The sequence below is a fragment of the Oryzias latipes genome, chromosome 4, assembly GCF_002234675.1.
Source record: "Oryzias latipes chromosome 4, ASM223467v1".
Taxonomy (NCBI): domain Eukaryota; kingdom Metazoa; phylum Chordata; class Actinopteri; order Beloniformes; family Adrianichthyidae; genus Oryzias; species Oryzias latipes.
In genome coordinates, this window is record NC_019862.2 from 20,430,135 (window position 1) to 20,502,223 (window position 72,089).

General features: G+C 39.3%; 3 protein-coding genes across 3 annotated transcripts in view; 2 read left to right on the forward strand and 1 right to left on the reverse strand.

Annotated features, from left to right (window-relative positions):
• Positions 1-11,297: 11,297 nt before the first annotated feature.
• Positions 11,298-24,991, forward strand: LOC101158097 (regulator of G-protein signaling 5). Its single transcript, XM_023954380.1, has 5 exons — positions 11,298-11,444; positions 11,856-11,969; positions 13,147-13,208; positions 16,731-16,897; positions 22,688-24,991. Exons 1-5 carry the CDS (start codon positions 11,401-11,403, stop codon positions 22,850-22,852), a joined length of 552 nt encoding a protein of 183 aa, XP_023810148.1. The 5' UTR covers positions 11,298-11,400; the 3' UTR covers positions 22,853-24,991.
• Positions 24,992-39,850: 14,859 nt separating this feature from the next.
• On the forward strand, positions 39,851-42,815 carry LOC111947378. The gene is made up of 5 exons (XM_023954381.1): positions 39,851-39,892; positions 41,233-41,410; positions 41,501-41,648; positions 41,809-41,918; positions 42,238-42,815. The coding sequence occupies exons 2-5, from the start codon at positions 41,252-41,254 to the stop codon at positions 42,466-42,468; spliced, it is 648 nt and encodes a 215-aa protein (XP_023810149.1). The 5' UTR covers positions 39,851-39,892; positions 41,233-41,251; the 3' UTR covers positions 42,469-42,815.
• A 28,813-nt stretch (positions 42,816-71,628) lies between these two features.
• Positions 71,629-72,089, reverse strand: part of LOC101158346 (regulator of G-protein signaling 4) — a 5,913-nt gene continuing 5,452 nt past the window's right edge. Inside the window, exon 5 of the mRNA XM_004068109.4 lies at positions 71,629-72,089. This exon is cut by the window's right edge and continues 1,621 nt beyond it. The gene's annotated coding sequence lies outside the window, so the exon portion shown is untranslated.

A 72,089-nucleotide genomic window follows, 5' to 3' on the forward strand; every position in this document is an offset into this window, starting at 1 on the left:
TGTGCCACCCATTTCGTGACGCCAACTGAGTCGACTTCTGCAGCGTGTCAACATCCAAACAACATCCAAACTTTTGCAAAGATAGATGTGCATATTGTGGAGCCTTACAAAAAACGTTCTGCTGATCACTGCTATAGGCTTACGGAGAAAGCGGCTGTTTGTCTTAGCCTCGGGGGCTGTGGCGGCGGCACAGACACTTCCTGGAAAGGGATATTTTCACTTACTTGTGTCACAATGTGAGAACCCGCTTGTTTTCGTGGATTGGGAGGGGTTGGTGCTCAAAGTGCAGATTTATAGAGGAAAACTCAGAAAATGCATAAATGGATCAAAATACCACTTTGGGGTTTGTTTTCATGAAGAATTATAATAAACTTCAAAGCTCAAAAAAGTAGATTTTGGATGACACAGGCCCTTTGAGGCTTTAAAGTGTGCCTTGTAGTACAGAAAATACGGTATGTTAACATCTTTTGTAAACATTATGAACGTTATGTTTTTCTTTTTTAAACCCGAGAGCACAGCATAACCAGAAATGACTAAAAAGGACATGTGCTACAGTCAATTTAACCATCCTCAGTGTTACATAAAAAGCAGGTCAACAATTGGTTCGTCTCCAGCGTGCAGTGATGACCCTCAAACGGAAAATCCATTTTGCCTTTTGACAAAGAATGCAATTTATTTCTCCAAGGCTGGAATGCTAACGAACACCCCCGTCATGTCCAGGCCATCAGACCATCAGAGGCAGATACTTCATAAGCCAAGAAAAAACAGTTTTTCTAGCTTTTCTCTGCCCCCTTGTTAGTGCAAGGTTACTCGGAAATAGCTTTTAAAAACAAACAACTTAAAAAAAAACAATTAATGGAGCTGTGGGAAACGCCATTTAATTTCCTCTCGTGGACTCTGCAGCAGAGCATCTGGAAAGAAGACACCTCTTCATCCAGCAAGTGTGATGGCTGATGTTTAGCTAAAGTAACAGTTGCAACATGAAATATATCATAACAATACTTTTTTTTTTATCATAAAAATTTAAATTCAAAGACAAAAAGTAAAATCTGTATAAAAAAGGCGCTATATATGTCAAAATAAATGCCTTTATCACAATTTATATTGCAGATAAAATCACACAGAATCATTAAACACTGTTTGTTTTCCTGCATTACGTAACTTTTCTGTACCTTTTTAGTTTGATTTCCCCTCCCTTTTCTGTCATGGCTTGCATTGCGTGTCCTCTGATGTAACGCTGTTTCCTGCTTCCAATAAAAAAGAGGAAAAGGGATCAATTAGAGGAAACGCGTCATAATTTGCTGCTCAGCTGGAGGTAAAACCAGGAAATACACTATTTAAGGTGTATATTTGATTTTAAAACAATTGTGCAAATTAAATGGTGCAGAAAAAAACAAAATGATTCATCTTAAAGCAACTTTTTCTGTTCCTGGAAATAATCTAATTCTAGTTTTCCAATTAGAGCTTTTAAGGAAGTATTTTTTTCTCAACCTAAACTTTCTCTTCAGAGCATGAGACATTCGAGCTGAGAACCTCTGGACCATTCTAGAATCAGTCAAAGGAAGTGGTCATCATAAATCTCTCTAACTCAAACTCCTTGCTGCACATTTTTGTCTTCATCTGATGCTGACATTCACACATTCCCCTGCTGTGCATTTTTGCTTTGCAGTGTTTATCTCTTAGTAACCATTGTTGACCTTTAGCTACAAAATGTCAGAAAAATGGTGTGCTATCTGCACGATCTAAGCCGCAGAGTCATAACAGAGTTCCGAGGTTTGTGCAGGGACTGGAGCGCAGTGGTTTTTCGGCACAGATTACGTTCCCCCTTCCGTCTAAGAGGGAAAGACAAGGGCGCCTGGCGCAGCAGCCCAGTTTTCATCCGCAGAAGACAGCAATCATGGGGAACAGAGAACACAGTTCTTGAGATGCAAATACTGAGTTCCTGTTTTTTTTTGCAAAGGAACGATAAGCATCCGATTATCTGAGTTCAAAGTGCTCATTGTTCTCAGACTTTTAGTGAACTGAGACCAGTTGCTGCTTTGAGCAGGAACAACAAATACACGTGTTTAGTGAGGTCTGCAACTTAGCATATGTCATTGCTTTGGTACTTTTGCACATGTTTCAGTCTCAGGAACCCATATATTATAATTTCTGATCCCAGACCTCAAAACAGTCTACCATTGATAGAAAGTGAATGTTTTGGGTCTTTATTTAACTCTTTGGGCCTCATTTCTCTTAGAAAGCAGTATTTTATGGTGTCTTCTGCACCTATTAGGCCTGTAAATTAAGCGTAGGAGCTTCTGTCAGCATGATAATCAAAGCACCTGGATGCCAACTGCTGCCAGTTTATTTGAACAGCAGTGCAGCCACGGCCCAGAGGCTGAGTACACAAGGGCTGTCCCTTCCTGAACTCTGGCTTCTTGTAAATGTGGTAATCAAAGCAACCCCTGTGAGGACGTGTGTGCTTGTCTTGACTGTGAAGGCGATGCTTCGTCTGTCACGAATAAACACCAAGAATTCAATTTTGTTTAAAGATTTGGAGTGCTCAGGGCAAACAGGGTTGTTTTCAGCCTGAAAACTGAAGTCATTCAAGAATCTGAAGAGACTGAAATCCATAAAATAAAAGGTAAAGACTGCAGTCTTTTAAAGTTTGTGAGTGTTCAATTAAGGCAATACTCGTGCCTTTTTTTTTGTTGTTTTTTTATTTATTTTTTTGGATGAGGTCACAATAATGTTGCCAAGTCCTTCAGCGATGACAAAAAGGTCTCCATCAAAACATCCATAGATTTTAAGAACCTGCTGAATCTCTTTTGGGGGTTGCTGGAGCCTATCCTACCGACTGGTGGGCAAAGGTGGGGTACACCCTGAACAGGCTTTCAGTCTGTCGCAGGGCAAGTGTTATAGTTGTAATCAAGGATCATGTCATTGAATTAACACATTTTAAAAGGTGAAAAACTGAAGGTGTGAGGATTGTACACACTGTGGAGTCCATGTTTTGTTCTGAGTTGTCCCCCTGTCACATGAGCTGCAGGTTGATCATCATCCACAGCTGTCTTCATTTCAGTTAATTACCATCAGAATATTTAAGTGTCTGGTTTTTCAGTTCTTCTTCTGTTTGCTCGCTCTTTTTTTTTCTCGTAATTTAAAACCTAGGAGGAAACAGTGCAGCCATGTAGCTGTAATTTTACAAATGCTTGTTCTAGATGCTGACTGACTGATCACAAAAAAGTATCTGATCATCTCTGAGGTGTTTTTAATTTCATATTTACATCTTTTTATTGTTTTTATCATGAATGCATTTTATTTTTCTCTCTCGGAAAAGTTCTGTTAAAATAAATTTGGTTCTAATTAGTCACCTGATTTAAATCAATTTTACATGTGACTTTGTTAGCAGCACATACGGGTGAAACATAAGAGTTTTGAAATATAAAAAAGGAAATATGGTGTTAAACTTGGCATTACAACGGACCCCTGGTTGCTTAATGTACAAACTTCTATAACAATATCGGTTATGAATTGATATGTTTTTAAAACTAAATTGGTAATGTCAATAAAACAGAGCAATTTGTTTAGGGCATATAGCCTAAAAATTGTGCTTTTGTGTCTACCCTTGTGTACTTCTTTTAATTGTTTTCTATTTGTTTTATGTCCCACTATTCCCTAACTAAAAGCTAGTCTTGGGTGTACTACAAGTATACTTTATCTATATCTTGAACTATCTATATATTAAAATGTTCCAATTTAATCTGAAGTCTTCAGTTAGGATACTTTCCTATACTACACATACATGGGCTATAGTATACTTGCTAAACATATACTCTATATACTCAATAGAATAAACTTAAAATGAACTACTTTTTGCTAAGCTTTGTAAAAGATATCTGCTGAACTCAATGTTTTTTTACTTGGTTGTCCTTGTTCTAAAAACAAGTCCAAATCATCACTCTGCTTCCACCATTCGAGGTTTGTTTTGTTTTTCAAAATAATGCTCAGTTAGTAACTCTTTTAGCATTTTGACTTATAAAATTTTACATTAGGTCCATTTAGTCTGAGATGTTTGTGTACATCAAAATTTCTTTCTATAATATTTATTTTGAAACACATGCTTTTGATTACATTTTTATAATACATTTATGATAAACAAACCATTTTGTAAACAAAATTTAGTCAAATATCTTTATTTACTTTAAAAAGCCATTTAGATTATGTCTTTTTTATCAGTTTATGGTTCAATGAATAAAACTGACATGGGTTTAGTTTGATACTTCAGTCACTTATGACGACACATTCTGCAGCTAAGCAATTGGCAAGTCTGTGTTAAATGCCTGCACAATCAGCAACAGAACCTGTACTTTGGGAAACTGTGAAGCCTACAAGCTGATCATTTTTATTGGTTAAATCCTTGAAATCACAAGCAAAAGTACATACCAGGCTTATTTGGCAAGCTTTTTTTCGATCAGTTGAATGTTCTTTGGAACCCGTCAGAGTTTATTTGTTCATCAGCAACACTAAACTCTGTGAAATTAGAATTTTCCAGGGATTTTTTTGGCTCATGCAACTGGATTTTCTTATCTCGTGGGCTTCATCCTCATTGCAGAATTGACTGTTTACTTTCAATGTTCTGTACAGACTTTAAATCAACTAAAACTCACGTTTCTCATGAATTAGAACTAAACATTGAATGGGATCCTGATCTTTGCAAGAAAAAGGTTTCTTTTGTGCAACATTCATTAATGCATTTAAGAGAATTACACTTTTATCTTCCAAACACATCTGATGGAATGTTTTCCTATGTTCATATGTCACTCTGATTAGAGTTCAAACAAGGGCAAAGATGTTGTCCAAAACCCACTGGATCCAACATCACCTCCAGGTCGGGAGAAGAAAGGTGATCTGCTGACCAAAATGTTTCACAAGTCACTACAACAACAATATAACCTCTTCTTTGCCTGGTTCAAGCTAGCATGGCCCTCTACAGACCCACTGCCCCCACAAGCTGTATTTACACACCTCCATACACTAAGTGAATCAGGTGACCTGTGAGCACAGCTCAGTGAACCCAGTTACAGTTACATGGCCAAACGGAGTAACTATCAAAGCCCTCAAAGCCTGTACCTCGCAGCTCTCCATAGTCTCCACTCAGATCGGAAACCTCTCCCTGCTGCATGTCAACACCCCCTGCCTCAAATCAGCCCTCTGTCCCAAGAAACTAAAACAGCTTCAAGGGCTTTTAGACGTATTTCCTCAATCTCAGTGGTCGTGAAATGCTTTTTAACCCTATATGTCTGCATTCAAATGCAGAAGGTACACCACTGTAGATCACTCTGACCTTGGCTAGAATTGTATAGCAAAAGCACATCACTAAGAGAAACTGGGGCTTCTGTGAAAATGCTTTTTATTGACCTTTTCACCGTCATGCCTGATCTACTGGTGGGACAAGTGGCCACCCTGGTCCCCCACCTGTGCCTGGATTAAGGAATTTCCTACCAACTGTTTACAGACAGGAGCATAGACAACGATATGTCATCCACCATAATGCTCAGTGTTGTATCCCTACAAGGTGGTGAGTCTGCTCCAGTTCCCCATGTAAACTAATGACTGCACCTCCACCTATCTATGATTATATTTGCAGACGACTCCACCCTAGTATGACTCATAACTCATAACACCGATGAGTCTGTTTACACAGATGAGGTGCAGCAGCTGGTAGAAGGTAGGAACAAAAACAACTTGCTCCGCATCATCAATGTGACCAAGAAGGTAGTCATAAACAGGAGGCACAACACCACTGCTCCACTGCACATTCACACCTGTGTATAGAGAATTTCCATCCATCTACCCATCAATCCATTTTCTGAATCTGCTGAATCCCTTTGGAGATCACAGGGTTACTGGATCCTGTCCGAGCTACTGTTGAGCTCTGTCGGGGGACACTCTTGACAGGTCTGTCGCTAGACTAAAAAGAATTTCCATTCATAAATGGAAATTTACATCTTTAAGGACTTCCAATGGACAGCTTAACAGTGTGGTTTAGAAGCCCTAGCAGCAATGCCACCTCCTAAGAGTCCTTGGGAGAAAAAGACTGGATGACAAGCTGCTGGTAACTATAGTGTGCTGGCTTTATCTGTAAGAGGATGGACACCATTGCCAGTTCTTGCTGCCTCATCGGTGCCAAAACAATTGCAACCAACCACCACCACCCTACTGACCTCCATTTAATCTTGAAAGGTAAATCATAATGATGGAATAGATAATAACAATACACTGAAAATCTGCATGCTTCAGTAACGTAACACATTGATGCTTCATGAATCATATAAATCATGGAATCTAGTACATTAGCGCAACAAATACATTTTTTTAGGATTATATTCATTCATTCATTCATTCATTTTCTGTACCGCTTTGTCCCTTTCGGGGTCACGGGGCTGCCGGAGCCTATCCCGGCTACTTGGGCGTAGGCAGGGGATGCCCTGGACAGGTCGCCAGTCTGTCGCAGGGTAGAACATCCACAATCACACACCCATGCACTCTCACACTCACACCTATGGACAATTTAGAGTTGCCAATTAACCTATGAAGCATGTTTTTGGACAGTGGGAGGAAGCCGGAGATCCCAGAGAAAACCCACGCATACACGGGGAGAACATGCAAACTCCACACAGAAAGGTCCCCCATTGATGTATTTTTCATGTCCCCCAGCCGGGACTTGAACCAGGGGCCTTCTTGCTGTGAGGCAAGAGCGCTAACCACTGCGCCACCGTGCAGCCCTTTTTTTTTTTTTTTTTTTTTTTTTTTTTTTTTTAGGATTATAATAGCATAAAAAACATGCCAAAAAGTCAGCTAAACTCTTTATATCACTTCAAATTACTAAATACATTGAATTCTTCATCATATATGTTGCTTTGAAACAACAATTTCAAACTCTGCATGAGACTGAGTGACGCTTCGTCTTCTGTGTTGCTATTAGTAGCAAATACCGATACATACACCTGCAGTGCCCACTAGTGGTTGTTGTTTATTATTATTTTTTTTATTGCATCTAATTTGCACCTGAATAAAAGTCGCACCCCCTTTCAAACTACGCAAAAAAATCATATCCCTATTAATACGGTAACAGAAGATTGGTTTCCTTACCGTGGGACATTGGGATATTGATAACTCTTCTTGAACCCAAATAACCTCCTCCCTTCAAACAGACAATCATCATCCCTGAACCACAATCTTCTCCAAATAAAAACTCTTTAAGTTTTGTTTCTTTGAATCTTATGATTACAAAGCTAGAATGTTTTATTAATTTATTGCTAAAAATAATTTTGCAACACATAGAGATGTCATGACATCAATAAAATAGATCCTTTATGACACTGTTTGTCTGAAGAGTTCTTGTTTTTCATGAACGTACAACCGCATAGCGGCAGCCCTATATATAAAAAGAAAAGTAAACTTGTTGCTAAAAACGCATTTTCTTATTAAATCATTGGGAAATGTAGACCTCGGAGAGTTTATAAATTAAACACCTATTCTCTAAAAAAGCCTTTTTTGTGAGAATACATTTGCTGGGCAACATGAACTATATGTTCACTGAAGGCCAGAATGAACTGATGGTAAACATTAAGTATTGACATTACCTGTGGGAATGATGCCTCATTTGAGCCGCAAATTTTCCACTTGATGCAAAACACACATTGTTGTGAGAGTTAATGAAATGGCTAAAAATCCTCTCCTGTCAAATCCAAACACAACATGACCAGGGGGGTATTCCAGAAAGCAGGTTATGCTAGCTCCCACGGTAAGTTTGAGGCTAAGGAAGCGGATAACCTCAGCTTTCGGTTCCAGAAATGGAGGTTTGTTTCAGGGTATGTCAAGTTGCCATAGCAGCTCATGCTCTGAACATAACCTGGTCTGGAGCAGGTGTAGGTGAAGGTTAGTTGTTTTCAGACAGGTGAAGCAGCATGGCGGGTCCATTTGAAGATGATTTAGTGGATGAAGAAGCTCAGATAATACACTTTCCACAGTCAGAGGGTGAATAAGACCACGTATCCATGTTGTAAAGATAAACTTTTTTACATTGATCTAACTTAATTATTTGCTTCAGTTAAAATAAATAATTTTTTGGAGTTCAGCCAACTTAAAAATAACACATAGTTATCAGAGAGTTATTTTACTTTCAGTCAAATTAATTAAATTAAGTAGGTGTAACTTTGGTGCTGCTGTTAGATTGGCAGCGCATGGAATTGTGGGATACCATTCTATTCCCTTTGCCTGTCTGGTCGGATTTTTGTTTAAGTGTGGGTTTTTGACCAAATGTGTTTAGTTGTTTAGCTGTTTTACTGTGTTTTGTCAAGTTATTTTGTCCTATGTTTCATTCTCTCTGCACCATGATTGAGAGGAAGGGAGGGGATGATCAGGTTATTTACCACCCTTAGTGCATCATTATAATACAAGCACTGAAGTTAAAGTCAATGGCATATTAAAAACTCTGTGTTTCATGTTGCTAATTCACATTGAATTATTCATTTTAATGATATAAAAATGAGAATATCTGCGACCTCAAACGTAACCATATGTTCAAGAAGTAGAATAAATTAAGATGGAAAAACATTTAATTAAATTAAAGTAAAATGACATTTAGATAAATAAATATGTAAATTTGAGTTGTATAAACACTTTTAAGTTGGATAAACAGAAGAAATTAGGTTGATTAAAATTTAACTCAGTTACTTGTTACCAATTGAATAAATTCATTTAAGTTGGAGAAGTTGTATATCTACATGCGTCACAATGAAAATGGAAATGAGATAGAAACTCATGCGTTTACTTTGTCTGTTATTTTTCTCCAAGCAGAAACTCTGTCTTTTGCTGATGCAGCCGTATTACTTTGTTGATGGGCGTATAATCTTCATACGCCGTCATAAAAATCTCCAACTCCATCTTACTGAAGTATAGCGCTCTCTTTATTTCTCCACGCATTTGCATGGTGACTCCGGAAATCGGCGATCCATTGAGAATGCCTTAATGTACTTGGCGTGCACGCGCATTTACCCAGGGTACCAAGTCGAGTGTAATTACACCAACTCATATGCGGTCTTTTGGAACCGACATAGTAAGCAAGTTCAGGCGGATCTCAGCCAGAGTTCAGGGTTCTGGTATACCCCCCTGTGTTGTTAAGGCACATTAAAACGACATGTATGTTTTATGTTTAGCTATTTTACTAGCTTAGTTTCTTTTTTTTAGTTCTTCTTACAGTAAATTTTGCAAGTGTATCTTTTTATCAACACTTACATAAAGAGGATCTATTATTTTCTAACGGCAGCCACTTCTGGACCCATAAAAAATCACTAAACTAGATTGTACTACACATGTTTTTGTTTATTTCAGTTTGATCAGCAGAGAGCCAATGCCTTGGAAGACCTGAACTAATTCAACTGGATTTGCATAATTATGTATGTTTTCTCTGCACTAAAGATTTTATAACTGAAAGACAGGTTGAACTAAATTATAAATAATTGTATTAAGACATGTTCTACACAGACAAATGTTGACCTGATCCTAAAATCAGCTTTTTATAGACTATTGTTTTAATTAAAGTGATGGACGCAAATGTGTAGATACAGTGGGGCAAAAAAGTATTTAGTCAGCCACCAATTGTACAGGTTCTCCCACTTAAAAAATGAGAGAGGCCTGCAATTTTCATCATGGGTATACCTCAACTATGAGAGACAAAATGAGAAAAAAACTGATCCGTATAAAGGAAAGAATGAATGGGGCCATATATCATCAGATTTTGAGGGAAAACCTTCTTCCATCAGCAAGGGCATTGAAGATGAAATGTGGGTCTTTCAGCATAACAATGATCCCAAACACACTGCCTGGGTAATGACGGAGTGATTTCGTAAGAAGCATTTCAAGGTCCTGGAGTGGCCTAGCCAGAATCCAGATCTCAACCCCATAGAAAATCTTTGGAGGGAGTTGAAAGAGCACGTTGCCCAGTGACAGCACCAAAACATCACTGCTCTAGAGGAGATCTGCATGGAGGAATTGGCCAAAATACCAGATACAGTTTGTGAAAACCTTGTGAAGACTTACACAAAACATTTGACTGCTCTCATTGCCATCAAAGGGTATATAACTAAGTATGGAGTTGAACTTATGTTACTGACCAAATACTCATTTCCAGCCTAATTTACAAATAACTTCTCTAAACATCAGACAACGAAATTTTCCAGTTTTTTTTTTGTTTTTTTTTTTTTTGTTTTTTTTTGCTCATGAAGTCTCTCATAGTTAAGGTGAACCTATGATGAAAATTACAGCCCTCTCTCATCTTTTTAAGTTGTAGAACTTGCTCATTTGGTGCCTAACTAAATATTTTTCCCCACTGTGTTCATAATTCAATTCATTCATTTTCTAATTCTGTATTTTTTTTTTTTGAGATCTTATTAGGGCATTTTGTATCTTCTTGAGTTTTTATTTTTACTGTCATTACGAAAACAATATGCTCCTTGCAGTCCTTGACTGCTGTTGGCCATGATAAAAAGATCTGCTGTTACATAAACGGGAAAAAATAAAGTTTTAGAGGAAAATAGCAGTTTGAAGTGTCAGCTTGCTCTGTTTTTGATCATCCATCACAGATGAAATCTGGACATGCCCTAAAATTTGTCCAGGCCACGTTAAACACAAATGTAAACACTTGACTAGCTTTTAAATCTGTTTAGCAGGAGTCTGGCGTTCATCAATGAAAGTAAATCTGACACTGGAGCTGCAAACCTGCAGTTTCTAAAATAAGCTCTGGTCTTCTTAAACTGAAGGTAAAAGTAATCAAATGTAATTGATTTAGATGTATTTCTTGTCTCCTGAAATGCATTTTATGTAGCTATTGTTTTTTAAGATCCAAAACTGTAGAGTTTTCTTTTAAAAGAAAGAGACTATTTACATGCCATTTTATTAAACGCCTGCTAAGACCCGGAGAAGGGTTATTGTTATGGTTAGAGTAATACATGCGACTAACTTTGACTATTTTCTGGATAGATTTTTTTATTGTTGTGGCACTAGAGAAGCCAGTGGTGAAAATCTGGTTCAAATTAGAGCTATAACAGAATAATAACATGTACAACAATTGTAAACCCAATGACTGCTGTAAGATCAGTGTTCTAATTAAAACCCTTTAAAGCCAACAACCAGCATATCCTTCATCAGGCAGGCCTCTCATCTGCTGCTGCTGCACACATTCCAGTCTGATTGGCTTAGCTGCTGGCCCACAGCCCAAAGGGCGTCTGTATAAAACTCCTTCTGAGCTGGAAGCCGAAGTCAGAAAGCAGAAGAAACTCACAGAGACTCACAGCTGGCAAGCAGGAAAACTGAAATCACTCTTGAACATCGCAACTTGAACGCTTTGGAAAAATGTGTAAAGGATTAGCTGCATTACCTCAGACCTGCCTGGAAAGGTGAGAATGATGACACTGTGCTATGTTTTACCTGTCTTGTCTGATCTGAACTTTATATAGAAGTTATAGAACTTTATATAGAAGAGAAAGCGTTCTTTATTTGTAGTTATAGTCAAGTGGAAGTTTATTTTACTATTATGCTTTATCAACAGAGACTTTTTATTTGAATGTTGATTTTTTTTTTCTTTTAAATTTAACAAGCAGTTTACATTCTGTTTGTTCAGTTATGGACAAAATGCATTAAATCAAAAAAGGTCACAAAAGTTTTAATCTGCAGACACTAAAGGAAGATATTTAATTAAGAGATTAAACTCCTGAGGATTTTTTTAAAATGTAGTCATTTTTTCAAAATAAAAGTATTAAACTTGCAGAATTTTGGACTTTAATCATGTGTTCTTGTTTCCCACCTAGGGCTAAAGAGATCAAGACAAAATTGGGAGTTTTTCTGAACAAGCCTGAAAATGCCATCGACCTCATCATCCCTTACCCTGAGAAGACTGAGAAGAAGCCGGAGAAGCTTCAGAAGTGAGTGTTTTCATCCAAAGAGACAAATGATCAGACAGGCAAAGGAAAAGTGGTAGAATCGAGGCGATGTAAAGATCAAAGTAGGCCAGTGGCCTCCACAGACACACAACAGACGTCTCTAAAAGACCGCCTGGAGACCCATTTTTCAAAAGGATATTAAACTGTTACCTTTAGGTAACCCCTAAATCACGATGCATTCTAGTCGGAGAGCAAAGAGAGCTCAAGCTGAGGCTGTGCTATTTGTTTTTCTTACTTTTAAGATCTTTTGTATGTAGTTTGGCTCAGCAACAGGTCACAGGAGCTGCAGCCCTCCCACCCGCAGCTCAGAATCACATCTCTGTTACCTGTAAATGTGGAAACTTGAGGTGTTGACCTTGTGAACTAGGGATAATCTTCACTAATAATCAAACTGAAAGAAAGAAAAAAAGAAAATGTTGCAAAATGTTTTTGTAATTTATAAATGAAAATTGACAACACCACTTTCAGGTCAGTGAAATTCCCTTCTATAAACAATTTTAGATAAAATCTTTGGCGAAGCTGGAACATTTTATACTTGGGGGGGTGGCGAGAAGGGGGCAGAAGACTTTGAAAGGGTGACAAATGAGAACTGCGGATTGGAAGGATTAAAAAATATACATTTATAATAGCTTTATTATTGATGATTTATTGTTATATTTTCCACACACAAAAAAAATTCTCTCTTCCATAGCATGGAAAAAGCGCAGATTTTGGCTAAGGCCAGGGTGCTGACGGCCCCAATAGGCAAGCATACACAGTACAGGGGTGTTGCAAATAATTTGAGGGGCTCAGAATTTTATTTAAAAATACTCCATTTATTATTATTTTTTTGCTATGCTTTAAGAAGCTGGATTGATGGTTTCTTAATCTTTATATAGTCAATAATTTTTTGAGTCAATTTTTGAGTCAATAATTGACTCAAAAATTGGGGGGCAAAGCTTTTTGCCGGGAGGGGGCAGCTGCCACCCCTTGCCCCCTCATAGCTCCACCCCTGGATACAATAAAAGTAAAAGCTTTCCAGGATTAGATCAATAGGAGAAACGAAAAAAATTTTTATACCAATATGCTACCACTTCACTTGATTGTCTTTTGTTGAGCAACAAATATATATGTTGACATTTTTTAAAAAGATTTTCTTGTGATTATTTTGTTTGTGTAGGCCTACCCATGAAGAGGCTGCTCAGTGGCGTGAGAGTCTGGACCGGGTTCTGAATAACAACTGTACGTCTTTTTCTCTTTTTTTATATTCATGCACTTGCTCAGTGTTCTTCTTCCAAAAACCACAAACCATCAGTTCCCAAAAGGAGCTCAAAAATTCAGTCTGAAAAATGAGGAACATTTTCTGATTGAAAGTAATGTGAGACAACGCAAAATGTGTAGTTTGAAAATCTTCAAAAGTACAACTTAAGATGGGCAGACCTGCATGACTAATCCATTTGGGAAGAGTTCTGGTAACCTCTCTGTTGGTCTGTAATCCATGAGTATTCTTGACTTCTTCCTTTGTTGTTCAAATGTACAGTACCCACATGTTGATGAAGTTCCTTTTTTTTTTTTTTTTTTTTGGACGCCTGATCTGATTACATGGAAGATCAGCTGCTGGGAGCACTGCAGCAGCCTTGAAAGCTTTCTGATTGTGAATAATCTTTCTCACTGTACATTGACGGACTCCAAATTGTTTGGACATGGCCCCGCAGCCTTTCTTAGATTAATGGACGTCCACAGTGATGGTCTCTGATGTTTTTTTCTCCTGCCTGGCATAAAAACGCTGCTTTTATGGAGCTGGTATGTAGGCAGCAGGGCATCACTGCTGTGAAATCCATTCATTTTTACTCACTTTTGCCCTAAAGCTAGGTCTAAGCAATGAGAAAAAAAGATATATTTAAAAGTTATTTAACTAAGTTGTGTTTTGTTTTTGCTTCAATCAGGTAAAAACAAATTATTTCTTTTATTCCTCAAAAACCCTGGAAAAGTGCATTTAGTGAAGAAAATTGGGGTTTTTTTATCTGTTTTGACATCCTTTCATATTTAAACTCTTAAGCAGTTATCTAACACAACCATCAAGAACAATTTTGTCAACAAAGCCATGGAATGCAGTTATTCAGTCTCTGTGGCTTATTCTGTGGATTTGTGACTGGGATACAAAAACAACGCATACACCATCATAACTTTATACAGTCTGAGGCTGTGGTGTCCATTATGCTAGCAGTGTTAGTGTCAGATCCAAATGCCGACTGTCTGCTTATTATGCTACAGACGCACCAGGGATGTAACGCACTTTCACGATCGCATGTTTAGCCCACGGTGTTCACACTTGACAAGCAGAGACAGGCTTCTTTTTCTTCTGTTTACCAGCGTATCTCCGCCCCCTACAGCTCAAGGGGCATGATGTGGAGTGACAAACCAGTGTAAATCTTGCGAATCTTGCTCCTGGCTTTCTCGTTCACAGCTCTATTCTGATATATGACATACTTGGTGTCAAATAATTCCAGCTGGGCACAAACCGCAATTATTAATTTCTCCTCCAAATACAAAATGATTGGCACTTCCTTGACTACCGTTTAAAATTTGACACGTCACTACCAAATCCTAGTCCCTGAGTGGTCAAAGTTCAAACTGGTCTAACTTTATTAGCTCCACTCTACTAATAAGTGACTTATGTCCCGGCAGTGCATGGAGACACACACACAGCTGTCAGTGACCGGCTGCTTTATGTGCACAGTGAAGCCTCTTCCCTGCAGAGCTCAGTGGGTGGCAAAAGACCTTCCTAAGTGGCTCCTTCAGCTACAACAGATATGTTTGTCTTGTGTTTGCATGCTTTGATTAATGCTTGTATGCATCTGTGCGTGTACACCGGACCGTAAAGGTTGTGTGTGTTGTGGTAACATCTCTAAGGAGAAGTCCAAATGGTTCCATCTGAGTTGATTCATAGCTCTGCTCCTGCTAAAGACTGATTGTCCAGATTCTGGAACATCTGGTACTTCTCTCTAAATAGATCTGTTTTAAAAATATTTCCAATTGCCTTTTAATAATCATTACACTGTTTTAGATACAATGAAAATAGATGCATCATTTTCCAAGACATATTCTACAGAGTGACAGGTATTCATTCGAAATTCACCTCTAAGTTGTGTGATGGACAGTTGGCGTGGAGTAAGCCCGTCCTCATTTCCCATCATCCATCTGTTTACACTTACTCCCGCTAGCTTAAAGCCCCTCACAACCCACACCTAACATTACCGGTCCAACAAAAATGTTGAGCAATATTGGAGCTATCCAGTTCTGAGCCAGATACCAGGTCAGAAGAAGAAAATTGAGAATGTAGTGGAGCAGGGAGCTCCTACAAGCTTTTTCCAATGGCATTTTTCCGTCTGTTCCTGATTCACAACCATATAAATCAAGAAATATTCAGTAAAAGATGAATTTTCTTTATACATGTCCTCTGTTATGAGAAAAATGCCACAATGCCATTTTAAAAACACCAAAAAAATGATTATTGCCAGAGCAGGTATTCAATTTCTGGAAACTGTCCCCACTTGTGTTGCTTTCAATGCAACATATTACATAAAATGACAGGAAACACCATTGTAACCGTTTTTATGACACACATTTGGGTTTTCTTTGTTTGTTTGTTTTTTGTTGAAATTTGAAACCACAGACAAATGTGTCCCCACAAAAAAAAACATTTGAGCATAAAAGGTGTGTGAATGAGTGTCCGCATTTTGTGTGTCCTTGTACTAAAGGTTTGTTTGAAAAAAAAGAACTTGAGCTTGATTACAGCTAAATGCTATTTTGATCCAGGCTAGCCCATTTAGATGGAAGATAAAGCCTGAAGCCAGCCCAGAGCTCTTATCATCTGCAGCACATGCTTTTCAGACAATTGCCGCTCTCACAAGCATTGTGTTCAACTACAATACCCTTGACTGAAGTGTGTGGCCTTTGTTATGTTTAAACATTTTCATAGAAGTTTTTTGTCTATTTCACGAAAATAGATTGTATTTGAAATGCAAAACGCATCCCATTAATTAGTGTTTTTTACAAAGGTCACTATTTGTTTTATTTCATTTTTTTCTATTTCATACATTGTTCGGCGTTCTTTAAAAAGAGAAGGAAAAACATTACATATAAGCGCTCACTCTTTCTACAGCAACAATTTTCTGTAATTTAGACCTCAGTTTAGAAAAAGTTTCCACTACTTTACCTCTGAAAATCACATGCGACCTTTTCAAACCAGATCTGCGCAACAATGCCAACTCCATAAATCAATTGAAGGCCTTCTTGATGTCAGCTTTGTAAATGTTTCACTGCAGCTTAGTTCAAACCTGAGTCAACTGTAATGGAAATATGCTCCTGCTGACATTCAGTTTCTGGTGATCGTGAGGCAGTTGAGCTAACCTGAATGACACATCAAGATGTTTGGGCTGTGACTTGCATGTTGTGGACAGGTTATATATGGATTAGAGCCATTTTTATAAATAGAAATCTTCATTTAATTTATCTATCGGGAAAATTTACTGGGTGAAAGGTGGTAAAGTACATCAGTAATTGTTTCTTATCCATAAATTCATTGTGTTTTTATGAAGTCAAAGCAGATTTGTACTTACAGGATACATTTTCATTCAGTGTCTGTGATTTCCTTTTAAACTTGATTGTATGCATGTTCACTGCAAATAGAAAACAATAAAAATTCCCTGCATCTCTGAAAAGTTCTTCAAACATATTTTCCTCTCACATCCTCTCCTTTAGATGGTCTGACTGCTTTCCGCAGCTTCCTGCAGTCTGAGTTCAGTGATGAGAACATTGAGTTCTGGATGGCCTGTGAGGACTTCAAGAAGACCAAAAACCCAGTGAAAATGGCAGCCAAGGCCAAGAAGATCTATGAGGACTTCATCCAGTCTGAAGGACCCAGAGAGGTCAGATATTTCTCTTTTGTTTCGAATCATTTTCATTAACTGTGTTTTCACACTGACGAGCAGACACTTTCAATGGGAATGCTGAAACAGCTTTCAATGGCTCAATTTGCTTCATGATTGAATGGGCTGAACCCTGTGAAAGCATCGGATGCTTAAAGCATTGGTTCATTTCAAGGGAGAACCCTAGTCCCAAAATGAGTTCCAACCAAAAAAAAGTCACCAAAACTGGTATTCATTAAATATAATTGTACACGTGAAACTTTTATTAGCAGCAGTTGATGAATATTATGTATTAAGATATTGGCGTGTGGGAAAAACTGTCACAATCAATCCACATTTGGAGTAGAGTCCTGGTTTTTGGCCATTGAATGCATCTTTCTTTTATCTTGAAGTCAAAGGCTCTTCTTCTGTTTCCACACCAAAAAAACTTTGCAAATATGAATTTTTTAGCTTTGCTAGATTGGGGGTTTTAATCTAGCAGTCTATGCTGCTGCTTTAAGACAGTACTGGATGTATTTTCGACACGTGACCGAGCATCTTGACATGCATCAAGAATGAGTCAGATATGTTGGGGAGAATCCTGTAGTTTTCCAAAATAAAACTTCTTTCAGAATCCATCCATCCATCGTCCTCCGCTTATCCGGGACCGGGTCGCGGGGGGAGCAGTCTAAGCAATGATATCCAGACTTCCCTCTCCCCGGCCACTTCCTCCTGCTCCTCTGGGGGGACCCCAAGGCGTTCCCAGGCCAGCCGAGAGACGTAGTCTCTCCACCCTGTCCTGGGTCTTCCCCGGGGCCTCCGTCCAGTGGGACATGCCTGGAATGTCCTGCTGACATTCGGTTTCTGGTGTTCGTGAGGCAGTAGAGCTAACCCGTATGACACATCAAGATGTTTGGGCTGGGGGACATGCCATCCCCAGGGAGGCGTCCAGGAGGCATCCGCACTATATGCCCGAGCCACCTCAACTGGCTCCTTTCGATGTGGAGGAGAAGTGTTTCTACTCTGAGCTCTCCGCGGGTGACCGAGCTTCTCACCCTATCTCTAAGGGAGCACCCAGCCAGCCTACGAAGGAAGCTCATTTCCGCCGCTTGTATTTGGGACCTCGTTCTTTCGGTCATGACCCAAAGCACATGACCATAGGTGACCATAGATAAAGGGCAGCCCTGCCGGAGTCCAACATGCACTGGGAACAGTGCTATGCGAACCAAGCTCTTGCTCCGGTCATACAAAGACCGGACAGCCCTTAGTAAGGCGTCCCGGATCCCATACTCCCAGATGATCCAGGACAGAAACCGCACTGTTGTTCCTGGATCTGAGGTTCGACTATCGGATGGACTCTTCTCTCCAGTACCCTGGCATAGACTTTCCTAGGGAGGCTGAGGAGTGTGATTCCCCGGTAGTTGGAACACACCCACGGTCCCCCTTCTTAAAGAGGGGAACCACCACCCCTGTCTGCCAATCCAGTGGTACAGTTCCTGACTACCATGCGATGCTGCAGACACGTGTCAGCCAAGACACTCCCACAGCATCCAGAGACTTGAGGTACTCAGGGCGGACTTCGTCTACTCCCGGAGCCTTTCCACCGTGGAGCTCATTGACTACCTCAGTGACTTCAGCTTGGGTGATAGACAGCCTCATCCCAAAGTGCTCATTCTCTGCTTGTCAGTGGGATTGAGAAGATCCTCGAAGTATTCCTTCCAGAGCCCGACAATATCTCCAGTCGAAGTCAACAGCTCCCCACCTGCATGAGAACGGTGCCTGCAGAGAACTGCTTTCCCCTCCTGAGGCACCGGACGGTTTGCCAGAATCTCTTCGAGGCCAACCAATAGTCCTTTTCCGTTATTTATAAATAAAACAGAAAACGTGTTTTTTTCTCTGTGGCCTGGGACCAACTGTCCCATGAACTGGTACTGGTCGGCGGCTCAGGGGTTGGGGACCACTGCTCTAAAGTACAACACTTCCTGTCTTTATGTCCTAGCTAAAGCATGTTTGCAAAAAATACATCTTTTATCCATTTTTCTGACTGACACTCAGTGCTTATGCTGTTGTCACATCCCTTTTTGGATTTCTTTGCTCAGTGATCCACCAGATAGTTAGTCTGCATTGACATTGTTGCTGAACTTTCCAGGATTCACCTTTAAATAGCTAAAACCCTCATTTTTTTACCAGACCTGAGTTTGCTTATTTTGTCCACACCCAATTCAGATAACAACTAATGTCCACTAAACTACTTCTGTGCCGGTCCCAAGCCCGGTTGCTTTGAGAAGGTTGCGTCAGGAAGGGCATCCGGCGTAAAACATTGCCAAGTTTACCATGCAACTCGTTCGCTGTGGCGACCCCTGATGGGAAAAGCCGAAAGAGAAACAACGTCCACTAAACAAAGCATATCATAAGAAAATGATCTCTGGTGTGGATCAAACATGTATAAAAGTGCCCTGAGGTTTTTAAGAAGAGGCTCAAGACCCACCTTTTTAGTCTGGCTTTTATATGACTTTGATCATTCCTTATGTCTTTTATTATTCATCTATTTATTAATTGAGGTATTTATTTACATATTTATTTATTTATCTATTTATTTATTTTCTTGTAAGGACTATTATTATCTTTGTTTCTAATATGCAATTCTTTTTATTGTTATTTTACCAATGATACTTAGGTTATGTTTTAATCACTGACGTTTTTTTATTTTTTAATTACTAACATTCTTTTATCTTATTTTATTTTTTATCTTTTTCTATTTTTATTGTTGTTATTTTATGATCATTTTTATTTTTTATTCTGATGTTTTTTACTCCAGTGTTTCCTCTGGGGGATCCATCGTTCTTGGGCACCACCAGCTTGACCTGTAGGGCGTGCCGTTGCTGTGGTGCCCGTTCCGGTTGGGCGGGCTGGGGTCCCACTCTGTGGTCTAATAGCCATGGATGGGGCCCTGGGCTGCCCTGTGTTGGGCGGGCGCTGCGGTAATGGCCCCTGTGGTCCGGCTGGGCCTTGGAATGAATGGATCCCCATGATATCGTTTCCTCACAGCAGTACCAACCCAGACCTTCTTCAACTGCAGTTATTTGTTTCTGTTCACTGTTCTACTGGGGTAACTGGGTGGGTGGGGATGGGGGCGGGGGGTGGTGAGGGAGGGGTACCTTCTTTGTGGGATTGTCCTTTGTTTTCTGTTTTGAACAACTTTCATTTTTTATGACTGTTTTATCTGTTTTTATGTTAAGCGCTTTGTGTTTTTAACCAAAATGAAAGGCGCTATATAAATAAATAAAGTTTGAGTTTGAGTTTGAGTCTGATTAAAATTTGTTTTCAAATGGCTTTACAATGGATTGTCATCAGTTTAAGGACACTAATTCCAAAATGCTAACTTGGTCATTAAAGCTAATAAAAATCCAAATTTTGCAGATGATGTGATCCTCTTTGTTAAAGTGAAGATGTTTGGTGAGAATTCTCTGCTTTAATTCTGAAGTGAACTGTCGGAAAAAGATAAGGCTGTCGTCCTTGGGCCCGGAAAGAAGGGCTACCTTAGGTGAAGACTTGAAATGTCTTTGTTTTGTCAGTGTGTATAAAGGAGTGGGGAGGGGGCTATGGAGACATATCTGGTCTATATCAGGGTTGCTAAGATTCATGGCAAAACTTTTGATTTGGTAGCTTTTATGGGGTTTTGGTTTTGAGCTCAGGATGACAGAAACAACAGGGGCAGAAAAGCAGGTTCACTAAATGAGTTGCCCAAGCAAGCCGGCTCAGTTTGCATTCGGAAAAATCTACGAGAGACTGAGTGAAGCCTCTCCCTCTCTGCAGAAAGTGGAGCCAGGTGACCAGGTTAAAACGTGAGGTCGGCAAACCTCCTACACACCTTTTAGCACACAGCCTCAATGGAAACCGGCCTCAGGGCTGGTTCAGGAACAGCTTATCTGTTGCCTTCACAACCACATCAGAGATAAGCTTAAGAAAGTGATTTGGAGTGAGGGAGATGTTGGCATTTTTACTCAGACATGACCTGAAAAAGTCAAAGACTTAGAGGATGCTAATATAAATGTTCACTTTTGAAATATTTATTTCCATGCTGCAACAGTGAAGCCAAAGAAAACCTCAATGGAGGATTACTTCTAATGGAACAGTACATCTAAGGAGTAGTTGCTCCCTTTGACATAAACGTTAATGCTTTATGTGTTTCACCTGCTTTGTATTCTAACCATAGACATGCAAAGTCCATCCTCGGGCATCCATTCCAAACATTTACACCTTTTATCTTCATTATTTGACACTTAGTACAAAAATTGTCTTTTATCAATAAACCACAGTTTTGAGCTTAAACCAAAAAAAAAAAAGTCTGAAATCCCTTTTTTTTTTGAGGTCATATATGATGTGTAAAAATTCTGAACATCAATTTTAGAAGCCATCTTTAAGACTTTAAAACTATACACCAAAGAAAATTGTAAACACAAGTCCTAACACTGCATTGCCAATCAGTTTTACACCATACATTAATGTCTACACTGTCTACCTTTATATTATTATATAACTAACTAAGATTGTTAAAAGACATTGAAAAAATTGTGTATTAGGACTAAAGTACTCATTATTTAATGAAACATTAATTTAAAAAAAAGCAGCAAGTGAAATTATTCCAAAAAATATATGTAGAAGCGCAGTACTCAGATGTTATAAGCATTATAATGCTATAATGATGCTTTAGTGAGTTGACACCCAAAATGTACGGTAAAATATTTGCTGACAAATGTAATTTTCTGACTATTTTTAATTCTGTTATGTTTAAAATGAAAAAGGTTCCTGCAATTTATGTACCAAAAAAGTATGATCTGTGACATATCATATTGAGCAGTCTGAGCACTTTAAAGACCCATTCTGATTAAATTTGTGTTTTGGTGTTTCTGACATGATCTATAGGCATTTTACTCATGTTGTGGAGGATAAAGAAAATTAAGCTTAAAATGGAAAAAAAAATAATAATTAAAATTGTTGTAAATTAAGACCAGACAAAAATGCTGTTTAAAAAAGCTTGTAGTTGTGGCGTAGAAGTTACAATCAGCAGTACTACAATCAGCATCCACTAACAGATTAATAGATCCATGTTCATCGTTGTTTTCCTCATCTGAGCTGGCATCTGGCTCAAACCTGTGCCGCTGGATCATTCCAATGTTGCTCGCCATTTTTGTTACGTTTTTCTAATGTTAGGTTGGGAGTCCCAACATCAACTCAGAGGCAAAGTTCTGATGAACTCCTGCCGCTCTTCAGAAACTAGGTCCTCAAAACGACACAGTTTTTTAAAATTTTGTTTAAAAACAGCATAATCATAAACGACCACTGGAAATGCTTTTATAATAGATCAAAAGATGATTACAGGGGGACTTCAAAAGATTGGAGAAAAGTGTGCCTCCTTCGAGGCAAAGTACAGTTGACAAGATCCAGTTTCTAGGAGTTCATGAATACTCTTGAAATCTCTCATCAGTCTTCCATCGTTATCACTGGGATGGTACTCAGCCTGACTTTTAACAGTTTCACCTGGTTGTAAATGTCAACTTTTATCATTTTGCAATAAACCTTTTCCTAATATTTCAGTATTTAATGAAATATTTGCTCATCTTGAAGATCAGAATTGATATTTTCTTACCATATCCCAGTTATTGTGATTACTACTTTTTCTTTTTTATTTATTTAGCATAAATATTTAATAAATTATTTTAAATTATGTTTTTTGTGACAGACTTACCTATCTTAGGGGCATCTTTTTAAGTGTTTGTTTAATGTAATGTGATTATTTCCTCTCTGCAGGTGAACATCGATCACTTCACCAAGGATGTGACCCTGAGAAATCTGGTGGATCTCTCCCCGTCCACTTTTGAGTTGGCTCAGAAGAGGATTTTCGCCCTGATGGAAAAAGACTCCTTCGCTCGCTTCCTCCGGTCTGAGCAGTACCAGGAGCTCCTGGTCAACTAAGCCAAACAAGAGTTTGAGGAGCTGGGGTGGGGAGGTGGGGTTGTTTCAAACAAGCAGTTTTTAGTTTTCGTCAAAAAGGAATTACAGCTTTAAACCCCTTCAATAAACTTTAAATGGTATTCAACACTTTGAGGACTTTTTTTTTTCTTTTTGGTCAAGACAGCCGGTTTCAATTTCAAACGAAATCAGTTAAAATGTACAACTGCAATTTGAAATGGCCCAGACTCCCCACCTGACCTCCTAAAGTGCCAGCAAAATTAGGTCCACTGAGAAAATCAAATGTCAAATTTTGAATGTCTAAACCACTTTGAAATGTATTCGACCATAAATTGGCCTGAAGAGAAAGAAAGTTGCAAATGTAACAAGTGTGTTTCTATTATCTGCTTTGAATAGAAAACTTGGCCAAAAGAATTATTTTTGCAACTTGTATCAAATGATGCTTTCACTTTTTAAGGAAAATCCAAAATGTCATAGTTCCTGCTTTATTGGTCTGCCAGCAAGCTAAAGAAAGGAAACAAAGCAGGAGGATTTTGTCATCATCTTGTTCTGTAAAAAAGATAAACCGTCACACACCTTATGAGTGTGGCAGTCAGTTTTGCTCACATGCTTGGATTAGCTCCAATTCAAGGCTGCCTCCGCACCATAAATCCTCCCCTAAGCACACTAAAGCCATTCAATTTGATCACATTTATATAAATCACAGAGTTAATGCATGTCTGAACACGGACATCCAGAATTTGAGATAGGTGGGGGTTTCTCACAATAAAACATTTAAGACTTTTGGGATAAATCTGATCTGTTGGTTCATCTTAAATGTGTAGAATCTTCCTTAAACAAAGCACAGTCAATGGTTGAGTTGTTTTCCCCATTGAAGACTTGCTGGGGGTTTTTATACAAGAAAACACACATGTTTCATAGTGCCTGCACCACACGAGCTTGTTTACTTTGACTGCACAGATTGATGTCAGGAGTTCTGAAGTTCTTAGGAACCACATATTTTCAGCACATTTTCTCTACTGCACAAAAATAGACTCATGGTGCAACACTGCATGTCTAACGATCATCACGTAACCGTTCGTACCGATCCCTCACAATCGCACAAAAGCAACATTTGGACTTGGATCAAAGCCCACCTTTTGGGTTGTGAACCTTCCTGTGGGAGCCATCCCTTAAGGAGACTGCTGACTAGTTGGCTCAGCAGTGCAGCTCCTTGGCTGTCACTGCACTGCAAGTTGTTAAGATGGGAAAACCAAGTTGGAGGGAATCTCAGAAGAAGTTGTAAACAGAGCTGCAGCTTTATACGAAAGACCTTTTTATTTTTCCCATGTGACAATAACAAAGATGTATATGTGTTCAGATGAAAATATGGGAAGAAAGAACTTGAATGGCTCAGGCACTTGGCATCCCCCATCAGAGTAGCACCGGTAATATAATTACTAATCATCCATCAGATCATTTTATTACATAACATCATAGTAAAAAAAAAACTGTTTTCTGTGTTAAAATTCACTTTAAACAACACTTGATTCTTTCATAGATTTTGGTTAATGTCTTCAACCAGATAAGGCTATTTAACCCTTTATAATGTCACCAATAACTATTAACCAGCATCATGCTTTTCAGAAGACTACTTTAAGTTGGTATGCAATGTTAAAATGTCACAATAGTTGTACTTAGAATGTACCAATCATTATTAAATGTGATTTTATTTACTCTTTTACTCATATTTTAACCAACATTATTGACATATTCAGCAGTTTAAGTCCTTATTGTTCTCCAATTCATTTGACATACTCTCAGGAGAAAACAAGGTAAAGATCTTCTTGTGACACAGATTGACCACTCTGGTGTCACAACCTAGACTTTAAAAACTGAAAAATAAATCATCCTATTTGAAAGATAACATTGTCAATAAAGGCTTTAACAGCACTGGATATGCATTATGAATGTAGCCTTGCATGTACGTCTTGAAGTGGATGACATAAAAATATATATATGCATACAATTCCTGAAGATGTATTTATTTATACATATGTGTAAATACCTTATAAGTTATTATAAATACCACAATGGAAGCCATGACGTTAGCGTGGCACCGACTCAGGTTTTTTCGCTGTTCATAAAGGACCACACACCAGACCCCTTATTGTCACTTTGTTTTTTTTCTGTAGACTCAACAAGTTTAAGTGCATACGTGTGTTATAACCCTGTTCCTACTGCTGTAGAGATCATCAAGCATGTTGCATTAAGATGACAAAATAATGTTCGAAAACAATGTGGAATCTCATTAAGGATGAGGACATTTGACTGCTAAATCAGTGCCAAATGGTGGCATGATCCGTGATAATATTTTTCTATGTTTCTGAGGTCTCACTGCATGATAAAGCAAAGTTCCCATAGCCTGCTCACACAGCCTGTTTTTAGCTCTTCAGTGCACCATCACAGAAATTGTTTTCACCACCAAAACACATGACTTCCTGTTTGAAGCTGGGTTCAAACTAAATGTTTGCTGGAGTCAGGCGAGTTCCCCTTAAAGCAGTAGGTGGCTTGACGCGTGGAATAAGCTAAAATATGTAAGTTGACGATATTTTTTAAGCCAGTATTAACTTTTTTAAATCAGAAAAAAACAGATTTTAGAATGCCTAGTGAAGAACAAAATCTTTTTTCAGCAAAGCTCACCACTGAGAGAATGTACTTAATAGTAGAGTTGTCCCTCGTTCATTGTGAGAGTTGCATTCTAAATATACCTTGCAATCTGCAATAGATGAAGTCTATGCAGTGGTCAGTTCTATTTTTTACAATAACTAGATGTTTTGGCTAGCTGAACTCAATCTGTACAGGAGAAACACTATTGAGTCACAAGAGTCTACAGCCAATCAGGATTCAGAACACAATAGAACAAGCCTGTATTCTCTGAAACTAAAAGGCTACAGTGTTATAATATACCAGTCCTCACACACACTCACACTCCACCCCTTCACTTTACAACATTGACTCACACAATACTACAACAATACACACAAACACTTCAAGTTCAAAGTTCAATCTAGTTTCACTTTCAACGCGCGTTCAATGGCTGCAGGTCTTGTATGTTGAGCCTGAAAAGGATCGTAAAAACTTATGTAACTATGAAAGAATGCAAGAGTGTTGAAAGCAAAAAGCCAAAACGCACATTTACAAACGTTTACATAAACTTTTCATTGGAAGTGGTCACGAATGTGCGTTGTGTTAACATAGTTTGTCAGTCCATTGAGAACATTCTAAAGCTGTCAAAAATTTGTTTCTAGTATGTGAGTAAGTCTAAAACCTGTCTCAGAAAGTCTGACAATTGTTTATTTGTGAATAATTTGGTGATTGATGAAACTGAACGGCTAGTATTGGCAACAAAAATGATAATCTTCAAATGCTGTCACATGACTTTAAAAGTACAATATGTAGGGCTGAATCACACACCGTTTGTAACAACTTGAAAACTGAACATTACCAAAAAGGTTTCCAAAAAAATCGTGGAAAGTTAAAAGCGATGGATGGTTGCAATGGTTTTACAATTTTGTGGGCTTTTGTTTTTTATTGTCAAGAATTGCCTTACAGGGGGAGCATGTGGCTAAAAATCTGTTAGATAAAATTTTATAATTTGTACAATCATCACACAAACTCCACCTGGGGCTGACGTAAAAAACACAGAAGCACTGATAAGGTTCCTGGACTATAGCTTTTTTTTATTTATTTTTTTCCCAAATAAAGGTATGTGTGTGGGTGAGTGAGTGCTTGTGTATGTGTGTTTGTTTACAAATGAACAAACTGTACCAAATAAAAACAATAAAAATTAAATAAATAAAGAAAGAAAAAACAAGTGAACCAATTACATAAACTCAAAAAGAAAATTCCAAATGGAAAAAGCTCCTAAAGAGCATTTCCTCTGAGTTATTCTATATTTAAATAAACGTCTCCCAAAGTAACAGGTCTGCATAGTGCGCAACAGAGAGACGTCAATGATGACTGAAGAGGCGAGCGGAAGCAGATGCAGACGATGAACTGACTGCCAAGACAAACACTGTCACTAGTCTGTACAAATGCATCTGTTACTAGCAGACTTCTTAGAAATAATGGAAAAGGTCACATGCCTTTGGTCCCTCAAGGGGGTTTGTGACATTTCTGACAAACTTTGCTCAAACCCCTATTTGAAAGTTAAACTGTCACAATTTATTGGAGTTCTTTCAGTTAAAGGAAATTTTAGTGGAAACCACACTAATAATCTCCAATTTATGCCTAAAACGAATTTTTAAAAATAGAGTGTAACCATTGCACATAATTGATTCATTATCTGCCCAGCATTAGACTGGAAAACCATCCAGGGTGTACACTGCCTGGATAGGCTCCAGCAACCCCCATGACCCTCCACTGGACTAAGTTGGTCTGCTCTTGAGAGTGTATTTGTGATGTAGAAAATACGCTGGGTGGGCCACAAGCTCACTGCTCTGCCACACTTACCCCCCCTGACCCGCTCATGTTCAAGTGTGGAGAAGAGAAATGATGGAAAATCAACACCTATGTCAACCCTGCGGGTGAAATGGGTATGTGCGGGAGAGCATGTAAATAGAGAACTCTCAGCCACAGATTGTTAAAGGGGGGCAGGGCTGCTCAGCGTTAACGGTTCCGCACACAACCCAGAGATAAGTATCTAGTATGTCCTAGAAAACAGCACTGGATTTTTGTATTTTGATGGAAAAAAAAGCATAATCATAATTAAAAGACCACTTTTATGTGAGATTTGTGTGTTATGTTGAGTTCTACTTTCAGTCTTAATGTCTGAACAGCATTTTTATTTTGAAATACTGCTGGTTAGACCTGATATTGAGCCAAGCAGCGATCATGTAAGCCAAACAACAAAATCACCGACTCAAAAATTGACATTAAGTTACAGTTTCAACTTTATTCCCTGTAATTTCCACTTTATAGTCAAGATTCTGAGAACTGGAATACTGTATTTTTAGCTTGAATGGTTAAAAAAAAAAAAAAAGCCTAAATTGACACAGAGTCTGCAAGGTTTTCTTTTGCCCAATAAATTTCCAAATGGTCATATAGCTTTGACACTATTTGTGCTGCTTCCAGACATGATTTTTTATAACAAGGTATTTAACAAATAACTTTTCAGCAGACGTGTGTTGCCTGGCCCAGTCAAAGGAAATCTATCTGGATGTCTTTTTAATCAGATCCACAGGCCCCTTGAGCAAAGAAAAACGGTTGATAAAACTGTTACTTCAACCAATCAGAGTACGAGTTGATGACCAAGGCCTTATTGCAGGCTTATGTATTTATACCTTCTAATGGATTGTCACAAAGTGCGCTAGCCAGAAGGAGAAAACTGCATCTGTATCGAACTGCACATACATGAATATATTTCTATTTTATTTATTAGCTGTTTTATCCACCCCCAAGGTCTGAAGGAACACGATAAATAGATTTAATTACAGATTTATTGTCAAATCAACTTTCAATATGGATTTTTCAGGGAAGGCTATAAAAAGTCAAACAAGTTGGAAGACGACTCAGGTCCTCAGCTGGAGCTGGACCAATTGGGACGGCAGCCGTACGAGAGGGAGAGGATCTAACTGAAGAAGCACTGGAAATAAAAATGATCATTAAAAAAAAGTATTGGTTTAAGCTCATAAACATTGACATGTAAAAATATGAAAATCTTGAAATGAACAATACCTAATACCATTTGTTTACAAAAACATAAAAAGTAATAAAATATAACAATTGTTAAAGGCAAAGTAAAAAAAAGGGGTCTTGAGCCTCTTCTCAAAAATATCCACCATTTCTATAGGTTTTGGTCTTTGCAATGGGAACGGTCAACAAACCAGTGCCAGAGCTTCTCAGGGTCCTCAGAAGATTTTAAACCTCGTTTCTAGACATATCTTACCAGGTTTAAAGTTGTTTTAATTTATCTTTGTTCTATACATCTTCCCAAGATTTTCTAAAAATCTGCAAAATCAAACTGTTTTTTTTATCTTAACAAGAGCTAGATTCTTAAAAATAAGGACATTTTTATCAATCCCCTTATTTTTTTAATTGGAAACAAAAATTTAGATTTATGTTTTAATCAGAAGTGTTAGTTTGAGAGGTTTGAGGATTTATTGCGATGGGTCAACTGGCACTAAGATTATAATCTCATTTTGTCCACATTTTGTTCTAAAATGGTCATTTCTACTATTGCACGAGCTTTTTCGCTACTGCAATCCAAATAAACTAATCAGGTTATTTTTAATGCTTGTGTGGAACTCTTTGTTTCTAGATTTTAATATTTTCAGATTTCTCATGTAAAAATGTCTTGCTGCATGGACAGATCCTTCTACTACTTTCTAGTGTTTTTTTCTTAAGATTAGTCTTCTTTTCTTATTTTTAGGCTACCTCTTCTGCAGAGGAATCTGTTGTCAAATCTAAACAGCTTCCAAAAGAGGCCCTCCTATCAACATTCAAAATAAATACAAAGTGAAGATTGGTTTATTTTTTTGTTTTATTTTCTTGGTTCATGTAAAGCTCTCTTCTCAAGGTTGTCGTTTTTTTTTCCTGTCACAGTCTCACCTGGTTTCATTTGCTAATTATCCACAGCTGTCTTCAATTCAGTTCATCTTCCTCAGTGTATTTGGGTGTCTGTTTTTCACTTGTTTCATGAATTTCAATGTTTTTATTCTTTTATTGAACTGATAAGTTGCCATTACAAGCCTGGTCCCCTGGAGTTTTGTTCATTTAAAAGAATCTAAATTGTTTTCATGTTTTTTGTAATTGTGTAACAATTTGGCTCGTAAATGTATTTTTTTTTCTAAAAAAAAACCTAAACTGAATTGAGTTGAATTGCATTGAATTTAAAAAAAGTTTTAGTTGAGTTTTGGTGGATGGTTGGACTGTTTTACACAGGAGTTGATAAAAAACCTATTCTTGTGATCATATCAACTGTCACAAAACTATGCTTTTAGATATATTTTAAAGCCCCACTCTGATGAAAACGGTGATTTTTCTTTTTCTTATAATTGTGGATGTATAGAAAGAAAATTGAGCTCAAAATTACATTTAGTTTTTTAAACTCTCTAATTTGCTCCATTCTGATGCATCCACTTGCAGACTGATTTTTTATTTTGGCTAAAAAGGCATAATAATAATTAAAATACAACTGGGATGCTTTTACAATAGATTAAAAGATGAACTGAGTGGGTCTTTAAAATTATAAAATGGATATGGTGGCTTGGTTTGTCACATTGTTAATGCTTCAGTGGGTAAGACTTCTAACTCTTCATGTCTGCTTCCTTCTTTAGCCTTTAATAAGAAAAACTTCTATTTTCACATAAACGTGACGAACATGTCTTTAGTTTTTTGTCTCCTTTTATTGCCTGATCATCAAATTTTAATTCATGTCCCATCAGGCTATGACAATTATTTTCCACTTTACTGTACTTATGATGGTAGAAAAAAGCAGGTCTGTCCAGTTTTAAAAACAATATTTGTTGATGGATAAAGACCATAAAACTATACAATGCTGTTTGTTTACTTAGGAATCATTTAAGTGGAGAAAAAAAAAGATGGCGTGGGTGAAGCTGTAGTGATAAACATAAAAGGATGACTTAGGATCACTTAGCTCCCCTATAAATAAAAAATAAAAGCTGCACTGACCAGAACCTTGTGGAAAACTGTTCTCATGGCCTCGGGCCTTATTAATACACTTAAGAGAGAAAGAATGATATTTCTTTGTGTGAACGATAATAATATCAAACATTCTTTTAACTCCCCGGTGATGTTTCCAGTTGGTAGAGGAATTCACAGACCAAGACTGCACCCGCTGGGTTTCTGTCTACAGTCCACTTCACAGCTGGAAAACCACATTCACATTTGCTTATTTAGGATCCCAGTTTTCTATGGAAAGCTGCCATATTCACATGAAGCCCTTAAGCAATATTTCCTGGCTTGGAAGGTGAACGTGCTTGGTACCGAGGCTTAAAGAGAGAGCACGGTTGCCAAGGGAACGCCTAAATAAATTAGACTTTTTGTAACAGTGACTGTTTCCGTAAGTGTTGACCGCATATAGATTTGTATTTTAAATTTTAACCAAAGACTAATGTTAGTTTTATAGTTGGGTAGAGGTTTACCATGTAGTTAAGAAAATGTAGCCATGAAACAATGTGAAAACCATAAAATCGTTTCCTCTGAATTACTGACATAAGAGCAACAAAAATCTAATACTGTTGAAAAAATATTTTGAATTATTCTTTTTTTTTATTGAAATTTAGCACATTACAATGTAAACAATCAATAATAACAATTTTAGTTGAATTATACTTACCATTTCCTTTAACCTGATCACTCAAGACCTGATGAATCAAATCACTTCAAAGATACTTTATAGGATTTTCTTTAAAATTATTGTTTAAAAAGTTACAATTTATGAGTAACTTTTGCTTATTTATAAAACAGATTTAGGAGCTTAAAATAAGCATCCCATGATTGCCACAAAAGTAATAAAATGTAAAAACAAAATCCCGGTAGGATCAAATCAGTAGGATCTTTCAGGCATAAAGCCGCATTCACACCACCCTCAGCAACTTTCAAGTGCCATTTTTAATGAAAAGTTGATTTTTAAACACGGGAAAATGTTTTGGGGTTCACGTTCAAAACCCATGGTCACTGAGCGCAGGTTGTAAGTTAGATCAAGTCAAACTTTGAACATTCAAGGTCTGGCATAATGGAGAAGAAATTAATAACTGCAGTTTGTGCCCGGTCGAAATTCTATGACACAAAGTATTTCATTTATCGGGATTGAGCTGGGAGAGAAAAAGCCTCGGGGAAGAGTCACGAGATTTGCTTTGCTTCAACATTTTGCACCAAGTCTCTTCCAACTAGGTGGCAGACATGTGATGGTAAACAGGAGAAATGGAAGAAGCAGCTCTGTGCTTGTCCAGTGTGAACACTATTGGCTGAATCCGCATTACTGAATGCACATCAAATGCCTGGTGTTTATGTAGCTTAAGAGTTTGATTAAAAATACAATAAAACTTTCGCTGAAAGATGCCGATCTTCCCCCAAAGCACTAAAAAAATTTAAATGCCAATTCCACTTTTAGCAGTTCAAAGGGCTGGCAGTCACACTGTACAGTGAGAGCTACTCACAGCTAAATGCAGCACGACCCTCTGCCCAGTCTCTTCTCTGACTCTCCATTACAAACCATGAAGTGCTGCTGTCGCAGCCGCAGAGCACGGGTCCAATCCAGTGATAAGAAGCATGAAAACATGAAGGATTAACATCCGCGGACATCTTTCATATCTCAAAACTGCGAAATAGCAAGGAAGGAGGAGAATCCACGTGAGACAGCGGTCATGGCAGTCCATGTAAATAAAACCACTCAAACCGAGTTTGTTTTGCCTTACACTGCCATCTGGTTTAACTTCTGAGTGCAAAAAGGTGAAGTGAGAGTCACGAGTGACGGGAAGGTGTCAATGGAAAAGGATTCATACAGGGTTGCAGACAGGTAATTAGAGGATTAGAGGCTCCCATCCTCCTACTAGGACAAAAAAGTGAAACTTATCAATCAACTTCAAGGTAAACAGCATCACTTTGGTGAGAGATTATCCCAACATGAAAGCTCTGCCTCAAAGAAAAATTCGTTTTATTCAGCTCTATGTCACTCTAGCTTTTCTTGATACTATTCTTTCTTTGTATGCATTTTAGATCACACCTTCACACACAGAGGGACCCCGGGGAGGGGTGCTCTGCAGTGGGGCCGACACCGCACTGGAGACCCCGCAATTTATCTGCAGCACACACATTTCACACCCCAATACATAGGTGGGATCAGGGAGGGGCAGCCGGTCCTCACCGCCTGGGTCCTGTCAGGACGACCTGGCTTGTGGGGATTCTGTTAGCCGGGGAAGTGGCTGGGCGTGTGATGCTGGGGGTTGGTCAGCCAGTGGTGGTTACTGTATGGAGCTGGGGGGTTAGTCAGCCAGCGGTGTTTACTGTATGGAGCTGGGGGGTTGGTCAGCCAGCGGTGTTTACTGTATGGAGCTGGGGGGTTGGTCAGCCAGCGGTGTTTACTGTATGGAGCTGGGGGGTTGGTCAGCCAGCGGTGTTTACTGTATGGAGCTGGGGGGTTGGTCAGCCAGCGGTGTTTACTGTATGGAGCTGGGGGTTGGTCAGCCAGCGGTGGTTACTGTATGGAGCTGGGGGGTTGGTCAGCCAGCGGTGTTTACTGTATGGAGCTGGGGGTTGGTCACCCATCGGTGTTTACTGTATGGAGCTGGGGGTTGGTCAGCCAGTGGTGGTTACTGTGTGGCGACGGGGGGCAACCAGAAGAATGTGTGTGTATGTGAGAGTGCATGGGTGGGGGCAGGCCTGGGGAGCTACCTAGCCCGGGGCCCGCTGGGACTATCTTTCCCTTTTACAGAGTGGGGATGGGATCGGGGAATACGCGAGGAGGGGTTAAGGAAGGTGTTGGGAGAGGGGGCTGTAGAGGGTAGTGTAGTGTTAGGGGGTAGGGGTGGAACGGTGGTTGCGTAGTGATCTTTGGGCTGCTTGGGTCGGGCGCCGGGGCTGGCCTGTTGTGACAAGGCTCCAGCTAGGTTGTGGGCAGTTCCTGGGTCCTCTGGGCCCTGGCTTCATCCTTGGCCTGCATTTTGGTGTCTGCCGCCCGGCTTCCCAAATGGCTCCTGCCCGGTACGGCAGAGCGCGCCTATCCTGTGGCCTGGGGGCCCTGACGCAGAGGTTGCCCAGAGGCTCCCCTTTGGAGGATGGGCCCCCGGAAGTGGGGCCTCTTCTGCACCTGGCTGGGTTAGTGGGCAGTCCCCCCCCACCCAGGCTGTGTGGCTGGATTAGTGGGTCCCGTCGCCAGGGGTGTTTCTGGTCCAGGGGTTTCCTGCCCCCTCTCTCCTGGGCTGGCCGGTCAGGCTGGGGAGGATCTGGTTCCCCTAATGACCACATAGTACACTTTGACAGCGTGCATGTATCTCCACCTCCACGTGCACGTGCACACTGTCACACTGCTGCCTGTCTGCTTTATCCCCCCTCCTAACCCACAGTGGAATGATGGACAGATACCTTCTGCTTATCTTAGTGGCAGAATCTCACTCTTGGATGTAATATTTGTCTCTTTCCAGCAGATCTAGCATAAATGCTATAAAGCTTAAAATCATAACCTACTCAAATGAGCAACTTGACACTTGTATCCCCCTACTTTCTCGCCCACTCTCTTTTTTATCTCTTCTACCCCCCCCCCCTTCAAAATGTTCCCCTTCTTTCTTCCCCCTGTAAAAAAAGAAAATGTGTTTAAAAAATAAAATGTGATTAATAAATAATAATAAAAAACAAAAAAGGGCTTACACAAATATACACCCTGGCCATTCGAAGATACATAACCCCTCATTGTAAGAGAAAACACAAAAGGCCTTCAGTTCTCATCTGTTTGCTCAGCTGTTGAACAGGACAAGTTTTTAAAAAAAGAAAGCATTTTTAACTCTTTTATTTAATGCGCTAAATGATAGTTGATAAACATGAAGGACCATCTAATGTGATTATGGTTAAAGTAGGACACAGATGCACCATGCGTGACTTGGTGGTTAAAACTATAAAAACCTGATGAAAAGCAGACACGAGGGAAGCCATGGCAAAGCTAAACACTTGAACATTCCATGACACAAGGGGTGAAGGCAAATCTGGCAGTAATCAAAACCATAATACTAAATGTACTGAATACAAAGTAACAAAAACAAAAATGGCTGCACAACTGGAAAAGAAACCTGCTGTGCTGGAAACGGAAAGCAGTACAGAACAAAGTACACAAAGCGTGACTGAAAACAATAAAACCAAACTAAAAAGGCAACATCCCTCACATCTACAAAATCTGGGTCAACAGAAGAATACATTTATGAATTTACCTTATTTTCAGCACTGTATGGCAAACCGGATTTTGGTGTATTTTCACACTTATGCCATATATAGAATGAACTGAACTATAAGGAGCATTAAGCGAGACAAAAGAGTCAGATATAAGTCAGTCAGTCGGACTATTATTGACTGCATTCACAACAATTCTAGCACACGCTACACAGTAGACACGCTAGCAGAATTGGCATATTCACAAGACCTGTAAAGCTACATTCACACTGGGCATGTGACGCGCGTTCCAGAACATGCATTTTTTGATGCACATTTAGCCCATGGTGTTCACACTGGACAAGCAGGGAGGACTTTCTTTTTCGACTGTTAAGTAGCACATGTCTGCCACGTATAGTTGAATGAGGTTTAGTGTGAAATACTTAAATTATGCAAATGCTTCAAATCTTGCTACAGACTCTTTCTTTTGCAGCTCTATTTTGATATATAAAAGATTTGGTGTCATATATTTCTGCCTGGGAACAACCTGCAAATATTAATTTCTCCACCATCACCAATTTTCAACCAGTCAGCACTTCTGTGAACTACATAAGCTTTTCATTGAAAGTGGTCGCTTGAATGTCCGCAGCCGAGTGGAGTGTAAACATAGTTTGACTCTCAACCTTGTTTGCAACAGGTAAAGACTGAAACTGTGACTGCAACAACTTGTCATTGACGCGTAAAAAAAACCCAGACACAGCTACATGTTAGTCGTGTTAAAGTATTTAATACACCCAAGCTTGTTGGCAACGGGTGAAAGAACAGACTGATACCCCTAAAACAACTGTTTGTGAGACGATTTTTGAACAAAATAGGCTTTTTAGTGCGCCTTCTAATGTGGAAAATACGATAAATAGGTCAAAATGAAACCCCCAGCACCTGGCTGACCCAATGTCCATGTACATGTCCTAGCACCAGTTTGGTTACAGTTTGTCCACCTTCTTCATGGAGGGATAACAGGTCAATGTAAGGATGGGGTCATCTGGACCCCACAAGTGCTAGAAATAGAGCTTGTTTGAAAAAAAAATTGCTTTTCTGTTTTTTCCTGCTGATGGTCCAGAATGTTATGCTTGCTGGCGAGATTTAATTTTTAGTATTTTCTATTTAAGAAAATAATACATTTATTTTGTCAAATGCCATCAGGCTCCATCTTGGGCAAATGAAACAGGCCTGCAAACATTGCAGACTCTCATAGAGGGACCTGGCGAAGACAAGATGGCACCTGACATCACTTGCTGGAAATTATAGAATTTACCGTAACCCTAACCAGAGTTGTAAAAAAAAAACTTTTATTAAAGCTTAAAATGGTAAACACTAACTGTTAGGGTAGCAAGTTAAACTACTTTTTTTCTAGCAATATGGGGGCTTCCAGTGCTGGTCATTGATGCCTGCTGCCAGGCCCTCTTGGACTCCAAACCAAAGACTCTTGGGGATTTTTAACATCTGTAAAAAATATTTGCAGGATTGTTTTTTTTTTTTTTTTTGCATTAATTCTAAATTTGCACAGAAAAGGTAGCTAAATTGTACTTTAATTACTGGTTTCTGTTTTTTTATTAATTAAAAAATGTTATAAAGTGTCAGGCGGGCTTGATTTTGGGCACGACTGATTTTTAGTTCAACTTTCTTTTTGGAATTTTATAGAAACAAAAGAGATGTCAACTGAGCCAAGACAAAAAGGATTAATCTAAAGAAAATGTAGCATTTTTAACACAGTTACCACATCAGAAATGAGATGACAAGCTTTGCACTGAATGTTTATTCTCAAAGTGAAAACTGTCCTAAATTAAAAAAAAAACCTTTCTAACCAGCAACACGGCTCTGATACTAAAACACTGTGTAGAGGTGACCTTCAGAAGAAAGTTTCTGCAGCTTTTAAAGGAAACAAGTTTGGAACCACTCATTGAAACAGATTAAAAGCTCAATAAGGGGCCATTAGTGCAGCTCTCACAATATCAAACACAACCTATTTCTTTGCCAAAAAGAAAACGGCATCCTGATGGGACTTCAGTCTCCTTCAAACTGCAGAAAGCAAAATCCTTTCAGGTGATAAAAAGAAAAGGTTGACCTGAATTAGTGAATGTGTGTTTCTAAGAAGTCAATAAGTAAGGACTGACTTTTGAATCTCACCATTTATGTTGCTGAGTCAAATTTACATCCCTGTGCTGTCTATGAGGACAGACAGACTTAAAGTTTTTGGTTGTTACAATACTGTATCTTCATTACCTGTGATTAGTCCAACTTTTTTTCTTTTTCTTTTCTCTATTGCTTTTGAGTTGGTCCGATTTCATCCAGTTCTCTCGTTCTGTCCTAATGTTCTGTCCTAATGATCTGTCTCCGTTTTATATTCTCAGACCCCAAATGGTCACCACTTGTGGTTTCCCTTTGATTAGTCACAGTTGAACTTACTGATTCTTTCATTTGGACGAAAACTTCCTCCGCACTGTCACCCATTGACTGATACCGTTCAATTTAATCTGTCTTTGTACAGTTCAATTCAATCATTCATCTTCTTCCATTTTGTTCCTTTTGGGGTCACGGCCACTTACGGGTGAAGGCAGGGGATACCCTGGACAGGTCGCCAGTGTTACCTGTCACACTTGCAGACAATTTAGGGTTGCCAATTGACCTATGAAACATGTTTTTGGACAGTGGGAGGAAGTTGGAGACCCCGTGCTCCCCCATGCATGTACAGGGAGAACATGCAAACTCCACACAGAAATGTCCCCCATTGATGTTCTGTTTCAGCAGGGACTTGAACCAGGGGCCTTCTTGCTGTGAGCCAAGAGCGCTAACTACTACGCCACTATGCAGCCCAATTCAATTCAGTTTTATTTATATAGCCCAATATTTACAAAAATAGTTAATTGTTATCTCAATGGGCTTAATTTCTGTAATTTTTTAATAAACATAAGTCATAAAGAACATAAAGTCATAGAATTCAATAGTTGATTGCTAAACTGGGGCGACAATGGCTCAGGTGGTTGAGCGGGTCGTCCAATGATTGAAGGGTTGGCGGTTCGATCCCTGCTCCCACCAGCCAAAAATGTCGTTGTGTCCTTGGGCAAGACACTTCACCCTCCTTGCCTCCAGTGTGGCTCCACTGGTGTGTGCATGTGCATGAATGATCCCGGTGATGGTCAGAGGGGCCGTAGGCGCGAACTGGCAGCCACGCCTCTGTCAGTCTGCCCCAGGGCAGCTGAGGCTACAACCGTAGCTTACCGTCACCAAGTATGAATGTGGAGTGAATGAATAATGGACACAATGTAAGCGCTTTGGGTGTCTTGAAAAGCGAAGATAAATCCAATCCATTATTATTATTAAACTAAACTACTGGACATCCCTGCCCTTAGATCCTCTTTTGCGGTAAGGAAAAAACAGATTCAGGAAAAAAGAAGAAACCTCAGGGGTGTCCACATGAAGGAAGGATCCTCCCCCAGGATGGACAGACAATGTACCAGAACTCTTAGACAGCTTAATTCACTCTACAATTACATATTTATATTGTCCAGCAGATGGGCTTCATCCAGCTGAGTGGGGGGAAGGCTTGGGGTGCAAGACGAGCCACAGGTAGGGTCCACAGCCCAGTGTAGGAGCAGAGACGAAGGACATGGTCAGGTACAGGAGCAAAAATGAGCCAGAGGTGAGGTCCACAGGCAAGTACAAATAAACATCAACAACAATGCCTTTTTACATTTTCTAACATTTTTGAAAATGCTCCAGGGAGCCACTAGGGCAGCGCTAAAGAGCCGCATGCGGCTCCTGAGCCGCGGGTTGCCGACCCCCGGTCTAAACACTGCAAAAATGAAGTTTCTAACCTAGAATTATAATCTTAAATTTAGTCCAATAATCATTTAAAACTTGTTTTAAGAATAATTTACTATGCAAGAGAAGAATTCATTAGATTATTAATCTTGTTACAAGATTATTAGTCTTTTATTTCTTACTTAGTTTTATAAAGGCTAAAATTAGTCATTTTACATGTACAACAAGATAAATTACTCGCAGAGGCTTGAATTTTTATTTTGTGACCACTTTTAGCTGTAAAGACTTGTTTCAAGACCTAGTAACATGTGGACTTGAACACTGCAACAGCAACAAAGCTGTTAAGAAAAGTAATATTGCTATACCTGTTCTGTAACCCTTGTGCTATCCTAGGCACTTTAACATTAGGAGTTGGGTCATCTAGACCCACTAGACGGTGCTCTGAACCTTTTTTCTTCAATGATTTTTGATCTTCACTGGTGTCCATGGATAACATGAAATCTTTCCACCTTTGTCATGGTAGGGAGAACATGTCAATGGAAGGGGGGGGGGGGGGGGGTCATCTAAGATAGATAGAAAAAGGGATAACCCTTGTGCAAATCAGTAACAGAACACAACTGTCACAAAACCTTCCAATCTTTCCTGTAATGTGTTCCAAATTAATTATTTCTGAGACAAGGCCCAACTCCTTCTCATGTAAAAATATATGGGATGCTCTGTGCTGATATCATTTTGACAGCATTCAAAAAGCTGATTATGGTTGACAAGTGATTAACAGACATTTCTGAAGTTTAGTTTAGATGACCATTGTTTAAAAAATGTGCTTTGACTCAAACATAATACACATATGTCTAAACAACCAAGATAAATAATTTTAACAGGGAGATGCAAAGGCAGTGTTGCTTAGGAATTAGTTTTCTAAGGAAACAATGGCTTAAATCGTTTCAGATGCTGTTCAATCAGATTTGTAAGTCTTAATGCGCTCTGCATTGGTAAAACGGGTGCAAAAACAATCTGGACTATCTCAAAGTCTGAAATAACATGAACATACGGTACTCCTTTTCCTCCTGCGGTCAATACCAGCTAAGAAGGGAATGGGGGGACGGGAGGGTTTCATAAATAACACAAAATTTATTTTCCCTAGTATTACCATACAACAATAATAGAGGTGAGTTTTAAAGTAGTGTGTATAATATCTTCTAATTACATCATACAACTTTGTGGACAAAGGTACATGTTTTGCGGTAACCCTCTCACCCCCACCCCCCTAAAGTCATTTGGTTGCGCCTGTCCTGACGGTTGGAAAGAGAGGGAAAAGCGGCAGCCACTTTGAACCAGACCCTTCTGATAGCCTGTTCGGTAAGTTTTTCTGAGACTATTTTTATTTTATTAAATATTATTACTTCACTCAATGTGAACAAATATTGTTACCCGAAGCCTAATGACAGCTAGGTATCCAAGCTAGTCGTCAAGTGTGACGAGGCAGCCAGTAGCAGAGCGGCATTCCGTCTCTTCTAGGCATGTTCGTATGACCTAGCTTAGCCACCAGAATTTCTCCCATTTAGAGGAACGCGAGGCTGCATTGTTTTCTCCGTTTTATGAATGAGCGTCACTAGATCGGTGCGTACTATGCATGCAGGCTAATATTTTTTGTTGTAGTTATCTTCACCTCCCGGAAATTTAATCAGTAATCAAAAGCGAGCAGGTGCTGTTCCCCCCGTTTGCAAGGCTCCGTCCAAGAAGTGAATGCTGGGACATGAGGTCATGTGACAGGTTTTGAGTAAACTGATCGGCTGCAACCAATGTCTACAAACATAAAGGAGCAACCGTAGCTTAATGAAATACTATTGGATTGTGGTATAAAATAATAAATAAATAAAACAGCAGTTTTATTATTGTTTGATTTATTTATAAAAATCAATAATGACTTTTAAAAGTACTTCAAAGTATTTTTACACATAGAGCCACATGATAGTTCAAACCCAGGAAACGAGTCTGGAATCTCTCTTATTTATTAACTTGAAAAGTTAAAATGTAAAAGGAAAATAGTGTAAATAGGATATCTGTTTCCAAAGGTTTTTTTGGTCAGCTAAATGGATCATTTTATAAACATTATAAATGCCATGAAGAAGATTTCAGTGTTTACTCTGCCTCACAGCATCTGTTTAGCTTAATTGAACTGTACAATCTTTTTGGTTATATTCGTAATTACTTATAATTTGTTGATAATGAAGTAAAAATGGATTTGATATCAACCTTAATTCATGTAGTTCTCTGACTAGCTTTGCAATGATACCTCCCTTACTTGGATTAGACAAGTTATGAGAAGGTTATGACACTAAGAACTCGTATCTTTGATTCAGATCGCAAATATGTTGTTGTTTTGCTGTTTCCTTCAGGAATAAAATTATGCCCTCTATGTGATCACTTAAAATGCTTTACCTTTTCTTATTTTTTTGACCCACCTTAATTATCCTTATACCATTGGATATTGATATTGTTGATATTGAGACATTACAGCTATTGTTGTTTACATTTACATTGTAAACAAGCTTTTATATACAGCAGTGTAAGATGCTTTCTCATTTATGTTGCTCTAATAAATAATGGAAGTATAACAGTTCATGTCGGCTAAAACCCATTGTATAATTCAGAATATGTCTGATATCTTCAATGATTTTTATTTTTCATTTTGGCAGAAACGGATAGCCTCGATAGATGTATAGAGAACCAAAACCAAACCAAGATGCTGTCTGCCAGATCCTTGACCTCGGATTTCAGTCAAGAAAAGCCTTCATTGAAAGTGATGTCCTAAAAGAAGATGATAGACCTACAAAGATTCTGGAGGCATATCCATGTTTCAAGGAGCTTCATCATGTAAGCAATTTACTTGTGTTTTTGATTGGTTGTTCCCCCCACCGCCCATCTTTACAAAGGAGGCATTTTTGTATGTTACTTGTGTTTTAGGTGATGGAGGAGCTACGGTGGATCCAGGATATGGGAAACGGCAAATTCAGATGTCAAGTACAGGACAGATGGGAAGACTTCTGCTCACTAGTGCAGTTTTACAGAGTTTGGAAAAAAGTGTTGAAGCCTCCCATGAACTTAAGTGGAGGTAACTCATTTTACTGTCTTTTTTTCCATAATGTTTTCAGAGGTGTTGGTCAGAATTGCGTTGTTATTATGCAAACTGATATTCAATTTAATGTAAACTCAACATTAAGCTGAAAATGAAGTTAATAACTGAGTTATTCTATTATATTGTTATATTTTAGTTGAACACAACGTTGCACTCTTCAGAGCACTCCCAACGCTTTTCCCATCTCCAACTTCACCCCTTAAGAAACTGGCACATGCTAGTGAAGCATTGCTGCATGTTCTAGAGGTGAGTTTTTGTTCCCATTTGAAACTTTGATTTTGTGCTTGATTTTTGTTTGTCTCTGATGGTCTGTAATAACTGTGGGTAGAGACTGGAAGGAATAATGTGAGGATCCCAGCATTTATTTCTGTTTTTTTTTTCTGCCACTAGATATGCAAAATGGTGTTAATGACACCTAAAAAGCCTAAATACAAGCATCTACAAACATTATATTAATTTTCAAAATGGCAAATACGACCCTAGTGATGTTTCATTATTACTAACAAAACATTTTTAGTAAAAGTTACAACATAAACTGTTTTACCCTAATAATTTTTATCTTTAGCCAACAGATGATCCTGCCAAATACCTGGAGAAGAGATCTTTCTCCAGCCCGGTGTTGCTCTTTGATGGGTCCTGCTGTCTCGTGGCAAGTGGAGCAACTCCCATCACCACCTTTGCCAAAGAAGATCTTGGCCATAGGTTGTTTTATCTGTTGGCTTACCACTACACCTTCCATCTTACCCATCCCAAGTTTGTGGCAACCCTACTTTTGTCAGTCAGACAGAAATATTGAAGGACAATATTCACGAGCGGGACACCACAAGTTCATAAAAAAAGTTTTGGCAGAGTGAAACGTTTTTACTGAGTGGTAGAGCTCTCACAGTGAGAAATGAATGCCTTGTTTGGTGATGTTAACCAGAGACACTCTGTTTCTTATTTCTCTTAACCTCAGATTATTTACTAGTATGGCCTGCATCAGCGTTCATTAAGATTTAGCTGTAAACCTGTTAAATTTTATGTTGAAATGCTTCAAGCAGTTCTTTGTATTTGTAGAAGCAGAAGTATTCTATGTTAACAGTGTATTCAAAGCAATTTTGAAAAAAGCAATATAAATAAATATTGTTAAGTATACTAATCCTGTATGCTTGTATTTTTCTTGTCTTGGTTTGAGCTACAAAAGCTAGTAATTACACAATACTAGCTTTAATTCAGCTAGCAATAAGTCTTAATTCTAGTATAATAACTCTTGAATTAAAAGCATATCTTCTTACGGTTATCTAGTTTTAAGGGCCTTTTTACTCAAAGTGAGTAATAAACAACTGTCAAAGAAGAATTTATAAACTAGTTTTGAGACTTTTTTACCTAAAAAATAGTGCTTGAAATGAGTATTTTACTACTAATTTTGAGTTGTTTCTCTCTTTCTAAAAGCCAAGATATTTTTTCTTATTTTAAGATATCTTATCAAGTGAAATTATCTTACCCCACTGGCAGATAATTTCACTTGTTTTAAGACAATATAATCTAAAAATAAGTCTAAATTTCTTGTATTTAGACAGTCAATTTTTGCAGTGAAGGCAGAATCTGTTTTTTCCTTACCGCAAAGGAGGATCTAAGGGCAGGGATGCCCAGTTTAGTTTAGTCTGTTTAGTTAAAGTTTATTATTATGCTATTGAATTCTATGCATTTATGATCCTTTTTGATTGTATGTTTACCTTACAATTACCAGTACGAAGCCGATTGAGACAGCTGTGTTGTGAATTTGGGCTATATAAATAATATTGAAATAAATTGAAATTCAATGATTTGTATTCTTCACTGATGTCCATGGATTACATGAAATCCTCTTTACCTTTATCCACCTTTGTCAAGGTAGGGATAACGTGTCAATGTAAGGGTGGGGTCATCTGGACCCCATAAAATACCGCAAGCGTTAATAGGACATTCCTGCCTCCTACAATTGGAAAAGGCATAGTGCGAAATTTCGAAGCAGCGAAAATCTAGCGAATTTTTTCCTTTCACAGCTCTATTCCGATATATAGAGAACGTGGGTCTGCTTTCCACTGAGTGGTAAGGTCTGGTCCGGCTTAGAATGGTCCAGGCAATTCAAGTGAATGTGACTACCCAAAGTTGGACCGTCGCGGCGCATGCAGGGGGAAGCTATTAATAACAGCAGTGAAGGTCCTCCAGCAGCTAATTTTTTCCGCTTAGTATCTCGAATAAACAAAGCATTTAATGTTGTTTGAGCAAAAATTGCAGATGGCGAAGTGGAATATAGTTGCTTTCTTGGCGTCTTTGGTGTATTGAGCTTCTGCTAATCAACAAGTTTCAACAGTAGCTCCGCTCTAACCAGTCCGTTCCATTTTTCTATGGACCTAACGAGGGCCCAGTACGCTTTACTCCGGAGTAATGGGTCCATTTTATAATGGAAACGCTCTAAATACCAGATGGGATTGGATCATACTGAACCGTACTGCTCAGTGGAAACTAGCCCACTCGGGCAAAAAACAAAATTAATAATTTTTCCTTCATGAGTAATTTTGTAACGATTGGCACCTCCATGAAATAAAGGGGACGTCATCTATTTCTCACAACCAAATCCAAGTCCCCTATAGGTCAAAGTTTAACCTGGTTTAATTTTTAACACATGTTCAGTGGCAGCACATTTTTTACGTAAAGCTCAAAAACTGTCTTAAATATGTGCTTAGCTAAGTGTGAACGCGAGAGTTCACAACATGGAGAGCGAAATCCATATTTACGTTCATTTACATTGATTTTTAAATGAAAGTGGTGGCTTGAATGCATATTGTTGAGGGCGGCATGAACATGGCTTGGGGGAACGTGTGAAACAATAAAAGTTACTAATAATGCAATCAATTACTCTCTGAAGAAGCTAGAAGTGCCTAGTTTAGTGTTAACGTGGGTCAGTGTGTCTCCTTCAACACTTGCTCTAACTTAAAGGAGATATTGGGAACATTTCGGTTACTTAAGTTTTTGATTTGATTTTATTGATTTATTTCAAGCATTGTAGTCAAAGCAATAAAGAATTTACACATATTTATCAAAATCATTGTAGAGTTTGATTTATTGCTTGAAAAGGAGTGGGAAGAAGCAAGCTTATATAATCCCACCCCTACTGTTTGTCTCACGGCGCTGTAACCAAACAATTTAATAATAAAAATTATAATAATAGGGACATTTCTTTGAACAACGGTAGGGCTTTGAGCAGTTTCCATAGTGAGGGAAGCTGCATGTTTCTCTGACATGTTTTACTTCATGGCTTATCAGGGAGTATTGTGCTTCTGAGGGGGAAGACCGACCTTTTGTGTGCAAGAATGGGGGAGGGAGGGTTCTGTTCGACCACATCATTTCGTATCTCACCTGTCCACCAGCTGCCCTCATATTGTCTGCCAGGCCTTCACTCAAAGCCACTTATCAACCAATCAGCTCCTGAATTAGTGCCTGGTTGTTGATCAGGCTTCCTGTTTGCATTTACTATCATACTGTTCACCGTGTCCTGTCTGATGACAGGCGGGGTCGCCTCCAAACGCACTCTGTGACCTCAAAGGAATCATCTAGATGTGGAGAATAGATAGATGGATGGTTCTCCACTTAGAAAAAGTGATGACTTAGGACAGTCTCCAATTATTAGTATATGAAATTATTTGAACCCCCTCAGGATTAGCACGTTCACAAAAACAAAAACAAAAAAGAAAATGTTTGTGAAGAAACTAATTTCATACATAAAATGCAACAAATAAGGTTCTATTAATTATAGAAAATTGTGTAGGTCCTGGTTTGGTAGTTTTTTTACAGCGTAGAGATAGATTTTGTAATAACATAACACACTTGTTTAAGGAAGTTTCTCTTCTATCGTTTGCAAAGTATTTGACCAAAGTTTTGCTTTTCCCAGCAATGAAGTCTTTACAACTTTTTTGATCAGCAGGGTCTTTCTCTGTTGACTCTGTCATCATTTATTTATAATTTGACAAGTCTCTGTTGTATTGATAAATTATGAATTTTACCAAATCACGTGGAGCCTTCTTTAAATCATCTTGGATTAGTTTTTAATATGTTCTTTGAGTTGTTTTGACTGCTGAAGGATCTCTGCCTTTTCTCCATACTTGTAGTGCTCTGATGAAAAAAGCTCCTTAGGATGCATCTCCTTGGATCCGTTGGTCAAAATCTTTTGAAGTATTTTGTGCTCGTATTTGCTTCAGATGCTCCAAAACCTTCCTGACAGGCTGATCGTAAATCAAAAGGGCTGAAATAAGAAAAAAAAAAAGCTAAATAGTCAGTACTTTTGCTAAATTACTTCTAAATGGTGTCTGATGTGTTTAAGAGTCTTTCTTGCAACTAACTGCCTCTTTCTACTGAAGAAACAGAAAATCCTCTTCGGGTTTATTTATCATGAGGTTGGTATTTGGCAAGGAATTCTGTTTATACCCTTAAAGTGACTTTATGGTGAAATAAAAGTAAATGTTGGCTATTGGGAGTTTTTGATTGCAGGGTTTCTTGATGTCCTCAATCACTAGGAAAATGCCACAAAAACATGTTCAAAATACCAAAAACAGGATTTTCATTGGAGAACAGAAAACAGCTGAACACAAAGATTGCATTTTTGCAGGAAACCCATCTGAAAGTAGCTGATCACTTGAAGATGCGATGTGGGTGGGTTGGGCAACTTCATCACTCATCATTTAACAGTAAAGCCCGAGGTGTGGCTCTTCTTGTCCAAAAATCATTTCCATTTTCTGTTACTGAGGTACTATCAGACCCCAATGGCTGCTACATTGTCGTTTCAGGCAGAATTTGTAGTAAGAGTCTCACATTAGTGAATGTCTATTGTCCAAAATTTGACAGTGAGGAATTTTTTAAGAAACTTTTTCTTTCTATTCCTAATTTAAATAACAGTCAGCTTGTAATGGCAGGTGATTTTAACTGTTGCCTTAACCCAACACTGGATCGTTCCTCATCCAAGCCCTATTCTGTGTCCAAATCCTCTAAAGCCATACAACTGTTCATGTCACAATATGGTGTCACAGATGTCTGGCGTCATTTTAATCCAAATGTTAGGCATTTTTCTTTTTTCTCGCCGGTGCACAGCTCTTTTTCTAGAATAGATTTTTTTTTTTTTTTAACTTGTCCTGTCCAACAGCTGGGCAGACAGATGAGAGCTGAGGGCCTCTTGTGTTGGACATATTTTACTTTAACAAGAGGGGTTATTAATCTTCAGACAAACCAAAGGTATGTCTGAATTAACCCCTTTTGTAATTGAGGCCAAACTTTATTAATTTCAATCATGTCTGAAAATCTTTGGTGTTGGACCGGACGGAAAAGGAAAGAGGGGAAGAAGAGAGAGGGACGTTAGAGAGAGGGGGGGTAGGGGGTGATAATAGGAGGGGAAGGGGGATAAGACCATGAAGCAGCATAAAGCAACAAGTTTACTGGTTGTTAATCATTATGGTAAGGTTCAAATGTAGAAAAAAAAAAAAGAAAAAAAAGGGGCGGAGCCTGTCCACACACACACTCAAATGTTATAAACACACCTGCTAGCTGCAAAAATGTCCACCTGTCGACATGTACACAAAACAGATAGTGTTCACACGCATACTTATGCCTTAAAACCAACTAGTGTGAAATCTTTCATTCATTCAATCATGCAAACTATTAGTGCAAAGGTGAGCTAACACCTGTGTTCAGGTGAGTGTTTATGTTCTTCTAAAATGGATGGTGGAACGTGAAAAGAAGGAGGGAGAGTGCCCAGCCATCCCCACCCCAAGACCCCCACCGCAGCAGCAGCGGCAGCCGGAATCCCCCCAACGCCACACGGGAACCGGCAGGGAACAACCGCCGCCCGGGCGACCAAGCCCACCACCCAGGCCAGGGCCAGCAGGGCCGCCGCAAGGCCCCCAGAGCCAGAGGCCAGGGACGCACGGAGGGAAAGAGAGCGCCGCCCCAGCCCAACCAGGAGAGCAGCCCCCCCGCCGCGCCGGGAGAACCCAACGCAGGGCCCCACCGGAGAAGGACGCCCACAGCCCCAAACGAGCACCCCACCACCACCCAGGAGTTCCGGGCATCCCCCCGCCCCAACCCCAGGTACGAGCCAGGACTCCTCAAGGGAGACCCGCTCCGCACTCCAGGCAGCCACCCGCCCGGCCCACGGTTGGTCCAGGGAGGACCGAGGCAGGGGCCCGCCGCCCCCGCCCAGAGGGGGGGGAACCCCGGGGAAAAAAGAGGGCCCACAAGGGGTGTTGTAAATATGGCCCGACCAGGCTCGGCCACAGTTGGAAATTTGGCGGGGGACCAGACACCCCCGGCCCAGATGTAATGTGAACCCTCCCACCGCGCGGAGAGAGCACCGCCGGGCCCAGGAAGCCGGCACCCCGGGGACACGGCCGCCGCCGCAAAGGGGCCCATACCCCCCACCAGGGAAGAGGCAGGGGACTGACGGACCCAGGTCCCACCTTCCTTGCAAAATGTGTGTGCGTGTATGTGTGTTTGAAAGGGTGTGTGTGTGCATGTGTGTGTGTTTATGTTGGGATGTATATATTGAGGGGGGAGGGGTGTGTGTATTAAGGGGGGTGCGGTTAAAATTGGCGGGTAGGGCACTAAGGGGACATCTCCTGATTACTCACAGTGACGTCCCCTCACCCTCCCCACCAAGGGGCCCTAAATGTCTAAGGTGCGGTTAAAATTGGCGGGTAGGGTTGAGTAATTGTTGCCATCAATTACTCAAATAGTTAACATGTCTCTTCAATCTGGAATATTTCCAGAGGCCTTGAAAACTGCAGTCATTAAACCTCTCCAAAAGAAAAGCGGTCTTGATCCCACTGTACTGAATAATTACAGACCTATCTCTAATCTGCCATTTTTATGAAAAGTCCTTGAAAAAGTTGTCTACCAACAGCTCACTGATTTTCTCTTATTAAACAATTAATTTGATGTTTTCCAGTCAGGTTTTAGACCCCATCATAGCACAGAAACTGCTCTTATCAAGGTAACCAACGACATCCGCCTGAACACTGATGATGGCAAAGTCACTGTCTTAATCATGCTAGACCTGAGCGCTGCCTTTGATACTGTTGATCATGGGATCCTTTTGCACAGACTCCAAGACTGGGTTGGCATCTCTGGATCTGCCCTAAGTTGGCTCAAGTCTTATCTGGAAGACAGGAAATACTTTGTTGAAATTGGGAGTTGTGTCTCAGACTACATGGCCTTGACTTGTGGTGTGCCCCAGGGATCGATCCTGGGACCCCTTCTGTTCAACCTTTACATGCTGCCACTAGGGCAGTTAATACGCAGCAATAACATATCTTATCACAACTATGCAGATGATACTCAGATCTATGTGTCACTGACAACAGGTGAATATGGGCCGGTGGATTCACTCAGCCACTGCCTCCAACAGATCAGTGCGTGGATGCAGAACAACCTTCTCCAGCTAAATTCAAACAAGACCGAAGTTATTATTTTTGGCCCACAGAAACAAAGAGAAAGCGTCAGCAGCTACCTTCATTCTCTGTCTCCTAAACCCTCAAATCAAGTCAGAAATCTAGGGGTAATCATGGACTCTGACCTGAACTTTAACAGCCATATCAAGTCAGTAACATCAGCGGCATTTTATCATCTGAAAAACATTGCCAAAATCAAAAACATAGTGTCAAAGCCAGACCTGGAGATACTTATTCATGCATTTGTCTCCAGTAGGTTAGACTACTGTAACGGCCTGCTCACCGGCCTCTCCAAACGAGCTGTAAAACAGCTTCAGTACATCCAGAATGCTGCTGCTTGAGTCCTGACCAGAACCAGGAAGTATGATCACATTAGTCCTGTGCTCAGGTCTCTGCACTGGCTCCCTGTACCTCAAAGAATAGACTTCAAAGCAGCTCTGCTTGTGTACAAGTCTCTCCATGGCCGAGCACCAAAGTACATCTCTGACATGTTAGTGCCATATGAACCATCTCGTACTCTGAGGACCTCAGGGGCCGGCCTCCTGTTGATGCCCAGAGTCAGAACTAAACAAGGGGAATCAGCGTTTCAATATTCTGCAGCTAAAATCTGGAACAGCCTCCCTGAAGTCGTAAGACAGGCCTCTTCTGTGTTCATGTTCAAATCTAGACTTGAAACATTTCTGTTTAGCCGTGTATATGACTGAAAGGTCCTACCTGCACTTTTCTTTCCTTTCCTTCCTTTATTTTTAAATCAATTTTCAATTTTCAATTTTTTTTTTTTTTTTTTAAAGTAAATTTTACGTTGATTATTTCTATGATGTATTGTGATTTTAATGCATTTTTCTGTTTTGTGAAGCACCTTGAATTACTTTGTGTACGAATTGTGCTATACAAATAAACTTGCCTTGCCTTGCCTTGCCTAGGAGGACATCCGCTGCTTGCTGGCAGTGATGTCCAAGCACCCCCCCTACCAAGGGCCCTACATGTCTAAGGTGCAAATAAAACCGAAAGAGGGGGGGCCCACTCCATACGGCAACCACAGGAGGGGGGCCACTGCCTAGTAAACCCCCTCCCCAAGGCTCATCGCAGGCTAAGCCCCCCACCCCCTCACCCTATTATGAGGTTATATGAGGAAGGGGGTAAGTTGGGGACAGATGATAGACTGTCCCCCGGTGGTCAAACAGCTGTCCCCCGCCCCCCCCCAGCAAGGGGGCCAGGCCCACCCAGCCCCGGGGCCCCACCCCCGGAGGCGCAGACACCCCAGGCCCAGCACCACCACCCCCACACAGAGAGAGAGGAGCCAGAAAGCGCCGCCCCCCCCCGGAGCAAGCCCAGGCCCCCACCCCCAAACGCCGGCCCTAGAAGAGCTCTGGTCAGGCCTCGACGGGACCGAGGCAGCCAACCGGCCGGGGAAACCGCCGATGGCCTCAGCGGAGACCCCGACCCGTCAACCCCCCCTGCCCCGTACCAATAGTGCCCCCCCCCTCCCCCAGAATGCCCCCCCACAGGACAGGGCCGACAAGACCCCCACCCCCAGACCCCGCAGCCGAAGCGGATGACACCCAGAGCGACCGGGGGCCCCAAGAGGGTTGCCCCGTCCCGCCCCAGAGCCAGGGAAGGGCCGATCCCAGCCCCAGGTGTAGACGGGAAGCCCATCCAGCGCCGCTGGGCCCCCCCCCCCCCGAGCAGCGCCCCCCGCCAACCCCCCCCAGCACAGGCAAAGGGACCACCCCCCCAAGCCAAGCCAGACCACCACCACGCACCCCCACACCCAAGCCCAGAGGACCACGCAGCGCCGGACCAGACCCCCCGACCAACGGAGCCCCCACCACCCCCGGCCAGGCACCGGAGGCCCCGACCCCCACCCCGGCCCACGGCAGAAGGGCAAGGAGCAGCGACGACCATGCCCCCCCCACCCCCTAAGTCACGGAGTTAGCTATGGGAGACCAGAGAGACCGAATTCTTTCAAAGTTACTTGAACTTTGGGCTGACATTTTTTCCAAGCTGATATGATCAAGCAGCAGATTTCTGTGTTGACTTATATTTATATTTTTTTTGCTTTTCCAATTTATTAAAATAGTTTTTTAGCAATGCAAAGAGTTATGAAAATGATAGAGCCTAATCCTCCTACATCGATGGCACTCATGTCACCAAGCACACAAAGTGACGGTGAAGCTGTGATTGAAACCTTAAGCCAGACTGATAGATCGGCACATACCTGCTGCCAGAGAGCCTGGACAGGCGTGCAGAACCATAGTGCATGCATGTAATTGTCGGGTAGATTACTGTCACAGTGCTGACAAATGTCTGAGTTACTGAGACCCATCTTGAACATCCTCTGTCCAGTGTAGTAAATTCTGTGAAGAGTTTTGAAATGGATTAGCTGCAGATTTGGACTTTTTGTCATTTTAAAGGTGTTTAGACAAAGTTCTGACCAAAAACTTTCATCTGTGCTGATGCTCAAATCCGCATCCCATTTTGTTGTCGGAAGTGAAATATTGTTATCTAAATTACATAAAAGTTTGTATATTTTGGAGAGAGTTTTATTCATTGAGAAATTGATCAGAGTGGTAACTACATCTGGTAGCTTTAAATCGTTGTCTCTGTATTTAAACTTTTTAGTAATAATTGATTTAAGTTGCTGATATTCCAAGAAGTTATATATTCCATGTTTGTCTTGAAGTTCCTGGGGAGTTATGAATCTTCTATCAATAATTGTGTGCTCTAGTTGTTTTATGCCCCCTGCGTGCCAAGCTGGGAAGTGGATCATTGTTTTGTTTATGAGGATGTCTGGGTTGTTCCAGATGGGTGTCATTTTGCACGGTTGAATTGATGATTTTGATATTTTGAGAAATTCCCACCAGGCTGTTAAAGTGGCATTTATATTAATACTTTTTAAACAATCCTGTTTTTTTAACTATTTGACTAATAAATGGAAGATCTGACAGGTTGATCTTTCCACATAACGCCTGTTCCAAGTCTAACCATGAGTTGGTTTCTGGATTATTTTTTAACCATTTTAAGATGTATTGTAATCTATTTGCAAGAAAGTAATTGTGGAAGTTAGGTAATTCTAATCCTCCACAGCTTTTTGCAGATTTGAAAGTTTTTAGACTAATTCTTGCAGGTTTATTGTTCCATAGAAAGCTTGATATGGATGAGTCTAATGTTTTGAACCATTTTAATGGCGGTTGTGTGGGAATCATTGAGAAGAGATAATTAACTTTGGGTAAGATTTTCATTTTAACCGTGGCTACCTTGCCCATAAGGGACAAAGGCAGGTTGGTCCAGCGTGTTAGATCGTCCTGTATGTTTTTCAGTAATGGGGTGTAGTTTAGCTGCACCAGTTCTGATATTTTGGGGGAAAAATAAATACCTAGATATTTTATATTGCCTGATTTAACTGGTATTGTGAGTCCTTGCTCCGCATTACTGTTCAGTGGTAATAAAACAGATTTATTCCAATTAATGGAATAGTCTGATATAGAAGAGAATTCATTAATGATTGTTGCCGTTTCATTTACAGAATGTATATTACTTAAAAACAGTAATATGTCATCTGCATAGAGACTAATTTTATGATGGCTGTGTTTGGTTTTAATTCCTTTAATACTCTCATTCTGTCTTATTGCTGCAGCTAGAGGCTCGATAAATATTGCAAAAAGAGAGGGGGAGAGTGGGCAACCCTGTCTAGTTCCTCTTCCAAGAAAAAACCTGTTGGAAGTCTGAAGGACTCGTGGGGTCTTTGTCTGGTTTTAGAAGAAGGATAATGTTGGCAGAGTTCATGTTAGGTGGTAGAGATTGGCTTTCATTGATAAATTTTACCGTTTTATAAAACGTTGGTGCCAGTTGTTTCCTTATAAAACTCTGCAGGAAAGCCGTCAGGCCCTGGTGCTTTACCATTAGGCATAAGTAACAGAGTTTCATGAAGCTCAGACAACGAGAGCGGAGAGTCTAAATTTGTGATTTGATCTTCGTTTAACTTGGGCAGGTTTATATTGTTGAGAAATGAGTTGATGCTTTGTTCTGATGGATTGATCTGTGGACTGTATAAGTTTTGATAAAAGTCTTTAAACGCATTATTAATTTTTACCGGGTCATGGGTGACATTCCCTGTTTGGTCCATAATCGAAGTGATTGTTGATTTTTTTTATTAATTTTAAGCTGATTAGCTAGAAATTTGCCAGATTTATTTGAGTTTTCATATCTTTCCAGTCGAAGCCTTTGTATCTGTAATTGTGTTTGTTTATTGATGATGTCATTTAACTGCAGCTTTAAATTTTTCAGGTCCCCCAGTATGTGTTCCTGTGCAGAAGCATTATAAGCAGTCTCCAGAGTTTTTATTTTATTTCCTAATTCTAATAAATCTGCTTTCTCCTTGCGTTTTTTATGCGTTGAATAAGAGATGATTTTCCCTCTCATGACTGCTTTTGCTGCTTCCCAAAGAATAATTGGTGATATTTCAGAAGTATCGTTGAATTCTAAGAAGGTTGCCCACTCTTTTTTAAAGAATTGAATAAATTCCTGGTCTTTTAACAGAGATGTATTAAACCTCCAGGTTGAACCCGAGGGTCTGGGTACTTCCTTTGAAATAGTAACAGAAACTGGTGCATGGTCACTGATAATAATTGGATGAATGTTGGAACTTTTAATTTCTTTCAAAAGGGAGTTACTGACTAATAAATAATCTAAACGAGATTGTGAATGGTGAACTGGAGAAAAAAAGGTGAACCCCTTAGTGCTTGGATGACATGAGCGCCAAGCGTCGCAGAGACCCAGATCATTCATGTACTGCTTTAGAATACTTGCAGACTGCCATGTACGCTGGTTGCTGCTGTGCTGAGTCTGTCAAGTTCAGGGTCCAAAACAAGGTTGACGTCTCCTCCTATAATGATTGTGGAGTCAGAGTGAACTGAGAGTGAGGTGAAGAATCTGTGAAAGAAGGAAGAGTCGTCAACATTAGGACCGTATACACTCGCTATACAAAAGTCCTTATTCTGAATGGATATATTAATGATTACAAATCTGCCTTCTGGGTCAGTAACTGTATCCTTATGAGTAAATGTAACATTTTTATTAATCAAAACTGCAACCCCTCTTTGTTTGGAGTTGAAACTGGCAGAATACATAGCTGGATACTGGGAACAGCACAGGAGATGACCAGCTGATAAGGATAAATGGGTCTCCTGCAGCAGAGCTATATCTGCTTTAAGATCATTCAGGTGATTTAACACTTTCAATCTCTTTGGCCCAGAACCAAGTCCACGCACATTCCAGCTAACGATCTTAAGACTGTTCATAGCTGTTCTAACCGGGAGAGTGCAAGGCTAAATAGTGCGTGTGCCCGTCCGTGTGCGCGTGCCCGCTGTGCGTACCTGCTACACTGACAAGCGCTATGCGTTGTGGGTGAACGTGTCTTAGCTATGAGCTGCATGTTGCGTGCGTCCTGTGTGAGCCTAAGTGAGGTTTTTGCAGTTTATCAACGTGTGTGTGCGGGATCGCGTGTGCATGCTCTTATGCGCGCTAGTATGCGCGTGCGCCCGTTCCGTGCATAAATAAATACTCACCGTGGTTGCGTTGACTTTACCTGATTCACATATGAGGACATGGGAAGGGGGGGGGGACAAGAGAAAAGAGAGAGGGAAAGAGAAAGAACAAAAAACAAAAACAACGAAACAACAACAGAAACATGAATGTGAATAGATTTTTTCCTCATTGATAATAATTCTCTCTCTGCGCTCAACTCTTGTGAATACACCCCCGTAGTGATATCAGATCATTCATCTGTTACCTTTGATATTCCCCCCCCAGGCAACTTTTTTTCACGGTTACCATGGCGCTTTAACCCATTGCTTCTCAAAGACACAGACTTTGTTCAGTTTATTAGTGAGCGTATAGACTTTTACATTTCCACTAATAATGCAACAGATGCATCTACAATTTCAATTTAGAAAGCATGTAAAGTATTTCTGAGAGGGGAAATAATATCATACAGTGCCTATAAAAATAAGATTGCCTCACAAAAGAGCGGTATTCTTTACTCTGCCACATCAGAACTGCAAAATAAGTGTGCAGAATCCCCCAGTGTTGATCTATCTAAGTAACTGCTTATAAAAAAGGCAGAATTTGACTCGATGGCCACAGGCGAGGCAGTGTAATTATTACTCAGGACCCGTTACAGCTATTATGAGTTTGGGGATAAGCCTAATAAAATACTCTTTGACAGTTGACACCAGATCAAACAGTCAACAGCAGCTCAAAATATTACCGAAATTTTTGTTTTACACTTTGAGACGCTTTGGCTTTGGCTCTAAATTCCTGTCATGGATCAAATTACTGTACACATCACCTATGGCACCAATAACGACTACTCAGAATACTTCCCCTTGGGCCGTGGAACTAGACAGGGCTGTCCTCTTTCCCCTCTTTTATTTGCGATAGCCATTGAACCCCTCACGGCGGCCATTAGAACTAGCTCTAACTACCTAAATAAAAGTGAACTTTTTCCTAGCAATCCGGAGGCCATAGCCTCCCCCCTCAGACTTACCTTTTAAAATCTCTCCATGTGTCATTAAGTATCTAGGTGTTCAAGTGACTAAGGAATTTTCTGATCTTTTCAAAACCAACTTTATCCCATTACTGGATGAAGTTAATAGTGACTTACAGCGCTGGTTTTTGCTGCCGTTATCTCTTGCAGGTAGAATAAGCTGCATTAAAATGAATGTGCTGCCTAAATTTCTTTAGTTTTTTCATTGCCTACCAGTATTCATTTCAAATCAATTTTTCAGGTCCCTTGACAATTATGTTGCCCAATTTTTATGGGAAAAAAAGCCTCCAAAGAAGAGAAAAAACATATTGCAGAAAAGCATAGATAATGGTGTCCTCTCCCTACCAAACTTTTTATTTTATTATTGGGCTGCAAATAACCGAACAATATTATTTTGGTGTCATAGTCATATTGTTAAGCCAGTCTGGTTACTAATAGAGGAGTCATCTTGTCCTTTTACCTCTGTTACTCTACTCTCTCTTTTGTGTTTGCCTCTTAAACTATTTCTCACATCTTATACCGATAACATCAAAGTTAAGCATTGTTTAAAGATATGGACTCAACTCAAACATCACCTTGGAATCCAAAAAATCTCTCTCATGTCGCCTCTTTATCTTAACCCTCTGTTTCCTCCATCATCTACTGATAAGACTTTTGCCCTGTGGAGAAGTCGTGGCTTAGTTTCAGTAAAATACTTTTACACAGATGGAACTTTAGCTCAGTATGAATTTTTATCTAAAAAGTTTAATCTGCCTAACACTCACTTCTTTAGGTATCTGCAGGCTCGTAATTTTATCTGTCGTCATTTCACTGATCCTTCCAATGCCCCAACAGCCACTATGATTGACACTCTCATGGGGATCAACCCCTCTCTGAAGGGTACAATATCAAAAATTTATAACCTTTTACTATCCACCATTGATTCAACATCTGATCATCTACGCGGTCAGAAGAGCTGCATGTGGACAAATGATGATCAGTGGAGATCTGTGCTCCTCATCAATATGATGAGGAGTGAATTACTGTATCATTCAATGTAAAGTGGTTCATAGAGCTCATTGAAGCAGACTTGCCAGAGTTTTTCCTGGTACTGATCCTAACTGTGTAAAATGTAACCTAGGCCCTGTAAATCGTCTATGTTTTTGACATGCCTGTCACTTTCTTTGTTTTTTTTTTTTTTTTTTTTTTTTAAACTTGTCCTGTCCAACAGCTAGGCAGACAGATGAGAGCTGAGGGCCTCTTGTGTTGGACATATTTTTCTTTAACAAGAGGGGTTATTAATCTTCAGACAAACCAAAGGTATGTCTGAATAAACCCCTTTTGTAATTGAGGCCAAAATTTATTAATTTCAATCATGTTTGAAAATCTTTGGTGTTTGACCGGACGGAAAAGGAAAGAGGGGAAGAAGAGAGAGGGACGTTAGAGAGAGGGGGGGTAGGAGGGTGATAATAGGAGGGGAAGGGGGGTAAGACCATGAAGCAGCATAGAGCAACAAGTTTACTGGTTGCCTGTCACTTTCTGACTTCTGGGACTCTGTATTTGACTCTTTATCCTCTGTCTGTAACGTCAAAGTACACCGATCCCCAATGACAGCCCACTTTGGTATACTTCCGGACAGTCACTCCCTTCCTTCTTGGTTAGAGGATCTTATTGCCTTTCTGACACTACTTGCCCGTCGGACTATCCTGATGCACTGGAAAACTCTTCGTCCACCCACTCACTCACAGTGGATAAAAGAGTCACTTTCTTTTATTAAGCTGGAAAAAATCAGACATTCTCTTAATGGTACTAGTTCTAAATTTTCTGAAATTTTGTCACCTTTCTCAGAACATGTCATGTCGTTGACCTTAGAACGACCCAGTGAACTTTCAAATACATTAACAGGTATGAAGTGTTCAGTGTCTCTGCTGTTCATAGATTGGTAGCACAGTATATTGTTTGTGATTGTATGATTTTATTCATTCATTTGTGTACTTTTTTTTTTCTCTTTTTTTTGTAATTGTGGTTTTGAATTGTTTGTTTTTCCTTATTTTGTAAAACATAGAAATAAATCATACTTAAAATTAAGATGAATCTTCACTAAGAGAACAATTGAACAAGGATAACTTTCCCTCTGAGGGCACAGTTTCTATCACATAAACTAACTTTAAAACAAACCAGACATCCAGACTTTCAGCCCCATGGCTGTATGCGCTGTGTGCTCCTCGGCGCGATGGAGATAAGTGGCCTTGTGTGTGCATGTGCTGGTGGGTACGTGCCTTCTTGTATGCATGATCACATTAGAACGAAAGATCCTCCTGTCAGGTTTCAATTATCAGGCCCCACAGCTGTTTGGTGTTCCGAAAGCCAGAAAAAACATCCAGAGATAAGCAAGTTAGGCTTCAGCGTCTGAGCATGTCCAGACTCCGGCTGTTAGCACAGCTGCAGGCAAAGAAACAAACATTATGAGGCAGCCAGTGTGACATAACCTTTGTGTGAAGTGACTTTTTTCATACTAATAAAGTTTTGTTGAAAATGTATCCAATGAGAGCAAACTGAGTGAGTAAGAAAAAAAGTGAGATTACTCAAATTTGAATTACAAACAAAAGAAGAGACTGACGCTTCAAAATTCAATGAAACACAAAATCCAAACACATGCAAGTACTGATAGCAAAAATAACACTGTGTGCAAATATTGCATAGTTACCAGGGGTATTTGTGCCCTGTGACCTGACACAACAGTATTGATTAGCAGATAAGTACATGTCAGAGATCATAGCTCCTCAATGTGCAAGTAAGGATCTGGTGAGTGCTGCGTGTCTGTTCTCAGCCACTACAAACCCTATCACTTGATGAATTTTGACTATGGAGATTGAGACAGGGCGTCAAGTGTCCGTACTTGTGATTGTTTAATCTTTTGTTTCAAACTCCAGTCTTCTGCTGAATAACAACACAAGCAAATCCACACATTGTTGACTGTCAGTACTTCAAGCAGTAGAGCTGCAAAAGTTTAAAGCTGTAGCCAGGCATGCACCTCTGCATATACGTACTTTAGGGTCAAGTCAATGTAGTATTGTGATTGGCATGCTGTTCTCTTATGAGGATTTTGTACCTAAAGCTACGTTCACATTGGCCTCAGTAACAAACGTTCAACTTCCAACTACCACTTCCAATAAAAAAAACTATGTAAATGCGGATATATGCATGTTTCGGACCTCCACATTTAAAATTTTTTTGTTCATACATCGCTACATACATTTTTAAGACTGTTATTGGACTCTAGGTACAAAACGCACAGCCATTAAATGCGGATCGAAAGCTAAAGCAGTTGAACTTTGGTCAATGAAGGAATCAGCATTGACATATTGGTAGTGTCCTTTTCAAAACATAGAAGTACCAACCAGATGAAAACCGATCATAAAGAAGAAATGAAAAATTGCGGTTATGACCAGAATTATATGACACCAAGTCTTTCATATATAGGAATAAAGCTATGAAAGAAAAAGCCTGGAGTAAGATTTATGAGATTTGCACTGCCTAGACCATTTTGCACCAAGCCTCTTGCGTCCGTGACTACAGGCACTAGTATCTGGTAGCAACAACAGTACAGTGTGGTAAAAGTGAGGTCATATGTGCTCCAGTTTCATGACTAAATTGTTACAAGAACACGTAACATCAACTTAATGACAGGAGAGTTGAAATGGAAAGACTTTTCTGTCATTTGACATCATCAAGATTTTGGTTATCTGTTTTAATCTGATATCAATATATGAGCAGAACAAACTTAGACAAGCCATGACAACATTTTTACCAAAGTCTGAGCTACAGATGTTTTCGCCAATATAATTTACCGATGAAGTCTTTTGTTGTATTTTTATAATGTATGGCAACATAAATAATTTAAATCTTTGCATTGTAGTGCATTCAGATGCTCCTGTCTCTCAAAGATTTCCATTTTTTGGGTAAAGAAAAAAAGCTATGGGAAATGTAAAAGTAAATACATTGTTGATTTATTTAAAAAAAAATACTTTGTGGTTGGTGTTTTTCTTTATAGTTTTTGTTTGTTTGTTTGTTTCTTTGTTTGTTTATTGTTTTGGAAAGATAAAGTCACATTATTAAACTTTAAATGTTCACTTCAGAACACAAAGTGTGTTGACTTTGAACACAGGTTCAGTGAGCTCCAGGTACAAAAAAATGATCTGTGCAGAAATCTAGTTTTTGGTGATAAAATTACAAACTAATGTAAACAAATATACTCAAATATAAAATCCCCCAAAACAATGCAACAATTTGTTTACTGCAGTTATCCTGCAAGTCTATATGAAAGGCTTTTTTCAAAGATATTTTCTAATTACATATTAAATTTTAAAGCGTCATGTTATCTGTTTTGCCATTTAAAGGCTATTTTATGAACTTTACAAAATCAAACACTTTAAATGTCGTCACAAGAAGTCTCTTTTAAAACTTTTTTAAAAGCAGCTGTTGAGGATCAGAAGTACAGTTCTACATGTTTTTTTTTTTCATTTAAACTTAAATAAACCCAAGCAGAAGGACTGAGGAAAATCAATGGGTCACTTGATGGTTTTGTCAACAAATGTGTTGTGTGGTAAATAGTAGACAAGTTATCAAAGTTTGTGGGTTTTGCTTGTTCTCTCCTTGGTCAGAATGAAGAGATCATTTTCTGATCTGCTTATATTTCTTTTAGGTTTTGGTTTTGCGAGTTTCAAGTGGCTGCAACTCAATATGCTACTTTACACATGGTTTCAGTTTACTTATTGTCCCACACGTGTTTTGTGTTGGCCATTCTCCCCCTCTGTACTCTGTCTTCTTTGTTCATTTCAAAACTGTCTCTATTTGTTCCTGATCAAGTCCAGTTCTATCTGTTCTGAATCCTTAGGTCTGTACAATTTTTCTTCTCAGTTTGTGTTATTTGATATTTTTTTCAAATTTGTATGAATATTATTTTAATTGAAACAGAACCATAAGCTGCGTGCACATCTACATTTTTTTGCAGCATGGTTTCATTTGTATTTTTTTCTATTTATAAATATATGAGTTAGTTAGGAAACCTTGTAAAATAAAATTCTCCATTCTCCATCTCAAAGCTAATTGAATGTTACTGTGTGTTTCAATTCAAATTTCTAAAAGCTGTGTTTATTTCAATAGAGCACTTTTGAAACCACCACTACATGAACTTTGGTACGTTTTGCAGGAATGTCTGCTGTCTCTTGGGTTGTGTTTGAATCCGGTCACTGCTCACTAATCACTAGTCCATTTGCCATTTTGTAGAGCTGTCTGAAACTGCAATTCAAAAAGTCCAGCGCCCTAGAAATTTCCCAGTCTTTGCAATAATCCAGTGTGCATCGATGCTCAATCAGTTGACAAATAAAGATCGCAATTGAAACAATTATTCAAAAAATGCATTAAAATTTTCTTTTTTATAAACCATCCATAAGAAGTTTGGTCACCCGCAGAGAGCTCGGAGTAGAGCCGCTACTCCTCCACATCAAGAGGAGCCAGTTGAGGTGGCTGGGACATCTGGTTCAGAGGCCTCCTGGACGCCTCCCTGGGGAGGTGTTCCAGGCATGTCCCATTGGGCAGATGCCCCGGGGAAGACCCAGGACACGTTGGAGAGACTACGTCACTCGGCTGGCCTGGGAACATCTCGGGGTCCCCCCAGAGGAGCAAGAGGAAGTAGCCGAAGAGAGGGAAGTCTGGGCATCTTTGCTTAGACTACTGCTCTTGTAACCTGGCCCTAGATGAGCGGAAGAAGTGAGCATGATGTCTGAACTACAGTAGTAGTTAAGGATTAGGAAGGAAATTCAGTCAGCCTTTGTTATTTTTACATTTTTACCCATGGGGCTACTGTGGTTTGCACTTACTCCTCACAGAGAGAAGGCACTGGTTCAAATCCCAGCTAAGTCCTTTTTATGGATTCTATGACTGTTATATATCCAATGTTAGTAGTATAAGTGTTTAGGTTTCTTGGGGCTATGTTTACAGAAGGAGTGTGAGATTGACTGTCAGGCAGATGCAATAGCTGCAGTAAAGCAATTGCTGCATTTGAGGGAGCTGAGACAGAAAGCAAAGCTCTCAATTGGTCAATTTATTTTCTTATACTCATCTATGGTCATTAGCTTTGGATCAAGAAAAAAGAAAAAGATCATAGATGGATTGTAAGGCAGAATTTTTTCCATTTTAGCCCAAATCATTTCAGTCCAGATTATTCTAAAAAGGTTAAATTGATATGATTTAGTCTTCATGTTCAACAGGTCCTTTATCAAAATTTAAAAATACAGACTATTCCCTTTTTCCATCCCACTTTTACTTGTATCTGAAGTTTATTTTCCACAAAAAGCTCTGTAACTTTGTTGGCAAAGTCCTCTTTATTTTTTATTAGTCTACAAAGTCTATCAGTCTCACAGGGACAGAGCCAAAGAAATTAGTTTTTCTGCATCAGTCCTAAAATTACTTACTGTTTTCCGAAAGTACATTTATTTTAACTCAGTAGCACATAGCAGGATTTGCCGCTGTTGGAGGATAAAAAACACTTGCCACTTCACAAGCGCCCCTTTGAAGTTGCAGCAAAAATTTACTTCAACTTGTGAATTTTAGGCCTTTTCCTCAAACAGTAAGATGTCATGTAAGAGTGTAAAGGTGGCATGAAGCATCTAAGTCCAATCTTATGAGAGGTTTTGCAAAGTGTGGTGAGTGTATTTGGATATTAGATCAGGAAGTGTACAAATTCAACATGGTTTAGTGAAAGAAATGGTCGGAATTACTTAAATTGTGCAGAGGAAACCTCTATAACACAGATTAGTGGACAGATAGATACCAGTATCACATTCAGCTATAATTAATAAATTAAAAAAAAACTAGACTTAATGCCTGAATGATAGTAAAGTTACATCTCTTCTTCTTTCCACATGAATATCAGCAACACTGAATAGGTGTGTACTGTACTGTAGCATTTCATTGGCGTGCTCCAAGCACAAGGTTTGACCCTTTTGAATATAAATCGTTTGTGTGAAGGCTGGAGATTAAAGCTAAAAAGAGAACAAGATCGAAAGTGTCTGTGCTCTTTCAGCCTCCAAACTTTTTTATGCCCCAGCATGAAATATAGATTAATGGGACGTCATTTCTGCAGCAGGAGACTGTGAATTGGGAAGATGAAAAATACACTCAAGGTGTTCTGGGGTACTTGAGTGAGTCCCCACTAAGCTTTTGAAATACTATTACGGTCTTTGTTTGGCAGTTATGCTGTTGCATTGGTATGCAAGTGCTCCTCAATGTTTCCATCTGTTCAGCTATTCAAACATTGATCTTTCTTTGTGTTTCCACACAGTAAGTTTGGTGGTTGATTCTTCTGCAAAGTTCATTAACTAAAAGTCTCTGTACCAAATCTGGCCTTATGCAACAAAGTGCTGATCCTATCTGTTCCATCTTCAATGCTGAGCCGTCTATTGGGTAAGTGGTTGTTGCACAAGCTGCTGTACAGATGTTAGGAAATGTAGCTGCTAAAATTGGCACGTCAAAATGGGTTAGTGCTCAGGATTTCACACAAAGAGAGAACAACGAGAACTCAATCGCTCTGTGTGTCACATGCTGTACAATTGCATGGTCTGTACCCCCTAACGACTGTAATACACTACATACCTTTTTCAGCGTTCTAAAATAGCAGAGTGCAGCTGAAGAATGACTTTTTACATCATCTTGACATTTTCTTAAACTGTCAGGTACGTGTCTTATTTTTGAACTTATTTTATGTATTTATGTTTCAATAACTTTCAGTCTTACGTGACAGATTACAATAAAGCAATGAAGTCATGTTAGAATTCATACATTTTTAGGTTTATGGAGTATCAAAAAAGTCAATCCAAAGAACATACATTAACAGGATTCTATTCTTCAGGATAACTAGACTTTAAAGGTTGATCCGCTTCTTATCCAAGCACATTTTTCAGTTTAACAGCTGTCATGTAAAGCCTTAGTCACAACTGCCCCTACAAGTGGATTAGGGCTGTGCAAAATAAACAAACCCATGAGGAGTACTCAGGTGGCCCGCAGGAAATTTTAAGATCGTAGAAAACTTGTTAAGGCCATGAGGCAAAAATGTTTATGCAAATTTATTTCTACAGGTATAATGTAGGTGTCAGGTTTTAGTGAACACTGACTGTTAGACATGGGAAAATAAGACCGTAGTTTGTGTTGCCGTCCTACAGACACTTGCGTATCACGTGTACGTCCCATTCATAAAGCCTTTGGGTGCAGTTAGTAAGGGGCCAATGCGCGCACCTCACTAATGGCTGGAGAGCGGCCTAAAGAGATTGTACGACGGTATCACCCATTCATCAAAACTCTGTGTAACTTACATCATCCTTACAAATATTCTGCAATGCATTTACTAAACGCATGAAAGTGGTACGTTTCATTTTCTTGAAGTCCCTTAAGTTAGCCACACAAGTCAAAAGGAAACTGCCAGACACACCTGCATTCCTCCTGTCTACGATCCTCTATGGGCCGGGACAACCCAAAAACCCGCAGTGCCTGTACAGGTCAACCGCAACCGTACAGGTGCATGTGACTAAGGCTTTATTTAAACGCTGACTACTTTAGAGATGTAGTCAAAGTTAAAAACCAAATGTCACATCAGTCAACGATCCAGTGACCTGTCAGAATAGGCGGCTGATATCCTGTTAGGCGTTGGGCCTCAGAGGTGGTGGAACTCGATAGTGGTTTATTGTTCCTACGTGGCGCGCTTCAATGGGATCTGCTCAGTAAAAATGTCAAAGCAAAGCAAGATTGTTCACGAGTGACAGTAAATGTCTCAAACTCCCTTCTGTGGCAGAAGAACAGTTTCTTCAATTTAACTGGTTGCAAGTGTGATTACTATATTGTCCACACCCGTTGCTTACCATAGATTACAAGAGCATAACATGCTTAAAAATCAATGACTTCTTACAATTTTGACAATTTTCACAGAGCAATCGAGTTCTCGTTGTTCTCTCTTCATGTGGTAATAATTTTGTCGAGTCCATCTGATTTTTCTTTTGTCAGGTTGGACTTTACCTCTCTATTTTATGTGTTGCATTAGCACAAACTAAAATAACAAACACCTGAGTAATGAAACATTCGTGTGTTGAACCCTTTTTTGTGAGAAGTTTTGTATTTTTTTAAGAGTGCAGATATCTTTTGTTATAATTGTGGATGGATACCTTGATTCCTCTTTCAAAAAAAATCTATCCTTTTTGTGTAGACAGTGTACTTTCTTGGTATTATGTCCTTTCTGATGAATGGCTGGATCATTAAAGCTTTTTGACTTTTTTGCCACACCTCTAAGGTATAGATGGCACATAGTAGCCAGAATTTCCCTTTTAAAAACAGAATCCATCGAGAAGCTTTGGCATAATTTCAATCAAGAAGATTTACTTCACTTCCAGGAACTTTGGGCTGCTTGTTGCTTTGCTCTAAACACAGCTCATCATTACGTCTACGATTTGAACCAATGGGTAAATTGCCTGCCTTCTTCTTAGCCAATCACATCCCCAGTTTTGCCGTTGAATAAATAGATGCTTTGTCTCTCCAGAAGCTTCACTAGAAAAGCAAACACTCTAACCCCATTGTAACAAATGCACTCTTTAAATATAACTGTATGATTATCTTTAATCAATAAAATTCATACAAAATGATGCTTAGCTAATAATAATGTCCACATGTGCTAATATATAAAGTTTTATTAGTGTCAAACTTATTGTGAAACACAAAAATACCATCATGTTGTTCAAAAGACAAAAAATTAAATTTTGCTGCTTTTTTCAATTACAATAATTAGGAGATTTATTAGAGATGATTCAATATTTTTTTTTTTTTTTTTTTGTAATCTATTGTTGTTATCAAACAGCTTTCAGCTTCTGTCCTCCTACAATGTCCAGAGTCTCCAACTATTTATGGGTTTCATTCTGTTTGTTTTGTGAGTCCCAGATCCGGCTTCACACATAGCAGAAACTTACGTCAGTCTTCTGCTTCCTCTTGTATTCAGAGTCACAGAGGATTTTTGAGGTGATCATGACCAGAGCGCTGACTGACTCATTCTTTATTTAATCAGAAAAAAGGAGTGGTGACTATTTAGCAAAACTTAAAATATATCCATTTCTGAGATGGTGTGTTATCTCTGAAGAATAATGCAATCATAACACCAATAGGAAAAATGATTCATTGAGACAGTGATGTTGGCCTGTAGACTGTTTGTGGTGGACGAATGGATGAGAAGCAGATGAGTTTAGTTGTTTGCGCAATTTAACACATATGAGGTCAATCTAACACAAGAAACAGATATGATTACCAAAATATCAAATATTTCCAGGTGCCCTTCTGACATTTTCAATAATTTAAGTAATCCATCATTGTGTTGGCATGTGCTTGGTGAACCTCTGCTAAATGTTCTACCCAAAGGTCAAAGGTGTAGAGTTGCATTTTGCAGACTAGCATTCACCACATATGGCGTCAACTGATTAATCTGATGGAAAACAGCCTTAACTTTTTTGGGGTATAATTTCTTTTATGTTTTTATATTATTTTGTATTTTTGTAAAGCAATGGCTTCTTTCCCAGCTTGAATGAATGCCATTTTCTTAACTCACTGAATCTCTTTCAGGGTCACCGAAGTGCTGGAGCCTATCCTAGCTACTGTTGGTAGCTACACCCTGGACATGTCGGCAGTGTGTGGGCCATACGATCATAACTAGGGATAGAAAAAATCACTAATTAAGCAACTTTTTGGACTGTAGGAGGAAGCTCCTGGAGAAAACCAACGAATAACAATATTTAAAGGATCGATAACAAATATATTAGGTTATACAAAGAATGAGTTCACCATCAGCGCTGGACCAAACCAATATCTCTCTTGAGGAACACACACGGAGTGGTGTCAAGTGATCAAACTTTCTGTTCCCTCTAGTGGCTAGCTATGCCCGATTAGGACACCACCCTTGTAGATCAGTTGTCTACAAGGGTAGTTGTTTAAACCCTGGTCCAATGCAGGATCTAATTCTAATTGGTTTATTTGAGCTGTAAAGTGAGCTGCAATGGTGTGCCTGCAGCTGGATACAGAAAAGGTCAATCTGTTGTCACTAAAAGTTACAAAATGTGTACAATTAAAAATTCTTTCAGTCTGTTTTACAGCAACAAAAGGGACGTCATAAAAATGGTTAATATGAAAAGGTTTTAACTATTTAATAACATTCAGTGAAACAGCTTTAATAATAATAATAATAATAGTGGTTTTCTAGACACTCAACGCGCTTACAATGTGTCCATTATTCTTTCACTCCTAATTCACACTTGATGATGGTAAGCTACTGATGTAGTCACAGCTGCCCTGGGGCAGAGGGGTGGCTGCCAGTACGCGCCTACTGACCCCTCTGACCCTCACCGGGACACATTCACATATCGGTGGAGCCACACTGGAGACAGAAGGGGGTGAAGTGTCTTTCCCAAGAACACAACAACAGCTGACTGAGGGGACCTGATAAGAACGAGGTTTGAACCGCCGACCCTTTGATAATTGGCTAACCTGCCCTAAATATATTTCTAGCATGTTTCCAGATATTAAAAAAAAGAGGAAAATCTCTGTACATCGTGCTGAGGGTAGTTGTATGCAAAAAGGTACATTTAAGGATTTTGGAAAACAAACATCCAGCAAGGAAAAGCTTTGGGTATAAATAACATAAGATATTGTAAAGTAAAGTCAGAACATGGCGGTAGTGTGATGGCAAGAAAGTTTAGAAACTAGCTCATAATCTCAAAGTTAAAAACATCGGAGCGAGAAGCACAATGACAATGATATAATATAAATGCAGGGACATACTATGAAGTTCTGGTTTGTTTAGAGCTCACTTGTAGCTGCTTGGTTCTTAGGATTTTGGCGGGCTATACCATCACTAAACATCCATACTTTCTGAAAATCATCTAATGGGAGATTCAACAATCCTTGCAATGGTTGGAACTGAGGCGCAAAATCCACTACCTCCTTGAGGCTGGTGTGAAACCACTTAAGGATTCTCTCACAGGATACTGATAAGATCATATGGGATCATTGTGTTCATTCCTTAACAATTTTTTTCGTTGGAAACTGGCCAGTCAGATATATATTCAAAACATCTGATTGACAGATTCTTCTGATTTCTTTAAGTTATAGGGGTGAGGACTTCCCACAAGCTCACTTCTGATTGGTGATAGTAGGTACCAGAAATATTTACTCAGGCTGACTCTGATCAACCACAGCTTATCTACGTTATCTGGTTCCAACATTGCGATGTCCGTAACGGAAAAAAATGGCAACTGAATTTGGTTGGAGCCCAAGTAAGCCATTTTCTATGAGTGACGTCACTCAGTCCAGTTCTCTTACAGTCAATGGTGTAAAGATCATGTGACGGACACTAAACCTCACATTGTCAAGGTTTTTTGTTTTGTTTTGAATAACACGTTTTAGTATTTAGTCACATTACTCAATGTAACATAGGGTAAGTCTTATCTTTAAATGTTATCCTGTAAAAACTCACATGATGACATTTAATATCCCTATGGAAAGATGTTGGCTGATCTCCCTTCACAGCCCAAATTTTTTCCTGCTTAACTCTCATTTGTTTCTGATGACAAACTCTGGCTCAGCAAGACCGGTGAATTAATTATGTCCGGGTAGGTGCTGAATACACGAATCACAGAGAGACACCAGAGCTGCATCAAAGAAAGGAGATGCATGCCTTTTTTCATATTAAACTTGAAAAATATGCTTTGATGAATTTGGCTGTTACTACAATCAACTCCTTAGATTATTAACTCGCGACGCAGACTATATAATCATTTTGAGTTATTTGTGGAAAAAAACAACTTTGACAACAAGCCTATTTGAAGCTATTCAAAAAATGTCCTGCTGAAATATTCAAGCTGTGCAAGAAAACAAAACAAATGAATTGAAACACAAAACAGTCCCTCAGTTTAAAAAAAAACATTCATTTTTTAAAAAGGCTTTTAGTTTAATGGGAGCATTTACTAAAGCTTTACTGTGGTTATTTTTAGTGCTTAACTGTGGCTGTTACTAACACAATCAAGTCTTCAGCAAGTTTCAAAGTTTCTTTTCTAAAACTTATTGCTAAATAGACCTGATCAGCCACCATTTTAACTTAATGTGGTTTCTAGGCAACTACTATTGTGAGGATCTGTGCCTTTTTTTAAGCTCAGTTCTCTTGCTTTTCTTGTTTTTGTACATGCTCTATGTTTAGATATGGTTTGTTTACGGCATTGTATGTTTCCAATCAAATAGCTGCTTCTGTTTTTCTTTAATGAACCCAAGTTCACTTAAAAAATTGTGGTTTTGGTGTTTCTAATATGTTCTTATATAACTTTTCATGGTGGAGGACACATGAAAGGAAACAAGGCTTACACTTGAGTTTTTCTTTATTCAAATCATGAATCTGGAGCACACGGAAAAATGTAGTTGGAAAAAGCTTGTAGGTGTGACGTATTGTGACAAGCCACAAGCTCTTTGCTCTGCTCCATTCTTTTAGACAACTAGATCCATGTACGTCTTTGTTGTCCTCGTCCGAGCTGGCATCTTACTCAAAACTGTACAGCTGGATGGCTTCAGTATTGCTCACCATTTTTGTTGCACGCTAATGTTAGGTTTGTGGTTGTGAGGAGCTGTAAGCTGGTGGGAGAAAATAAACAAAGGAATCATAGGATATCAGGGCAGGCTTAATTTGCTCCAATGGTCCCGCCCACAAATCAGAGGCAAATTTCAAAAGAACCGTGCCGTTCTGCAGAAACTATGTCCAGGAAAATGACACAAGTTTTTTGATTTTGGCTCAAAACAGCATAATCATAATTTAACTAGGAACACTTGGAGATGATTGGAGTGGCACTTCAAGTCTGAAGTTTGCTGTTTCATTATCTTTTCAAACTAAACTTATATGCTTGTACAAGCCAGTTCCCTTGTGATATGGTATTTGGCTGAATCTGAATTCCTTCCCTACCCTTTTGGCTTCTCTCTATCCCTCCACTTATTCCTCCAAGCAGAGAGATATAGAAAAAAAAGTGTCTACAAATTTGGACGTTACTACCGCTTAATGTTGTCATCAAAAGTCGACGGTCATCTATGTTAGCGTGGCTGCCAGCGTTTGGAAAATGCAGAACAGCACTGGCTTTATAACCTTAAAAGGTCATGCTAAAACAAAGAGTCAATACTCACATTTGAATGTAAACTTCTGTGCTCCAGAGCACACCCACATGAAGAAATACGTTTCTCCTCTGCACCACAGCGAGACGCAGATTACCCCACTGGCGGAAGGATAGCCAGGCGTAAGTCGTTACGGCACCTTTTTGATAAGAAAAAAAGACTTTTGGACACCACTACAGCTTTAAATGCCCGTACAATAGGAGGGGCAGGAGGAACCAGTGGGGTAGAGGAGCAATTTGGATTCAGCCTTTCTATCCCCATTTACAATAGCTATAGGGCATTCTTAAATTTTTCATGTGGTTAGTGGAACCAAGAAATTATATTAATCACTTCTATGAGCACTCCATGTCAGTCGTCCAGTTCCATGTCAGCTCTCAACTAATCCAATATCATAACATAGGATGCAGCCAGCGTTTAAAAACTCTAGGGTATTTTTCTAGCATTCCAATTTACTTTTTGTCTCTTCTCTTTTTTTGCTGTGTCACTTGAAGCAATGACTGTAACCATTTATCCGTACAGTTATGTCAGATTGCATCTATCTTTTACAGATGATATATAGATTCCAAACTGATCTGTTCTGTTCCATGTCAGAAAAATTCCATCATGGGAGAATACATGAATCCTATTTGCTTTTACTCCTCCCAGATTTTTAAACGTTCTGCCTCAAATGACCAGATTCCATATTCATCAATGGCAAATATGCTAAGCAAACTACTTCTTCCCTGTTAGCCAAATCTAGTTAGTATGTCACACTTAACTTCTTGGTGGGTGCTGTCAAGTTTTCACACGTTTTTCCACACATAAATCTATAGTAAATGGGTTCCTATGTTTCTTCAGCCCTCTAGAAGATTCGTGTTAGGGAGATTTTTGTCACATCCAATGAGAAAGACCTTCTTTTCTCTTTTTTTGGGGCTCAACCTCTTGATCAGTACAATCAGAAATATCCACTTTAATGTTTTGACTAATAAAAACTCTCCCATCCAACTAGCTTTAAAACTCCTGCAATTTCTGTCCTTGAGCTATTTCCTGGCATTGATCTTTCAGCTATCTAGATGGTGTTTTGTTCTTCTTTTATAATTTGTGCAAAATGTTCTGAGGTTATTAAGGGATAATGATGTTACATCCTGATAATCATCTGTAATCTGCAGATAGCATCCAGTCACCGCTGGAGATAGCAGAGCCCATTTTGTGTCTGCTGGTTGCTGATGAGGACTGGATGATAACAAAAACCAAAAAGAAAAGAAAAAATCTTGCATAAAATAAAAAATCCAGTCCATATAAATGTATAAAAAAGTTAACATTAGGAATCCAAACAAGATTAGTAGTATTTCTGAAAATTTATGGACACAACAGTTTTTTAATTTTGAATTAACCGAAATTTCAAACAAAACAGTTCCGATGACTAAATCATTTAAATATATATATAATGTTGAATCCTTTTGTGCATTGAGAGCCAAAAATTCAAAAAGATTTACAAAGTTGTGAAGTTTCAAACACATATTATGTTAACTTATTATTAAATAATTTTATTCATGTTAAATTTCATAATGAATAATTAAGATATTTGTGTTTAGTTTCCTCAAAACTTTTATTTTGTCATATTTCAAAAATATTGTGTGCATACTTTTGTTTGTTTTTTTGTTTGTTTGGTGTTTTGCTTTTATGAATGTACATATATATGATTTTATTTTTTTAAGGATTTTAGTGGTTTGATAAAATTAAAAACAACTATGGCTCACTGTTCTTTTTCCCATCAAAACTTTATTTGAGAATATTTGAGCAAATTTCACGATATGAATAAAATACAAGTATATCTTCAGTACAAACACATAAAACATTTGTATCACTATAGACATTTCAATCAAAACACTGAAATACCATAATGGATTTTCATCAAAATACAGGCAATATTACGTTACGTATTTAAAAAAACATGAATGAAACAGCCATTTTCTTTTGACAATATATAAATTTTAAAAAATGAGTAACACCTCCGACCGGTTTGGATACATCATGCAACAACAATGCACTATTTTTTATACAGAAAGATGCTCAGGAAGCAGACAAAGCTGACTTGTTTTAAGTGTCATATTTTATGACGTTCATTCAGCAAAAACAGACTTAAACAATCCAGCTTTGAGCTACACAAAGCAGCTAAAATCACACATTCCTCTGGTTCTACACAATACTTTTTTAAGTAGT

Coding starts and splice junctions, on each gene's coding strand:
- LOC101158097 (XM_023954380.1), top strand. CDS start 11,401: ATGTGTAAAGGATTAGCTGCATTACCTCAGACCTGCCTGGAAAG. Junction 11,445..11,855: donor CCTCAGACCTGCCTGGAAAG/GTGAGAATGATG, acceptor TTTCCCACCTAG/GGCTAAAGAGATCAAGACAA. Junction 13,209..16,730: donor CCGGGTTCTGAATAACAACT/GTACGTCTTTTT, acceptor CCTCTCCTTTAG/ATGGTCTGACTGCTTTCCGC.
- LOC111947378 (XM_023954381.1), top strand. CDS start 41,252: ATGTATAGAGAACCAAAACCAAACCAAGATGCTGTCTGCCAGATCCTT. Junction 41,411..41,500: donor GTTTCAAGGAGCTTCATCAT/GTAAGCAATTTA, acceptor CTTGTGTTTTAG/GTGATGGAGGAGCTACGGTG. Junction 41,649..41,808: donor TCCCATGAACTTAAGTGGAG/GTAACTCATTTT, acceptor GTTATATTTTAG/TTGAACACAACGTTGCACTC.